Genomic DNA, 72,089 nt, shown 5'->3' with positions numbered 1-72,089 from the left:
AGAAACAATGTCACTGGGCAATCCGTGGACCCTGAAAACCTCCCTAACCAGGATCTCGGATGTCTCTGTGGCAGATGGAAGCTTGGAGAGAGGAACAAAATGAGCAAACTTGCTGAATCTGTCCACAATGGTCAGAATGACCGTGTTCCCAACAGAAGGGGGCAATCCAGTGACAAAATCCAGGGCCAGATGCGACCAAGGTCTCCGAGGAATAGGTAGGGGGTGAAGAAGCCCAGAGCTGGGCCGATTGGTACTTTTGTTCTGAGCACAAACAGGACATGCGGCAACAAACCTCCGGGTATCTTCTCCCATGGCAGGCCACCAAAATCGTCTGCGCAGTAGCGCCATAGTCCGAGCAACGCCAGGGTGACAAGCTATCTTGCTGGCGTGGGACCACTGAAGAACAGCAGAACGGACCGACTCAGGCACGAACAACCGACCGGGTGGACCGTTACCGGGGCCGGGCTGCGTCCGAATGGCCGCCATCACATCCTCCTCAATCCTCCATGTAACGGCTCCCACGACAAGGTTCTGGGGAAGAATCGTCTCATTCTTGGCCCCACTCTCATCCGTCTTGGAGAACATCCGGGACAAGGCGTCCGCTTTGCCGTTCTTCGACCCAGGTCGGAACGTCAGGGAAAAATTGAAGCGTCCAAAAAACAAAGCCCACCTGGCCTGACGGGAGTTGAGACGTTTAGCCGATTGCACGTAAGCCAGATTCTTGTGGTCAGTCCAGACCACAAACGGTTGCTCCTCTCCCTCCAACCAGTGACGCCACTCCTCCAAGGCAAGCTTCACAGCGAGAAGCTCCCGGTTACCCACATCGTAGTTTCTCTCAGCTGGTGAAAGACGACAAGAGTAGAAGGCGCAGGGATGGAGTTTACCGTCAGTGGAGCTACGCTGGGACAGGATGGCGCCCACCCCCACATCAGACGCGTCCACCTCAACAACAAACTGACGGGAAGTGTCAGGTTGAGAGAGAATTGGGGCGTTGGTGAATCGGCTCTTCAAGTTCAGAAATGCTCGGTCTGCCTCAGGAGTCCAACAGAAAACTCTGGTGCAAGACGTCAGAGCAGTTAAAGGAGCGGCCACCCGGCTGTAATCACGGATAAACCTCCGATAGAAGTTCGCAAATCCCAGGAATCTCTGGAGCTGCAATCTCGTACCGGGCTGGGCCCAATCCCGAACCGCCCGAACCTTCTCTTGGTCCATCTTGATCTCACCCCTGGAGATGATGTACCCGAGGAAGGATGTAGTGTGGGCGTGAAAATCACACTTCTCTGCCTTCACAAACAGACGGTTCTCCAATAACCGCTGCAGGACCTGCTTAACATGCTGGATGTGGCTGGAAAGCTCCTTGGAGAAAATCAGGATGTCATCCAGGTAAACGAACACAAACAGACCGATCATATCCCTCAGCACGTCATTCACCAAACCTTGGAACACTGCTGGAGCGTTGGAAAGTCCAAACGGCATCACCTGGTACTCGAAATGTCCCATAGGTGTATTGAATCCAGTCAACCACTCGACCCCCTCTTTGATCCGAACCAGATGATACGCATTGCGTAGATCAAGCTTCGTAAACACAGTAGCACCCTGTAAAGAATCGAAAGCGGAGCTCATCAAGGGCAAGGGGTACTTGTTCTTGACCGTAATATCATTCAACCCCCGATAATCAATACACGGTCGAAGAGAGCCATCCTTCTTACTCACAAAAAAAAATCCAGCTCCCAGGGGTGATGACGAGGGACGAATGAGACCTGCAGCAAGAGACTCCTTTATGTAGGTCTCCAGGGCTTCCCGCTCAGGTCGAGAAATACTGTATAACCGTCCCTTGGGAAAGGCAGCTCCAGGGAACAGCTTAATCGTACAATCATAAGGTCGGTGGGGAGGAAGTGACTGAGCTTTCTGCTTACTGAACACCTCACCCAACTCGTGATATGTTTCAGGAACCAGGGACAAATCAGGAGGAGCAGACTCACTGACCCGACTGAGGACAGCATGAGAACAGGCAGTCCTGAGGCAGTTAGCATGGCACTCAATGCTCCAACTAGTTACCTTACCAGTCACCCAATCGAACAAAGGATTGTGTTCTCTTAGCCAGGGGTATCCAAGAACCAGAGGTACATGGGGGGAAGGCAAAATGAAAAAAGAAATAACCTCTGAATGATTCCCCGACAACAACATCTTAACCGGTTCAGTCCTCATAGTGATCCGTGCCAGAACACTGCCGTTCAGAGTGGTTGCTTCAATGGCTTCCGGTAATTGCTCCTTGGAAAGCCCCAGCTGTTCCACTAAGTCGGCATCAATGAAGCTGTCATCGGCACCTGAATCGATGAAAGCGTTAATCGCTAAACTCTGATCCTTATTTATGAGGGTAGCAGGAAAACGAGGTCTGACAGGGCTCTTGAGAGGTTGAAACTGGCTTGCTAACAAACCTCCCAAACTTAACGAGCAGTTTAACGGGCGCTGAGGACAAACGGAGATGTAATGTCCCGAACTACCACAGTAGAGGCAGCTGTTGGTCTCACGTCTACGTTGGCGCTCGTCCTTAGTTAACCCGTGCCGCCCCACTTGCATAGGTTCAGGATCTGGCGGCAGAACTCCTCCACTTATCCCGTGTGAAGGAAAATGATCAACCCGTTCTGGTCCATTTCCTGACCCGAATGGTAACCGAGTCTCAGATTGATTAGATGGACCCCACTTCTTCTCCCTCCTTCTCTCTCGGACTCTATTATCTACCCGAATAGCTAAGGTGACCAAACTATCTAGGTCACTAGGCTCTGGATAGGAGATCAGCTCGTCCTTGAGTTGCTCCGACAACCCCTGGTAAAAAACCGCTTGTAGTGATTCCTCATTCCAACCACTCTCCACAGCCAATGTCCTGAATTCTATCACAAAGTCTGCCACACTGAGAGCTCCTTGGCGAAGAGAGAACAAACGTTTAGCTGCGTCCTTACCTCAGACTGGATGGTCAAAAAGCTTTCTCATCTCTGCCGTGAAACCCTGGTATGACGTCATGCAGGTGTCCCGTCGTTCCCAAACAGCTGAAGCCCATTCCAGAGCTCTACCACGCAGCAGCTGAATAACAAAAGCTATCCTAGCCTTATCTGTGGCGTAAGAGTAGGGCTGCAGATCAAAAACTAACCCACACTGCAAAAGAAATGAACGGCATCCTCCCAGATCTCCCTCGTACTTATCCGGTGTCGGAACCTTGGGCTCACGGAAGGAACCCGCTGCCGAATTGGCAGGTGATATGGGTGAAACAGGTGGTGGATGATCCGCCGGCAACCTGAGCTGATCCTGGATACTCGTTAATCTATCCGATAAGTTCCGGATTGAACCCGCTATCTCTTGTAGCGCCGTGTTGTGTTGTCCCAACATCTTCTCCTGCTGGGTAATTGCATGGCAAACGGAGTCCAGGTCCGCTGGGTTCATCACTGGCCGGATCGTTCTGTCAGGGTTTACCAGAATTGGACCCAGAAGCAGACCAGGACAAGGTGAGTAAAAAGATGGTGAGTATTTATTCATCAATGAGAACGTGGAGGTAGATAGTTCCGGGTGGAGGAGCGGACAGCGGAGGTGGGTTGATGGGAGTGGATAGGCAGATCCAATGGATAACAACACACTGGCGACGAGCAGACAGGGATGGGGTATGGGTTCCGGGTGAATGGCTGTAAACAAAACAAACGGCGGTAAGTTAAAGTCAAGCAAGACGTACAAAACAATAAAACAAAACAAAACAAACTCTATAAACTGGAGGCTGGTTCGTGGGCACAACATACTGTTCTTGGCTAACGATCCGGCAGGGAATGGATGTCAGGTCAGAGCCTTTGAAGGGGAGAGGTGATGATCAGGACAGGTGTGCAGATTACTGATGGGATACAGGTGCGGGTGAACATCGATCTCCCAACAAGCTAATTCGCCCGGCAACCAGACAGGGTGCGTTCCAGGACACCGGAAACACACTCCAGGACAGAAACACAGGCAAACACAGACTCAGGAAGCGGGATTCGTGACAGTATATCTATGTGTCTATATATCTATATTTTATATTTAGCAACAGAATATAAAAAATACCTTTGTCTTTTAAAACTCGTTTCAGGCACCTCCGGCTTCCGACACGACGCACAAGATGTGAGCTCTCTCCAGGTCTCCAGGCACAATACTGATCCCAGTAGCTCCTTACATCTTGAAATACTGAATGTATTTCCCAATATACATAATAATGAAGTGGTAAAGAAAAAATCTCCCTTCCCCCCTTTACTCCACTTCTCCCCCTTTACTCCACTTCTCCCCCTTTACTCTACTTCTCCCCCTTTACTCCACTTCTCCCCCTTTACTCTACTTCTCCCACTTTACTCCACTTCTCCCCCTTTACTCTACTTCTCCCCCTTTACTCCACTTCTCCCCCTTTACTCCACTTCTCCCCCTTTACTCCACTTCTCCCACTTTACTCTACTTCTCCCCCTTTACTCCACTTCTCCCCCTTTACGCTACTTCTCCCCCTTTACTCCACTTCTCCCCCTTTACTCCACTTCTCCCCCTTTACTCCACTTCTCCCCCTTTACTCTACTTCTCCCCCTTTACTCCACTTCTCCCCCTTTACTCCACTTCTCCCCCTGTACTCCACTTCTCCCCCTTTACTCCACTTCTCCCCCTTTCTTTTAAGTCCTATAAACTCCATGCTCTCTTTATCTGTCGTTCTCAGCCTTCATGTTTGCTGATACTGTAGCATTCACACATCTCACCATTTGTTGCTGTAATCCAACATGCCATAGAAGTCACATGCAATAAGGGATCTTGTGAAGTCTTCTTCACACCCCAAGTTGAGCTGAAATGATTTCCTAGCTCAGGGTTGCTTTGGGCTGAAATGATTTCTTAGCTCAGGGTTGCTTTGGGCTGAAATGATTTCCTAGCCCAGGGTTGCTTTATGGGCTGAAATGATTTCCTAGCTCAGGGTTGCTTTGGGCTGAAATGATTTCCTAGCTCAGGGTTGCTTTGGGCTGAAATGATTTCCTAGCTCAGGGTTGCTTTGGGCTGAAATGATTTCCAAGCTCAGGGTTGCTTTAGGCCAATGTTTTTGCTCAGTCTTTTTCTTTGTATCTGTCTTTGTTTAAGCACTTCAGAAGCCAGCATTACTACCCTTAATGCTTGTTTCAATTCATCTCCAAGAGACCAAAAAGTGGTTGATGTTTAACTATATAATAACCACCACAAAATGAAAACTTCAGCATAAATGTATAACTGTAACGTATACGCTGGGAGTCAGGAAGCAGGTGCAGAAGGTACGTTTTAATGACAGGAAAAGGCAAATAAACAAAACAAGAGAAGCATACTGAAGCTGAACAAAACCAATACTGCCTGATGAATTAGGCTACTGAGGGTTAAATAAAGGGAGAGTAATCAAGGTGATGAGGTCCAGGTGTGTGTAACAATGGGGAGTAGGTGTGCCTAATGATGGTTGCCCGGACTGGTGGTTAGTAGACCAGCAACTTCAAGCGCCGGAGTGGGGGAGTGGGAGTAGACATGACAATAACCCAACAAAATGGCCAAATGAAGTACTAAATAAGATGTACTCATCATCCATGACCAGTAGTATCATCCATATCAACATGTGACAGATCCATGACCAGTAGTCTCATCCATATCAACATGTGACAGATCCATGACCCGTAGTCTCATCCATATCAACATGTGATAGATCCATGACCAGTAGTCTCATCCATATCAACATGTGATAGATCCATGACCAGTAGTCTCATCCATATCAACATGTGATAGATCCATGACCAGTAGTCTCATCCATATCAATGTGACAGATGCTTTCAGGTGGGACAGGGAGGGGTTTGCGTCCATATGGGCCCTGGTCAAAAGTAGTGCACTAAACAGGGTGTTATTTGGGACGCAGCCAGGGTACGGTCCAGTGAGCTGTGAGGGCCAGCCTCTTCCCTCCTCTCCTGTCCCAGGGTAACGTGGGTAATCGCTGACTCAGACTGTGTCCTCATCTGTCTCACTCTTCTTCCCTGTGTGAAGGAAGCCCTGCCACGGACGAGGAGTTCAGCTAAGCAGCACATTTTGATGCACATTGATCAGCCATTTTGTGCTGAACAAGGCCGAATACTAATAGTTTCCGCGAGGATTAACCAAGTTGATGACCTCTCTTCTTCCTCTTTTGGAAGACACGCGTATGCACACACTCATGCACACACACGCACGCACGCACGCAGACACTCACACACACACACACAAACACACACACACACACACACACACACACACACACACACACAAACACACATACACACACACACACACAAAGGAAAAAGGAGACAGCTTGTAAGTGTTTGCAGATATTCATCATCAATATGGCATCACACCAGGGGGGTGTTGATGATTTCCTTATCTTCCATTGTTAGACATCAGCAGAAAGGAATGACACATGGTTTTACTGTAAGGGGGCTTTTTGCCCTGGAAGAATCATTATAGGTTCAAAGATATTCTGCAACTCTTGGTAGGGACAGTGGACGTTTGTTTCAACAAATCTATATTTTATTGCTGAATATCTTTTCATCTTCAGTGTGCTCCTCTGTTCAATCACCTTGGTTTGAAAGCATGGTAGCGACAGCAATTCTTTTTCAGAAAACGTACACTGTAAAAAAAAAAACTCTTTGTTACTGTTGGGGAAGCTACTCCACCAATGACTTCACACTGGAAGAAGTGAAGCTACACTAAAGCTACCTTAAGAAAAATATAGTTTACTACACTAAAGTTACTTTAAAAAAGAGTTCACTACATCCAAACTCCTTTGTGAAAATGATCATATGTAAATCTGAAATGTCATAGACGACAAACTGAAAGAACTGATCACGTTGGGGTCATACAGTGCCTTCAGACAGTATTCGTATCTCTTGACCTATTGCACATTTTGTTGTGTTACAGCCTGAGTTTCAAATCGATTAAATATTTTTTTCTCTTACCCATCTACACACAATAACCAATACTGACAAAGTGAAAATATGTTTTTCGACATTTTTGCACATTTAATGAAAATTAAATAAATAGATATCTCATTTACATAAGTATTTACACCCCTGAGTCAATACATCATCTTTGGCAGTGATTACAGCTGTGAGTCTTTCTGGGTAAGTCTCTGAGAGCTTTGCACACCTGGATCGTACAACATTTGCACATTATAATTTTTTTAATTCTTCAAGCTCTGTCAACTAGGCCACTCAGGAACATTCAATGTCGTCTTGGTAAGCAACTCCAGTGTATATTTGACCTTGTGTTTTAGATTATTATCCTGCTGAAAGGTGAATTTGTCTCCCAGTGTCTGTTGGAAAGCAGACTTAACCAGATTTTCCTCTAGGATTTTGCCTGTGCTTAGCTCTATTCCATTTATTTGTATCCTAAGAAACTCCCTAGTCCTTGCTGATGACAAGCATACCCATAACATGATGCAGCCACCACCATGCTTTAAAATATGAAGAGTGGTACTCAGTGATGTGTTGTGTTGGATGTTCCCCAAACATAACGCTTTGTATTCAGGACATAAAGTTCATTTCTTTGACAATGTATTGCAGTTTTACCTCTTATTGCAAACAGGATTTTTACATGTTTTATTGTTATTTTTGTTCTGTACAGGATTCCTTCTTTTTACGCTGTCATGTAGGTTAGTATTGTGGAGTCCCTACAATGTTGATCCATCCTCCACTTTATCCTATCACTGCCATTAAACTCTGTAACTCTTTTAAAGTCACCACTGGCCTCATCGTGAAATCCCTGAGCGGTTTCCTTCCTTTTCAGCAACTGAGTTAGGAAGGACGCCTGTATCGTTGTATTCACTGGGTGTATTAATACACCATCCAAAGTGTAATTAAAAACTTCACCATGCTCAAACGGATATTCAGTGTCAGATTTTTTTATTTTTATGCCCTTCTTTGCAAGGCACTGGAAAACCTCACTGTTTTTTTTGGTTGAATCTGTGTATGAAATTCACTGCTCGACTGAGGGACCTTACAGACAATAGAATGTGTGGGGTACAGAGATGAGGTAGTTATTCAAAAATCATGTTTAAGTCCATGTAACTTATGTGACTTGTTGAGTACATTTTTACTCCTGAACTTATTTAGCCTTGCCATAATAAATGGGTTGAATAATTATTGACGCAAGACATTTCAGCTTTTCATTTTTTATTAATTTGTTTAAAAAATCCTAAAACATAATTCCACTTTGACATTATGGGGTTTTGTGTCTAGACCAGTGACACAACATCTCAATTTAATAAATGTTTAATTCAGGCTGTAACACAACAAAATGTTGAAAAAGTCAAGGAGTGTGAATACTTTCTGAAGGCACTGTATGCAATAGTCATTACAGATGCTGACAGTGTACACGTTTAAGTTTGACTATAAAATACAATAGACCACATTAAAGGGATTTTCCATTATTCCTGTATACTTTTCAGCCAGTAGTTCTGAAAATCCATATTGAGATTGATGTGTGTTTTAGAGTGGTACATGTGTGGTTGAAGTGTGTGTGTGTGTGTGTGTGTGTGTGTGTGTGTGTGTGTGTGTGTGTGTGTGTGTGTGTGTGTGTGTGTGTGTGTGTGTGTGTGCCTGCCTGCCAGCACGTATTCAATAAGTAGGCGTGTGTGTGTCTGTGTGTTAATGCGCATGTTTGCTCGTGCGTGTGTGTGCGTGCCAAGATTACCTCTCCTAATGAGCAAAAGGAGCATAACAGCCCAAAAACCCCATACCTCTTCCCGTGTGACTTCCTCCCCAGCTCTTTGTGAACACACACACACAGACACACAATACAACACACAGAAAGTGCACCCTCTCCATAGCAACTGCTGTGGCAGCACCAAGTTACTCACAGCATCTTTGAAAAAAGGGAGTCTTACTTTCAGTCACGATCCTCTGAAACAATGGGCTGTTCGGTGTTGTGTTTCATAACTTAGATTAAATAATTCACATGATTATGTGAGACTGAGCCACCCACATCTCTGAGAGCCTGTGAGAAGAGCATTGTGTTCATTAGGCACCAAATGGAAGAAAACGGACTGAAACAGGTTGGCCATCAACCTAAGGGCCAATCATGGCACGCAATAGGAACGTCCCCCGGCTTAAACAACTAGGAATGAATTGCCTCCATAACAGTAAACCAAACAGGGGCATTTGAGCATAGCAAAGACCCTCAGACTGTTGGGGCTTCATGTTGTTAGCCTGGCTAAACCAGACTTAACGCTGTGGAAAATTATACTCTGATGACAGGACGTCCTGTTGAGACTGACACAAGTCCTGCTGACACGGAGAATGTCCTAAACAGACACCGAGTCTGCAACACTTCAAAACTCTGTACCACATGGGAGACACATAGAACACAGAGGCAGAGGGCCTTCGGCCTATCCTCAGGTACTACTGTGAGTCAGAAGCTTAAACAGTGTTTTTGATGAGCTCTTCAAAGAATGGATGAAATTCAGACCTGGCCTCTCTCTCGCTGCAGTAGACTTTACACAGAATAAGTGCATGACTCGTTCAGCTAGTTACTTTTCCTACTAACTGCCTTTGTAGACGCTCTCCCTAGACTTACTGTAGAAGGTTCTCTAATGGAAGTTCGATCAACAGGTTCTGTTCTGTCTTTGTAGACGCTCTCCCTAGACTTACTGGAGAAGGTTCTCTAATGGAAGTTCGATCAACAGGTTCTGTTCTGTCTTTGTAGACGCTCTCCCTAGACTTACTGGAGAAGGTTCTCTAATGGAAGTTCGATCAACAGGTTCTGTTCTGTCTTTGTAGACGCTCTCCCTAGACTTACTGGAGAAGGTTCTCTAATGGAAGTTCGATGAACAGGTTCTGTTCTGTCTTTGTAGACGCTCTCCCTAGACTTACTGGAGAAGGTTCTATAATGGAAGTTCGATGAACAGGTTCTGTTCTGTCTTTGTAGACGCTCTCCCTAGACTTACTGGAGAAGGTTCTCTAATGGAAGTTCGATCAACAGGTTCTGTTGCTTTCTCTCCTTCTTTTTGTGTAGATTTGCTCCTATAGTGGGAGTGTCTATCTCACACACACACACACACACACACACACACACACACACACACACACACACACACACACACACACACACACACACACACACACACACACACACACACACACACACACACACACACACACACACACACCTTACCCTTTTAGCTTTGAAGTTAAACAGAACTAAATCACGAGAGCTGACATTAAGGTCGCATGTATAGTATAGTAGTTTGAAGCCACATTCAGCACGTGTATACTGTAGACGGACACCTTTATGTTTCCGCTGTTTTGAAAAAGTGAATTTGGGTAAAAGTGGAGCATTTTTCAAGCTGTACTTGATAGGCGTGCACATTCCTTAAGTACTATGCATAACAATTCAATATCTGCTTTTACATAGCCACAAACTGACTAGCAATGACCCACTTATCCCAAATAGCTAGGAACATTTTATGGCTAGGGACATTTTATCTAAGTAGATTGCATCTCTACCCTGCATACAATGCACAGCAGCCATAGAGTTCATGTTCCTACAAATCCCACGCTTTGTAAAAAAAATGAAACATACATTGTCTTAACTGCCTTCCAGCTCTGTGAACCAGTGTCATATTTCTTGCTGTTTTTAAATACAAGATTATTCATTTATCATGGTTGATGATAACAACTGAATCTCTCTGCAGTCTATTCTTAGTTTGCTACTACCCCTGTATGTGTGGATGCTGCAGCTGATAGTCTGATCAGGGGGGCTGATAACTCCTCTCTCCGTCTCTCGTTGAGACTCACTGGAGGAACTAATGCTCAATCTTCTCCGGGAGGATGAAACAGGGCCTACTTGTCTCCAGCCTCACCTCGTTCCCCGTCTCTATCCTAGCTATCTCCCTATCTGAAATCACTGTGCTTATATCACCGTAATCGCCACAATGGCGAGGCCATCCGATCCACCAGCGAGATTATACTCCTTAAAAAAAAATCTAACTCTTTGAACAAATGAAATGAACAAGCGTTTATCAGCTCCATCGAAAGTGCTTAATGAAACGTGATATAGGATAATATAGGATCATTTACAATGAATTTGTAACCGTGACAGATTATACTGATGGGCTACCAGTGCTTTCCACAAGGCTACATGTACAGCTTTATCTGTACATCAATTGTTCCACCTGTCCCAAATCCCAAAAACCTTTCAACCATCCGCATCAAATGACTACAGTCCAGTCACACTTACCTCTCTCTTGATTACATCTCTTGAAAAGATCATCAAAGCATACATCATCAATACCAACAAACACCTCCTTGACCCCCACAATTTGCATACCGGTCGGAGAGAGGAACAGATGATACCATCCTCTCGCTCTGAAATCTGGTGTACAGGACATGCAGGACTGCAAAACCCATGTGCGCATCATGTTCGTTGATTTCTCCTCAACATTTAACACAATCAATGTGTTTGTCCTCGCAGACAGACTGAGAAGAGACTTCCGACCTGATGCTTATCACATGGATCACCAACTTCCTAACTGATAGGTCTCAGCAGGTAACACGCTCTCGGCGGTGCGCTCTACTTCAGTTGGAACCCCACAGGGCAGTGCTCTTTCACCGGTACTATACAGGCAGCTGCCGAAGCCAGTTCCCAGGGTGCCACCTGATCAAATATGCTGACGACACTTTGGTCAGTCACCTCGAAGGGGATGAGACCAATCACGGACCGTCTCTGAATGATTTTACTGTGTGGTGTGAGTCGTCCCATCTAAAAGTAAACACTTCTAAAATAAAGGATATGGTGACAGACATCTGAAGGAACACTACCTTGCAGCCACCATCACCGGTAAAAGGTGAGTCCATCAAATAGTGTAGGAGTACAAATACCTTGGGCTAGTCATTGACAACAAGATGTCATGGAATCAATGTACTGACGCTATTTCTAAGAAAGGCCAACAAGGCCTGTATTTCCTTCGGGAGATGCACTTTTTTCATGTTGACCTAACCATCATTGTTCTCCTACTGCCTGACCTGCTGGTTTGGGAATATTTAAGGTTGCACAGAAAAATAGGTTGGGCAAGATATTCAGGACTTGCGGAAGAATCATTGGGCAGCAACAACAAGAACTGTCATCTCCCTACCTGGTCAGAGCCCTCCAAAAGGTGAATAAAATAGTGGTTGACCCTTCCCACCCAGTCCACCTCGAATTCCAGCTCATCCCCTCTGGTTGCAGGTACAGACTATCTAAGGGAAATTCAGAATGCAATTCTGCAACTTAACTAAATGTTGGACTAATTGAAATTGAGCACTTTCACTTTATCATGTAGCCCACTTTGACATTTTATTATAAAAGTGCACTTAACCAGCCTACTTACACAGCCTACTTAACCAGCCTACTTACACAGCCTACTTACACAGCCTACTTACACAGTCTACTTACACAGCCTACTTAACACAGCCTACTTAACACAGCCTACTTAACACAGCCTACTTAACACAGCCTACTTAACACAGCCTACTTAACACAGCCTACTTAACACAGCCTTCTTAACACAGCCTTCTTACACAGCCGACTTACCCCAACGACTTGCTTGTAAACATCTTTTGCTATTTGCTATTTGCTTTTTATTTTTTATATTTTTTATATGTAATTTTGTTAGTATGTTTTATGACTGCTGCTAAATGAACTGCCTCTCTGAGGACATCAACGTTTTCTGAATCTGAAACGTTATGTTTTCAAGTCATTAGACAGCAAAGTGATTTATCTGAAACCATGTGTTAACCACATCTAACCTTCATTTAGTCCCCAACTGCAGGTCGGATACTGTAGCTGGCTGCTCAGTGTGCCGGCCAGAGATGAAAGACATGCTGGGAGGCAGCAGTGCATTGTGGGGCACAGGTTAATGCCAGTTTGTCCTTCCCTTCAGCAGTTGAATTTCTAAAAAATGAACCTCATCATTTTATGTCCCAGATGCAAAGAGACAAGGCTGGATGACCCTGTCAATTTAGCTGGAAGCAGAAAGGCTGTTCCTGATGTTTTCCCTTTACTGCTTAACATTTTGAAATGTGGTTCTGGGCCAGACGCTGAATGTTGACATTTTGGGCACCATTTCAGCTTTTCATTGAAGAATTTTAGATTGGCTTTATTCTGTTTTGAGTAAATCTCTTATGTTGCCTGTATTGGTTAATGGTTATCAGGGTTGTCTTCCGTTATACAGTTAGAATCTGAAACTACCGAACAGTGATATCCATTTACTTCAGACAATATCTATGGTGAGGTAAATTATTAGTTCTACTAGCCGCCGGACCTCTGTTCAAAGTTAAGAAAGAGAACATTGCCAAACAGGAAATAAATCAATCCAGATTCACCTTGAATTAGACTCAGTGTGCTTGACTCACAGCCCAATACAGTGTTCATAACATCCACCAAATAATTCTATCAGTGGGATGAACTCTATGACTAATCTTTGCTTTGAGAGTTGAAGGTGATGATACAAACTTCTGCAGGGTGATGAATCTCCTTCGTGTGTGATCATTTAATTAGTGTCTTTCTCACTGTATGTAGGCAGCCTCTAAATAACGCTGTGATGCGGAGGGAGAACGGATCAAAGGATGTGACTCATGATGAGGGTGAGTCAGGAAGGAGAGATAGCATTGTGGCAGATTTCCTGGACATATATTGCGAATAATGATCTCTGGAACCGATTTCAAGGGAAGGGGGTGAAAAGCAAGCCTCGACATTGAAACGCAGTCAGCGAAGTAAACTGAATTGAAACGTAGCATGATTCAGTTTGGCTTTCGAGGCTAGTGAACAACATGAATGTTATGATAATCATGATGATGATTATTTTTTGCTGTATTGGTCACATTCAATGTATATACACTGAATCTTACCAATAAGTGGGGTCCTTTGTTCCACTAGGAGCTAAAAGGAATAAGACAATACCGGTAAGTCAGTAACCCTAACTGGCTTATCATTTCAACATTATCAGTCTATAACCCATCTTTTCTGATTCGAATTACAATGCCTGTGAGAGGGTTTGTATGTAAACCAAAAAGTTTCTTCTTGTAATATTATGCTAATGTTTGCAGAGGCAGGTCGTTGCCATGGAGTCTTGTTACTGTAGGACAGAAGATGCTCTGAAGGTCTCCTGTAATATATATTTTTTTAATCTCTTAATTCTCATAAACATGCTAGAGTTTTGAGTTTATTCTGTCAATTTTTAAGTAAATGCCACTTCTGTATCAGTCTTGTAGATCAGAGATGTGAAGGTTGTCCTCTAAATCTCCTGAAAGTTGATGTTAGGTAGTTGAGAAATACGGGGAAGCAGCTCTCTGTGTGTCTCTCAGGGATTAGTGATGTGATGCTGGGGTTGGAGGACATGTGATTTTCCCACTGTGTGTGTGTGTGTGTGTGTGTGTATATGTGTGTGTGTGTGTGTGTGTGTGTGTGTGTGTGTGTGTGTGTGTGTGTGTGTGTGTGTGTGTGTGTGTGTGTGTGTGTGTGTGTGTGTGTGTGTGTGTGTGTGTGTGTGTGTGTGTGTGTGTGTGGCCAGATGTTGGTCAAATCTCTTATTAACACTAACGTAATAAAACATGTCAACATTGAAAGTATTCAATAAAATGCAGGTACAGTATGTATATTTTTGATGACATGATTGAAACGTTATGAAACGTGATGAATTTGGCCGCGTTTCAAATTGTTTTCACCTGTTCAAACAGAGTGTGTGGGTGATGTATAATGCTCACAGTACTTACTGAGGATTTTAATGTAGGAGCTCAATCTCTTAAAATAGGTTGCAATTTCTCTTGCAGTAGGCCTAACCTCAGAGACTTAACACTGAGCCATAAGGGGTTAACACTGAGCCATGATAGGTTAACACTGAGCTATGATGGGTTAACACTGAGCCACGACGGGTTAACACTGAGCTATGATGGGTTAACACTGAGCTATGAGGCCAATCTGGGTTATTGCCAGATAAAGCTCTCTCATTTCTTATTTCCCTCTTCACTGGTGATGAAATGAATGTCCTTTGATGTGAACTAATTGGCACTCTGCCTGCTGGTTGAGTTATAGAGCTCGGCTATAGATGGGCATCATCATTTTAGGATAGAGCTTTAGAGAATGTGAAATATCCCTGCACAAACGCCCATCAGGCACTCTCACATACACATACTATATACAGTATATATATTTTTTTTTTTACCTTCCTCTTTAAATTGTTCAAAGGATAAATTGCATGTCTGTAGAAAGGTCTAGAGATATCCTTGAAGACCACAGAAACAAATCCTGATTTCCAATGGAAAAATCAATGAGCTTCTCTCAATTCAAGCTACACAACTCTAATCTGCTTTCTGTGCTGGTATAAAATACTTCTTTAGGTAATATACTGTAGATTCAATTAAAACAAAATATTAGAACAAAAACTGAAATGCTGAAAAAAGTTCATTACAACAACTGAACTTCTTTCAATAACGTTTATTTAAATGTTTTACCTGCAAGAGATACAGACACTTAAGGTGCATATATGTATATAGAGTACTTCAGTATATTCTGGGGTGATATTGAGATGCTATAAGATCAGCAAGCTAAAAACTGTCTGAAAGTAGTTTAGGTTTCTATATTGTGCATAAAACATGGCACCCTATTCCCTACATAGTGCAGTACTTTTGACCAGGGCACATTTGGGATGCAGACATGCCTCTCCAATTCCCCCACAGTGAGCTGGCAGGGTCAGCTGTGAGGGCACGGCCTCTCTGATTCGCTTAACCTGTCCCTGAGTGCCCTTCTGAGGAACCAGCCTATCAAAGCCCTGAGTTCACAGTGATATGCACCAGGAAGAGAACAATGTCAACATCAAACTCCTCCGCTAACTCAGAATCGCTGACTGCTAGATTCGAGGCCGGGTCGAGGGAAAAAGGACAGCGCACACTCAGTCTCCGTCGATAGGCCTTCCTGTCTCTGTCAGAAGCTGGGGTTGAAGACAAAGCAACTACAAGCTTACTAACTCCACTAAATCCCATCATGACAGCCTTCTGATGTTCCCTTTTATCCAACCTTGGACCTACACTTCCTTCTGCTTCTCCTATCTTCTCCCCTCCCTCACTCGTCTCCCTCTTTCCTGTTGCTCGTCTTCCTTTAGCCTTCTCCCCTGTCACTCCACTATCCTCTCTACTTTCTTCTCACCAAGCTACTCTCTGCCCTATCACTTTTCTGAGCATCTGTCTTGACTGCTCTCTTAATTCTTCCTCCCCCTTTCACCCCCCCCTCCTCTCTCCCTCACCATCTCCCTTCCCTCTCTTCTACTCTCTCCCATAGCTCTTCCTCACAATCTTTCCTCTTTCCCTCACCATCTCCCCTCTCTCTCTTCATCTCCCTGTCCCCCTTCTCCACCGTTCCCTCCTCTCGCCCTCATTTCCCCTCCCTCTCTCCTCGGCCTGTATGTATGTGGCTCTCCTTCATTTTCTCCTCCATCTCCTTCTCCACCTCTCCTCCCTCTCCCTCTCCCTCTCCCTCTCCCTCTCCCTCTGCCTCTGCCTGCGCCTCTGCCTCTCCGCCTCTGCCTCTCCGCCTCTGCCTCTCCGCCTCTGCCTCTCCGCCTCTGCCTCTCCGCCTCTGCCTCTCCGCCTCCGCCTCCGCCTCTGCCTCTCCGCCTCTGCCTCTGCCTCTGCCTCTCCGCCTCTGCCTCTGCCTCTGCCTCTGCCTCTCCGCCTCTGCCTCTCCGCCTCTGCATCTCCGCTTCTCCCTCTCCCTCTCCCTCTCCCTCTCCCTCTCCCTCCCCCTCCCCGAGCATAGCTCTCCCTACTCCATTGCCCTTTATGCCCTGTAATCCGTGCTTATTAAACAAGGTGCCTGTGCTATAAAGACTGGGAAATGAGTCCTTATGGTGGCGCCGCCGGCAGAGCCCAGCCCACTGTCCTCAATGCAATCTCCCATTTATGGGCAACGCTACATTAGCGCCCTAATTCCAGCTGCCGCACTTCACCAGCTCCCAAAATATTTGTATAATTGTTTTTTCTTGCTCTCCATTGTCTCTCTCGCGCTCTTTCCGGTAGCCTGGTTAAACCAGACTGAATGCTGTTCTCACTAGTGAGCGCAACGTTGAGTCTGGTTTAACCAGGTTATCTCTCCGATACTGCAGCCATAGTCATAGTATAGGGACAAGGCATATGGTTCTGCTGGGCAAATTAGTTTTCAGTACAAGGACACTTTATATGGCAGGTCCACCTAGGCTACGGTATAGTACCTCCATCAGTTGTCACCTTAAATGTCTCTAGAGAGAGAGGAGTGTCATTTCCAGGGTGTGGAGATGATGTGTGATGGTGTTATGGTGCTCATGATTCATCCGCTCCTTTCAGCCTGAGGTGGCACACGTAGGAAGGTGTGTAGAGTTGAAGGTCCACCATTCTGATTTATGTCTTAGTCACACATGACAGGGGGACAGCCAGGGAGGGGGAGGGAGGGAGAGATGGGGGGGTGGGAGGCAGGCAGGGAGGACCTGGACTGGACTGGACCTGGACATCTAGTTGACCGCGACAATAACGCAACCCTTTACCTTTCCAGATAAGCACTGCTCTGTCACAATGTGAAAAGGAAACCCAGTCTTTTTTTTTTACACTAGAGAAAAAGGGTCCAAAAGGGTTTTTCGGCTGTTCCCATAGGAGAACCATTTTTGGTTACAGGTATAACTGTTTTTGGTTCTCTGTGGAAAGGGTTCCACGCTGAACCCAAAAGGGTTCTTCAAAGGGTTCTACGTGGACAGCCGAAGAACCGTTTAAGGTTCTAGATACGTAGCACCTTTTTTTCTTAGAGTGTACAGTTTGTGATACAGTTCTTGAGTTTGATTAATAGTTTGATATATCTGAGCGTGCCTTGCCTCGGGCACACACAGTATCTCGACACACTAATTAAAATGAATAAACAGCTATGGGAGATCGAAGTAAAAGCTCATAATAATGGCCGGAACGCCGCGAATGGAATGGCATTAAATACATGGAAACCATGTGTTTGATTTATTTGATACCATTCCACTCATTCCTCTCCGGCCCTTACCACGAGCCCGTCCTCCCCAATTGAAGTGCCACCAAGCTCCTGTGGTGTGTGTGTGACGGTCAGAGGGTTGTGTCACAAAGAGGGCGTGACTTTCTCACATTCTCTCCAGCATTTTCCTCTCCACAAACAGCAGTAGAACTCACCTCATCTGCTTTCTCACATTCTCTCCACCATCCTCCTCTCCACAAACAGCAGTAGAACTCACCTCATCTGCTTTCTCACATTCTCTCCACCATCCTCCTCTCCACAAACAGCAGTAGAACTCACCTCATCTGCTTTCTCACATTCTCTCCACCATCCTCCTCTCCACAAACAGCAGTAGAACTCACCTCATCTGCAGCCTTTTCTCCTTCCATTAAATATTCATTATATTCATGTCCATGTTAATGCAGGGCATAAAGTACAGTAAGGCTGATAATTACACCAAAGGAAAATGCCTGGCCTGTCATCTCCCGGTGTGCTGACACAAACAAAGCCATTACAGTCAGGGCAAGGCAGTAGCAGCCCCTGTCCTATTGATTATCAAACTGTATGTAGCCAGTGGTTTCGGTCAACTGTGTAGTAGGGTGGCTTAGATTAAAAATCTGACACAATTGTGTTTCTAATCGTGCATATTTTGGTCAGTTTCCCGGACACAGATTAGGCCTAGTCCTGTACTAAAGAGCAAGATCAGATAATCTCTTGGATGAGTCTTAATCTGTGTCCAGGAAACTGCAAAGTGTCTCTTGTGTTGTATATTTGTAAAGTGATCAGCCTTTACCTTGATATCCTATGAATCCTCCTATCCTACATTTAAGCAATAAGTCAGGGCCAATATATGGCCAATATACCACGGTAAAGGGCTGTTCTTAAGCACCACGCAACGCAGAGTGCCTGGATACAGCAGTTAGCCATGGTATATTGGCCATATACCACAACCCTGAGGTGCTTTATTGCTATTATAAACTGGTTACTAACGTAATTAGAGCAGTAAAATACATGTTTTGTCATTCCCGTGGTATACGGTGTCACGCCCTGACCATAGAGAGCTTTTTATTCTCTATGTTGGTTAGGTCGGGGTGTGACTAGGGTGGGTCATCTAGGAAATTATATTTCTATGTTGGCCTGGTATGGTTCCCAATCAGAGGCAGCTGTTTATCGTTGTCTCTGATTGGGGATCATATTTAGGCAGCCATATCCCCTTTGTGCTTTGTGGGATCTTGTTTTTGTGTTGTGCCTGTTAGCACTGCATTTTCTTCACGTTTCGTTTGTTCGTTTATTGTTTTGTTTTGCTTTGAGTTTCACATAGTAATAAAAGATGTGGAACCCAGATCACGCTGCGCTTTGGTCCAGTTATTATGACGATCGTGACATACGGTCTGATATACCACGGTTGTCAGCCAATCAGCATTCAGGGCTCGAACAACCCAGTTTATAATGTAACATACATATACTGTATAATAACATACTGTACTTCAGGAGAAATGGAACATGAGCCATCTTAATTTCCTTACATGATAAAATTGTCTTCAAGATAAGTTTCCCTCTGAACCTTGAGAAACAATACAGGATTCAGGGCAGCTTGAGTGACTAACTAACACAAGTCAGCAGTACCATTTCATTTCATTTTTAATAAACATTTATTTAGCTAGGCAAGTCATTTAAGAACAAATTACTATTTAATATGACAGCCTACCCCGGCCAAACCCTAACCCGGACGACGCTGGGCCAATTGTGCGCCGTCCTATGGGACTCCCAATCACGGCCGGTTGTGATACAGCCTGGAACCAAACCAGGGTCTGTAGTGACACCTCTAGCACTGAGATGCAGTGCCATAGACCGCTGCACCACTCGGGAGCCCCATTTCAATTCAATACCACACAATACTATACAATACCACGCAATACAATGCAATACTACACAACACCACACAATACTACACAATGTAATTCTACCTTTATTAGGCCAATTGCATTATTATTACTGTTGTTATTATAATATTTTTTAGCTGTTGGAACAATCAGGGCTAAAGTGCCTTGCTCAAGAGCACACCGGCAGTAGGTAGCCTTCATCTGGTATGTTTACCTCTTTCCCAGTGGCTTGTTACTGGTATGGTAACATGTCATGCAGAAGAACTTTCTACAGTACATTCATCTCTCCTGATTTCATACAGCACGCAACTGAAGTGGAGGTAACTCAACTTGTCTCCTCACTATCACTCCCACACAAATCCAGATAATTTAACCTTTGTGTTTTTAGTCAGACTTAAAGTGACCTTCTTTGTTATATAACAATCCCAAATACATCCTCTAAAGTCAAAGTCAGTAGTCATGTAACGGTCATCGTTGCATGAAGAAGTGGACCAAAGTGCAGCGTAGTAAGTGTTCATGATTTAATCTCAAAAAACACTTGAACAAAATAACAAAGAGCAAAACGACAACGAACAGTTCTGTCAGGTGCAGAAACACAAAACAGAAAATAACTACCCACAAAACACAGGTGGGAAAATGCTACCTAAGTATGGTTCCCAATCAAAGACAACGATAGACAGCTGTCCCTGATTGAGAACCACACCCGGCCAAAACAAAGAAATACAAAACATAGAAAAATGAACATAGAATGCCCACCCAAATCACACCCTGACCAAACCAAAATAGAGACATAAAAAGCTCTAAGGTCAGTGCGTGACAAGTCATGTGTTGAGCTGGTACAGATTGATTGCTGAACCTCTAGATAAAAATCACTGAAGTTGGAGACTTACATCAGCCTCACTAACTTTAAGCATCAGCTGTCAGAGCAGCTTACCGATCGCTGCAGCTGTACACAGCACATCTGTAAATAGCCCATCCAACCAACGACCTACCTCATCCCCATATTTGTTTTTGTTTTTCTGCTCTTTTGCACACCAGTATCTCTACTTGCACATCCTCATCTGCACATCTATCACTCCAGTGTTAATTTGCTAAATTGTAATTACTTCGCCACTATGGCCTATTTATTGCCTTGCCTCCTTACTTCATTTGCACACACTGTATACAGATTTTCTATTGTGTTATTGACTGTACGTTTGTTGATTCCATGTGTAACTCTGTGTTGTTGTTTGTGTTGCACTGCTTTGCTTTATCTTGGCCAGGTCGCAGTTGTAAATGATAAATTGTTCTCAACTGGCCTACCTGGTTAAATAAAGGTGAAATAAAATAAATAAATAAAATAAGGGCACAGTCTTTGGGTTATTGCAAGGACAGTCGGTCTACTTCTTTTTTGCCACATTAGTTTCTCCCTGCCTCCTGTGAATTGATGTTTTGAGGAATGAGCACTGTCAACACTGTCAACTGACAAAACAACCAAAACACACACAACATAAACAATCTAACTGAATCATTTCTATGAATTAAACATCAGAAAGAGACGAGGGTGTGTGTGTTCCTCTTCTCCCAGAGAAAGACGCCATTAACCGTGTCTAAAAAGCAGCCCGCTCTCCCTGGAGAAAAACGTCAAATATTGTTTAACAGGAAGAAAAGTGCACTAGGTTGACATATTGTGAGTTTCTGCTTCATAGTGAAGTGTCTGTTTACTTTCTCCCTCATGAAGGTTCTTTGTGAATCACAGACTATGTATGTATCCACACATGGGAGAAATTATGCTGCAGCGGAAAGCATTGTCCACCACTGAGTGGGTAGTGTTTGTGTGTGCGTGTGTGTGTGTGTGTGCGTGTGTGTGTCGGTGTGTGTGTGTCGGTGTGTCCGTGTGTGTCCGTGTGTTGTTGAGTAGGTGGACAAAGCCTGCAGCTCAATAACACCTGTTTGGCCTCTTGATATTCTTGCTACACTAGGACAGCACAAGACAGTTCTGTCTAGAACTCCTCCAATCAGGACAGTTTGCGTCATGATCGGCTACAGTATGGCTACTCATCTCTGTCAACGGTCATGCTCAGCTGATTATATTACTATTATCCACTCTCAATAAGGGATAATTCACCCATGTAACAAACTTTCTCCCCCAAAAATATTAATTGGGAGGGTCCTAAAGTTGAGCTGTGTCCATGTCCCACTGCATTCAATCCATATGTCCATAAACAAAATGCTGGAGTCTTGATTCCCAGAAGGAATGGATATAATACACACCAGTTAAGACTAACACAAACTACTTCAAATTTGCAAGGTGAACTCCTAAGCCAGCTATACATCTCTTGTTCTCTATCCTTGAATTCATAACCATTTTGTTTCATCTATATAGCATTGGTCATTTGTTAAGACCTGGCCATATTCCTGTGAGATCGAGCCTGCGGGAGTACGCTGGAATACGTAGGAACATCTCAAAACATCAAGCACAATTGAATCTGTAACCTGACAAATGGAGTATTGTTTATTCATACAATGTAATGTATTCTAAGTGAATTTGGTGATGTTTTTTTCTCCTGTTCAGAGAAATTAGCCAATGAAGTCACTTGAATTTTACCCCATTAATTAGTGTGAAATGACCAGGTTTTTCTCACTAGATGCCCCTGTTTTCGCTATTGTCACTCCCTTTTATCCATTTAGCTGGTCTCATGTGTATTAAATGGAAGAAAGCAAATAGCTTTTGCTCATGTTAAATTGTGTGTGGGGGAATAAAATACTATAAACAATAAACAATACACAATATGTCACAGCTTGAAACCCAGCTAATACTTGTCAAACATAGAGAACTGATACTGTGTACTAGCCATTAGGGTGGGCTCGGTGTGGGGTTTGGCGGGTCTGTGGGTGGCTTTTACATTTCATTCCTCACGTCTTAATCATTGGTAAGAAGAGTTTTCATCCAAATTGGATGCTGGGTACTATATTTATTGAATATTATATGAATCCTATACATTTAAATGACCAATTTGGGTGAAATCAATTAGCTTAATATCTCAGGGTTCAAATTGTCTTTCAACAAAATAATGTTGCAGGATTGTTTATTTGATCTGTTTCTAACTACAGAACAATCTGAGGCGGTTGGTGTCAAACGCAGATGATCAGACACCATGAATACATATCACCACTTTCCCTTTCTTCCTTCCTTCATTCCCTCCATTCTTCCACCGTTTGAACTGTCTTAAAGTAAAGTGTGAGTTACTTCTTCTCTCCTCACTGTTCTTCTGTACTTCGCCATGTCTTTGATTCTTCCATAGTTCTCTCTTCTTCTCTTCTCCTCGCTTCAGGACGTCTTCAAACCTCTTTCATGTGATGCCTCCTCGCCGGGATAAATACTTGACAGGTGTTTATTTTCTCCAAGGTAAGGATAGACAAAGTTTTGTCATTAGTTTAATAAGGAATCAGATGTAAAAATATTGTGTAGCCTAAACTAGAGCGCCAGGGCCAACTGCTGACAAAGGCATCGTTTGCTGGCGGTTCTACATGGGGTCTTTTTGATAATTGCCTCTATCTGCTTCAATGCTGACTTTCTGCTTTGAAAGAACATTTTGCCCTTGACTTTTACTAGTGGAGGACTACCTGCGTTGCAGGATACACGTGTGCTCCATATGTAGCCCTGTTCCTGGAAAAGATAAGAGGGAACGTTAAGGAGAAATAGTGTGTTTACTTACTGTGAAAATAATGGCTTGTGTGCTAGTAATGACCTAATACTGAATATCATTTGAGTTGTATGATTATCAATGGGAATGTAATAATCAGACTCAAATCATCCATACAAAATGTAAAACAATTTTGAGAACATTTTATTCTACTTAAATGGAATTTGTCCCACGAGAATAGGAGAAGCACATTGTCAAATCCATCTGAGAGTTTCAGGTGCTACTGACAAAAGTTCAGGTTCAATCTAACATGTCCACGGTGGAACTACTATGCAACAAATTGTTTTGTTTCCCTAGACGCAGTGCCGGGGATGATGTACTGGTAAATTGCCCCGCCAACATCATTCTCAGATTTCAGTCACAAAAACCGCTCTGGGTTTGACTCCTCACATCAAGCAGACGAAAAGGAATTGATCCTTTGCCTGACTCTAGGGAATTAGGCAATGTTGTTGCCAGGGCCGATGACTCACTTCTTTCTAGATCTGTAGCTTAGCAACAGCTCAATACCTGAACACACCTGTGGAGCGTATCAATGCATGCTGGCCGGGTCTTTGTTGTGGGGTATAAGTGAGATAGAAACTTTGAAATGAAGTTTGATGAAAGAACAATAATTGTTAGCCTAACTACAGGTGTAGGGTCCTAATTTGTAACCAGGTTGCAACAGAAGAAAAATAATCCTGCAGGAACAAGACATTTGAATTATTATGTGGATTCTAATTAATGGATGTCACGTGTGCTCCCTCTCCGGCCTCTAGGTCACCAGACTGCTTGTTATGGCGCACGCCTGTCACCATCATTATGCGCAACTGCGCGTCATCAGACTCACCTGGAATCCATACTTCCTTGATTACCTTCCCTATATATGTCACTCCCTTTGGTTCCTTCCCCAGGCGTTATTGTTTCTGTTCCTGTGTCATGTCTGTGCATTGTTCGTGTTTCTTGTTTTGTATTATGTTGTGTTTATTTATTAAAACACTCACTCCCTGAACTTGCTTCCCGACTCTCAGCGCACTCGTAAGGGAAAATCAACTCTAAAACTTGTAAGTTGAAATTACAAACTTTAAAAGCCTTTTTAAACCTAAAATACACAACAATTTTTACATTTACTGTATTGCATGAAAGTTCTTCTGCAACAGGGCAATCAAATGAAGATCCTACATCTGTAGTCAACATGATGCAAGACAAGTAGGAAACAACTGCAAGATGATTGACCTCTTTGTGTGCTTGGTGAAATCATTGCACTACAAAGATATGCCTTGGGGTTGTGTCAACAACATGTAGCCCCCAGCCTACTGTCTGAACTGCCCCTGTTTTGTGTCTATTGAGGCAGATGCAAATCCATTCCAACTGGGCACAGTGACCATGGCTGTTGCACATTCGTAAGGGCTTATATTTACTTATCGGTTAATAAATAACTACTTGTGATATCTGTTTAAATTACAGTGCTGCCAAATGTCCTGCTATTTACCCTTCAAAGTAGAAATGTTAAACGACCATTATATCAAACTTTTCAGCGAGAATTAGCACATATTGAAGATTAGCAGTTGATTTGTACCATGTAGAACATGAGATATCAGAGTCAAAATGGGAGCATGTGTCAGTTGAGACCGCAGCAGTGGGTTCAGACGTGGGACATGCACTCATTGCTCTCAGTCTGCTGTATAATTCCATCTTCTCTCCAACGTTTGCGGTTCCATTCTTCTTGGAGGAAGTGAGTCAATCGCGTGCCGTAGCCTGAATGCTAATTGCTAACGTTTCAAGTCAAATTTGAAAACGATCTTTTTCTCTTCCCCCAAAAACTCGACTTGATGAAAGTTTTGATTGACTCAAAGCACTGCTGAAGGGTAAAGAGTGGCCTTGCGCAAATACATCCAATACATTACAAAGGCCCATGCAAATTCCAAGGCCTGCTTCAGTCTCGCTACTGTACATCAGAGTCAAGTTCTCGGGGTGATTATTCTGCTTACCAAGTACACTAATGAGTTTTAAACCCTAGCTGTTAAATATCATACATTTCTAACATGGTGTGGATTCAGCCCAAAAGTAACATATTTGGAGCAGAATTCCAGGAGAGAAAGAGAGACTTACAAAGATTTTTGTCATTTGTATGAATTAGAATTGATCGTGCTTTGATTAAATACGTCATTTGAACTCCTACCCCAAAAGAAACAGACAGTTCATGGACAGATTTTCAGTTTCTATGCTTTCTTGAAGCCTCAGTGTATGCGTCGTTGGTTACCTCAATAAAAGCCTACTTTAATATACAGAATACATGTTCTGCTCTCTTCATGCGTGAAAGGATGTCATAACAGGGAACCGTCTTCTATCTCTTTCCTGGGGTTGTGTGCATGCTGTAGGTGCACTTTAGGACCCTGCTCCAGCTACTATCATAAAGCACTATAGACTAGTCTTTGTTGAAGGCTGAAGTGCTACAGAGTACCCAACAAATAACAAAATACAAGGGCGCCCTGACCTGCAATGCATCTGAGAAACCTTGCCTATGGGGGTTTCAAGTGACTGGAGGATTATATGGGCATCACATCACCAATTTGTAAATTCACCTAGGGCATATAGCTCTATCAAATATGGAAAGGACTATCAAATAGACTACAAGCTTTTTTCATTTAATACTTTTTTAACGTAATTTTTTTTATTTTAACTTTATTTAACTAGGCAAGTCAGTTAAGAACAAATTCTTATTTTCAATGACGGCCTAGGAACAGTGGGTTAACTGCCTGTTCAGGGACAGAACAACAGATTTGTACCTTGTCAGCTTGGGGATTTGAATATAATATATAGGAGTTGAGGGATGGGACATGCTTGAGACAGGCATTGAAATGGGGACAGGTTTGAAAGGGTCTTTCTATAGTGGAATGACTGGTTTCTCAATAGGTAATGTCCCAACTGGTTTCTCAATAGGTCATGTCCCAACTGGTTTCTCAATAACTAATATCCCAACTGGTTTCTCGATAGGTAATATCCCGACTGGTTTCTCAATAGGCAACGCCCCGACTGGTTTCTCAATAGGCAATGTCCCGACTGGTTTCTCTATAGGCAATGTCCCGACTGGTTTCTCAATAGGCAATGTCCCGACTAGTTCTCAATAGGCAATGTCCCGACTGGTTTCTCTATAGGCAATGTCCCGACTGGTTTCTCAATAGGCAATGTCCCGACTGGTTTCTCTATAGGCAATGTCCCGACTGGTTTCTCAATAGGCAATGTCCCGACTGGTTTCTCTATAGGTAATGTCCTGACTGGTTTCTCAATAGGCAATGTCCCGACTGGTTTCTCAATAGGCAATGTCCCGACTGGTTTCTCTATAGGTAATGTCCCGACTGGTTTCTCTATAGGTAATGTCCCAACTGGTTTCTCGATAGGTAATATCCCGACTGGTTTCTCAATAGGCAATGTCCCGACTGGTTTCTCTATAGGCAGTGTCCCGACTGGTTTCTCTATAGGCAATGTCCCGACTGGTTTCTCTATAGGCAATGTCCCGACTGGTTTCTCTATAGGCAATGTCCCGACTGGTTTCTCAATAGGCAATGTCCCGACTGGTTTCTCTATAGGTAATGTCCCGACTGGTTTCTCTATAGGCAATGTCCCGACTGGTTTCTCTATAGGCAATGTCCCGACTGGTTTCTCTATAGGCAATGCCCCAACTGGTTTCTCTATAGGTAATGTCCCGACTGGTTTCTCTATAGGTAATGTCCCAACTGGTTTCTCAGTAGGTAATATCCTGACTGGTTTCTCAATAGGTAATATCCTGACTGGTTTCTCAATAGGTAATATCCTGACTGGTTTCTCTATAGGTAATATCCTGACTGGTTTCTCAATAGGTAATATCCCGACTCGTTTCTCAATAGGTAATGTACCGACTGGTTTCTCAGTAAGCAATGTCCTGACTAGCTTCTCAATAGGAAATGTCTCAAAAGGTTTCTCAATAGGTAATGTCCCAACTACCTTCTCAATAGGCAATGTCCCAACTACCTACTCAATAGGCATAATCCCGACAAGTTTCTCAATAGGCAATATCCCGACTAGTTTCTCAATAGGGAATGTCCTGACTGGTTTCTCAATAGGTAATATCCCGACTAGTTTCTCAATAGGTAATTTCCTGACTTGTTTCTCAACGGGCAATGTCCTAACTGGTTTCCCAATAGGTAATATCCTGACTAGTTTCTCAATAGGTAATATCCCGACTAGTTTCTCAATAGGTAATATCCTGACTAGTTTCTCAATGGGCAGTGTCCTGACTGGTTTCTAAATAGGCAGTGTCCTGACTGGTTTCTCAATAGGTAATATCCCGACTAGTTTCTCAATAGGTAATATCCTGACTAGTTTCTCAATAGGTAATGTCCTGACTGGTTTCTCAATAGGTAATATCCTGACTAGTTTCTCAATAGGTAATATCCTGACTGGTTTCTCAATAGGTAATATCCCGACTAGTTTCCCAATAGGTAATATCCTGACTAGTTTCTCAATAGGTAATATCCCGACTAGTTTCTCAATAGGTAATATCCTGACTAGTTTCTCAATAGGTAATGTCCTGACTGGTTTCTCAATAGGTAATATCCTGACTAGTTTCTCAATAGGTAATATCCCGACTAGTTTCTCAATAGGTAATGTCCTGACTGGTTTCTCAATAGGTAATATCCTGACTAGTTTCTCAATAGGTAATATCCCGACTAGTTTCTCAATAGGTAATATCCTGACTAGTTTCTCAATGGGCAGTGTCCTGACTGGTTTCTCAATAGGCAGTGTCCTGACTGGTTTCTCAATAGGTAATATCCCGACTAGTTTCTCAATAGGTAATAACCTGACTAGTTTCTCAATAGGTAATGTCCTGACTGGTTTCTCAATAGGTAATATCCTGACTAGTTTCTCAATAGGTAATATCCTGACTAGTTTCTCAATAGGTAATATCCTGACTAGTTTCTCAATAGGTAATATCCTGACTAGTTTCTCAATAGGTAATGTCCTGACTAGTTTCTCAATAGGTAACGTCCTGACTGGTTTCTCAATAGGTAATATCCTGACTGGTTTCTCAATAGGTAATATCCCGACTAGTTTCTCAATAGGTAATATCCTGACTGGTTTCTCAATAGGTAATGTCCTGACTGGTTTCTCAATAGGTAATGTCCTGACTGGTTTCTCAATAGGTAATATCCTGACTGGTTTCTCAATAGGTAATGTCCTGACTGGTTTCTCAATAGGTAATATCCTGACTGGTTTCTCAATAGGTAATATCCTGACTAGTTTCTCAATAGGTAATATCCCGACTAGTTTCTCAATAGGTAATATCCTGACTAGTTTCTCAATGGGCAGTGTCCTGACTGGTTTCTCAATAGGCAGTGTCCTGACTGGTTTCTCAATAGGTAATATCCCGACTAGTTTCTCAATAGGTAATAACCTGACTAGTTTCTCAATAGGTAATGTCCTGACTAGTTTCTCAATAGGTAACGTCCTGACTGGTTTCTCAATAGGTAATATCCTGACTGGTTTCTCAATAGGTAATATCCCGACTAGTTTCTCAATAGGTAATATCCTGACTGGTTTCTCAATAGGTAATGTCCTGACTGGTTTCTCAATAGGTAATGTCCTGACTGGTTTCTCAATAGGTAATATCCTGACTGGTTTCTCAATAGGTAATGTCCTGACTGGTTTCTCAATAGGTAATATCCTGACTGGTTTCTCAATAGGTAATATCCCGACTAGTTTCTCAATAGGTAATGTCCTGACTGGTTTCTCAATAGGTAATGTCCCAACTGGTTTCTCAATAGGTAATATCCTGACTGGTTTCTCAATAGGTAATATCCTGACTGGTTTCTCAATAGGTAATATCCCGACTAGTTTCTCAATAGGTAATGTCCTGACTGGTTTCTCAATAGGTAATGTCCCAACTGGTTTCTCAATAGGTAATATCCTGACTGGTTTCTCAATAGGTAATATCCCGACTAGTTTCTCAATAGGTAATATCCTGACTGGTTTCTCAATAGGTAATGTCCCAACTGGTTTCTCAATAGGTAATGTCCCAACTGGTTTCTCATGGGTGAGTACACCAGTGGGGGTGCATTCAACACTCTGCAACTCTGTTAAATGCCACCACAGTTAAACATCCCGAAATGTCCTGATATTGGAATGTCCTCAATGTCTCCTTATACTCCACTACCACTTCCTGTACAGGGTAGGCAGCTATCCTATTAAATTTACACATTCTATCGGAGGATACAGTGAAGTTTCTGGAACATTCAGATAAGGATTCTAATTTTGCGAGCCAGTGCACTTTGTGTCGACCACTAATGGCTAATGGAGTAAATAATTATAAAGCTACCCTGCAATAAATCTGATTACTTTTTTTTCTCCTCTCTGCGCTAAGGGGAGGGTATGGGAGCTTCAGTCTGTTTTTATTATAATTATATAGACTCTGGCTTAATGTTAATCAATAGACTATTTTAGAAAATGATGCAGTTCTGATGCCGTGACGCCATCACTGGGAGGGAGAAAAATAATACTCTCACCTCAGTTTCATATCTGTCATGTGGTCATGTGGTCATGTGGTCTGGATTTCACTGTGTACACGACCTTGAAACACGGCCATGTGTTGCCAACGTTAAGAGTTGGATTTACTGACTGTGGGTTATTTGCCAAATGGAGATTAAAAAAGTGACTGATAGTTGTATATTTACTCATTATCTTGAAAGGAAAACAATACTGGAGTGATTTCAGCTGAGCTACAACAAAATCTTCAAGACATATACAACATATTTCTGTAAAATACAAGAGTTAGATGTAGTTGAATTCAATATCATCCATTTCTGAATGTGTCTTAAGGGCTTTCAAAGATACTGACATGAAGAGCAGTGAGACTACACAACACACAGAGTAGGCTACGTCACAACAACATTACTAATAATACACCTCAGTTGTCAAAGTCAGCTCAGTAAAATCACTGGGGAAGCCAAGCCCCCTCCCCCAAAAAAAGAGCCATATCACAACCTATATGTTGTGATAATTGTGTTGTTTGCTCTATAACATGTTAGTTCATATGCCTTGCGACCGTGATATATAGGCCTAAAGGCAGAGACTATAAGAAGACACAGTGGCAGAATAAATTCAACCAAACCTTTCTTTTATCACAAAACCGGATAACATCCTCTGTCCAGTGAAGTCCACAAAGCATATTGCATGTACAGTAACGGACAGTTACATGACCTACAGCATAGTCAAGAAAGTTAATGTTTATGATATTTTCAGACCACTAAACAACTATTGATTTAGAACCACAGAGAGTTACAGCAAGTCACAATTGAAAACAGGAGCTCCACTATTCCAGCACCATTTCAACTTCATCAAATCACCTCTGTTTCACTGGGGACATGCCACCCCCCAACATTGTGAACTTGCATTTTTGTCCCACCCTGTTGTATCATTGGAATGTGATACAAAACGAGGCAACGGTGTGCTTTAGGAACATTCAGACGCCTCCGAGCGGTCGGGGAGGCTGCCCCCCCCCCCCACTTCTTAAACCAAAGGTGCGCCCCTGAGTCTAATACAGTGACAACTAAAAGATACCCAAAACAATTTAGTACAATCAACATCAGCTTAAAATGATGTGCCTGTCCATGGTTCTGATTTCTGTGTGTGTGTGTGTGTGTGTGTGCGTTTGTGTTCGTGCAAGTCGAAGAACATGTTGACTCACTTTAGTTGTATAGAAAATGCCAATCCCATCTTCCTCTCTTTCATGACGACAAAACGGTCTATCACTCTGTCATACAGTACACACTATTATTTTTTCTTGTCCTAGGCTACCTGGATAAAATGCTTGCTCACTAGACTAACTTCCATTCATGGGCAACGTTAGCTAGTTAACATTATCCTTCTACATCTAGCTACATGTTCAACTTCCATCCTCTCAGGCCAGGGGCACAACAATGTATGAATTAATGGTAGGATCAGAATCGCCTTTATAATCATTGGCCAGTACGGAGAATTAAGTAAAACCACATGTCCAAATCCCTTTCTCCATCCATTGTTCATTTAGGAAAGGGACAATTTTAGCTAGCTGGCTAGCTACCGGAGGACAACAACACAACAAGATGCAATCATTTACGTTTTTCTGTCGATTACCTATGTTCTCAATGGGATTTAATAGGAGTGACGCCAAATCATTCTATCAACAAACAGAGAGAAAGATTCTTAAGGAGATACTCTTACCATCAACAGAAAGAGGGAGAGTCATTCCGTTGACAGAAAGAAAGAGGGAGAGGGAGAGAGAAAGAGACTGAGCGAGATAGAGAGAAAGAGATGCATTTCATCGACATAGAGAGAGAGACAAAGAGAAAGGCATTTCAATGACATTATATATATATATGGCAGAGAGGCAGAGAGACACAGAGAATTCTTTGAGCTGCTAGCTGGTTTTCTGAGTGTATGAGAGTGGAAGATCGAACGAGATGGAGAGAGAGAGATGGAGAAAGAGAGAGAAGGGCAGAAAGAGAGGATGGAAGAGAGACTGTATATATATATATATAGAGAGAGAGAGAGAGAGGCATTTCATCGACTATATATAGAGAGAGAGAAAGATAAGCATTTCATCGAGAGAGAGAGAGAGAGAGAGAGAGAGAGAGAGAGAGAGAGAGAGAGAGAGAGAGAGAGAGAGAGAGAGAGAGAGAGAGAGAGAGAGAGAGACAGAGAGACAGAGAGCTCCAGGGACCCTGGTGGCTCTGTGACCTTTCTGTTCCAGTGTGGAGGAAAATTGTGGAGGATGCCTAGGGAGTTGTAGAGAGCATGTAGCCACCCTCACACCATCAGCAGCCTTGTCTCTCTCTGCCTCTGACGCCATGTTGTTTTGTTTAGGGGCACTTCAGGTTGAGAGGAGTGGAAGATACAATTTGGAGGCAGAGAGACACAGAGAATTCTTTGAGCTGCTAGCTGGTTTTCTGAGTGTATGAGAGTGGAAGATAGAGAGAGAGATGGAGAAAGAGAGAGAAGGGCAGAAAGAGAGGATGGAAGAGAGACTGTGAGAGGAAACAGGGTGGGAGAAAGAGAGGAGACTAACAGAATATATATGAAAGAGAGAAACATAGAACCAGAGGAGCAGAGAAAGGGGGGGGGGGTACTTTTGCCCATGGCCCATAAGGGTCTATATATGGAAAAAACACAATATGTAGGGAATTGGGTGCCATTTGGGACGAACCCACTAAGTGTTTTCTCCTTTCCCATGAGAAATTACAGGCACCAGAATACACACAAACACATTCTGTTATTTCATACAAGCAACATGTCCTCTTTGAATCCACATAAATTGGCCTGTATTCTTATGTTAGAATGGGTTCTACATTTAATGTAAAAGGTTCTTCTCTCTCCCTCCGGTCTGCCCATTTCATCTCAACAACCTTCAATTGCAGAAGCAGATAGGAGAGCTCCCATTTTCCTTTCATCCTGTTGCTTGTATGGGCTCACCTGAATCAAGATATCACAGTACATTTCAACCCAGATGCTTTTTAGAAACACGCTGTGAGGCTGAACCTCCGTCAAACACGTTAGATGGAATGAGAGGAGAGGGGGGAGAGGAAAGGGAGTGAAAGGAGAGAGTAAGCAGGTGAAAGGAAAGGGAGAGGAGAGAAGAGAGTCGAAGCGAGGGAGAGGAGAGAGAGGAGAGGGCAACCAAAATGAAAGAGGGAGCAGAAGGAGGGCCTGTATATGTTTTGGTTGCCAGAGGGCCTGGGAGGATCGATCCTGTCCTCGGACCTTCCTGGAGGGACAGGAGAGAAGGGCAAGCTGGATCTCCCACGACCACAGAGACTACTACAGTACACTACAGTACAACAGTCATAAGATTCTGTGTCCCAAATGGCACCCTACTCCCTTTTTAGTGCACTACTTTTGACCAGGTCCCTATAAGTTATATGGTGCCATTTGGGACACAGACAGAGAAGACACAGAGCCTAGATAAAGCTGTCACCATCTCTCCATCTCCCCAGCCCACAGCACCGTCAAGTATATAGTGCCTGCATGGCGCCCCGATTGCGGTTAATGCTGGCGTAGTACAATCCTCTGCAACTTTTGAACCATGTTACAGATGGAATCTTTGCATTCTTTGCAGTCAATATCATCCTACTTAGTATTACTTATCATACTTCCTAAGGGTAATGTGAGTTTGCTCTCTTGTTCAAACATTTTCACCGGGTGTAAATACATTCAACTATTTTGATTGCTCCTTTACTTGTTTATCAAAGATAACAATTTGAATGCTTTTTAATGAACAACTTATGATCATAGCACATTTTAAGCATATTACAGACATATAGCATTGGAATATGCTCTATACCCAAATGGATGATTAATGCATGAATTAATTAATTCACAGTATATTCATTCATATTCATGAACAATTACTGAATGTAAAGGGACAGTTGATCCTGCTCAGCTCACCAATTCTTCCCTGCCAAAAGATAGGCAACCTAGTGATGAGTGGTGCAGAACCAGAGGTCTAGCAGTAAGCCAACCTAGTGATGAGTGGTGCAGATTCAGTGGTCTAGCAGTAAGCCAACCTAGTGATGAGTGGTGCAGAGCCAGTGGTCTAGCAGTAAGCCAACCTAGTGATGAGTGGTGCAGATTTAGTGGTCTAGCAGTAAGCCAACCTAGTGATGAGTGATGCAGAGTCAGTGGTCTAGCAGTAAACCAACCTAGTGATGACTGGTGCAGAGCCAGTGGTCTAGCAGTAAGCCAACCTAGTGATGAGTGGTGCAGATTTAGTGGTCTAGGAGTAAGCCAGCCTAGTGATGAGTGGTACAGAGCCAGTGGTCTAGGAGTAAGCCAACCTAGTGATGAGTGGTGCAGAGTCAGTGGTCTAGGAGTAAGCCAGCCCAGTGATGAGTGGTGCAGAGTCAGTGGTCTAGCAGTAAGCCAACCTAGTGATGAGTGGTGCAGAGCCAGTGGTCTAGCAGTAAGCCAACCTAGTGATGAGTGGTGCAGAGTCAGTGGTCTAGGAGTAAGCCAACCTAGTCATGAGTGGTACAGAGTCAGTGGTCTAGGAGTAAGCCAACCTAGTGATGAGTGGTGCAGAGCTAGTAGTCTAGGAGTAACGCTCCTGGCGCTAGACACATACTCCTCTCCCCACCGGAGACTGGGGCTCAATCCCTTTGTACTTTTTTGCCATCTCCCCCTCTGGGATTTAATTACTTTCTAAACTAAGCCCAAAAACTTCAGAACCCACCTCTATATTGAGACTCATGGTCCATACATCCTGTATTCCCATATTTCCTTCCAGTATTCTCTAGCCTAGGCTCAAGCTGTTCCATTCTGTCACTACAGTGCCTCAGACGCTTTCCACACAGACCCTGTGCCCGAGCTGGATGGACAGCATGCTATTTTGGGTAAATGTTTGAGTGACTGTTGGTGTCGTCGTGGCGATACACCGTGAATAATTCATATTTACCTATTGTGTGTTCTGACGGGCAATTTTCTTCTATCTTCTTTTATAATTCTTTCATTCAGTCCTCAATCCTGTCCTTGATTCTCTGACCACACCTGACTCTGAAAGCTCTTCGCTGTTAGTGGAATTCGAAAGGCCCACAATGATGTGGTTCCCGAGCACCACTTTGCATTTGGAGCATGAAGGAGGTAGAGAGAGCGGCATCAGACGAAGCGTACGACAATTACCTCTTGAGTTGATGTCAGTTATTGAATTGCTTAAAAAGCACACAATTCACACATGCACATTCGGTGCTCACACGCCATCACACAAGCAGGCCATCATCATTTGCCAATTAAATCCTAGGAGCCCAAGGTTAGACGATAACTGGATGAGTCCTAAATGGCACCCTATTGCCTTTGTAGTGCATCACCTTTCTGACCCTTAGGGGTCTATTTAAAAAACCACACACAATATGTAGGGAATAGGGTGCCATTTGAGACGGACCCACTAACGGTTTTCTCCTTTCACATGAGAAATTACAGGCACCAGAATACACACAAACACATTCTGTTATTTCATACAAGCAACGTGTCATCTTTGAATCCACATAAATTGGCCTGTATTCTTATGTTAGAATAGGTTCTACATTTAATGTAAAAGGATCTTCTCTCTCCCTCTGGTCTGCCCATTTCATCTCGACAACCTTCAATTGCAGAAGCAGATAGGAGAGCTCCCATTTTCCTTTCATCCTGTTGCTTGTATGAGCTCACCTGAATCAAGATATCACAGTACATTTCAACCCAGATGCTTTTTAGAAACACGCTGTGAGGCTGAACCTCCGTCAAACACGTTAGATGGAATGAGAGGAGAGGGGGGAGAGGAAAGGGAGTGAAAGGAGAGAGTAAGCAGGTGAAAGGAAAGGGAGAGGAGAGAAAAGAGTCGAAGCGAGGGAGAGGAGAGAGAGGAGAGGGCAACCAAAATGAAAGAGGGAGCAGAAGGAGAGGGAAGAGAGATGGAGCTACAGAGAAGAAAGGGTAGCAGATGTGAAAAAGGGTTATGTGGACCTCAACACCTTGATCCACAGGGGAGCGTAAACACTCCAGCTAAATGAAGCGCCAGTCTGAATCCCAAATGGCGCCATATCCTCTATTTGGTGCACTACTTTCTCCAGGGCCAATAGGGCATACATGGAGATTAGGGAGCCATTTAGGACATGTCCAGACCTCTCTATCCCTCTGTCCCCTCAGCAATCAGGAAGAGTTCCTCAATCATGGCACTGGATGTGCTACTTCACTAACACACACACACACACCACACAAACCACACACCACACACACACACACACACACACACACACACACACACACACACACACACACACACACACACACACACACACACACACACACACACACACACACACACACACACACACACACACACACACACACACACACACCAGGCAAACCACACACCACACACATACACACACCGGACAAACCACACACCACACACACACAAACACACACAAACACACACCGGACAAACCACATCCAGTACTCAACAGGAGTACTCATTCCGCCCACTTTCTGAAAGTCTTCTATTGTGCTGTTACCTGGTATAACCTCTAAAGCACTCTGCCAAAGAGTCTCAAACCTCTCTGTTCCCTATATAGTGCACTACTTCACCAGGCCCCATAGGTCTCTGGTCAAAAGCAGTGAAATATGTAGGAAATAGGGTGACTCTCTGACTCAATATAGAGTGTCTAACCTCTCTGACTCAATATAGAGTGTCTAACCTCTCTGACTCAATATAGAGTATCTAACCTCTCTGACTCAATATAGAGTGTCTAACCTCTCTGACTCAATATAGAGTGTCTAACCTCTCTGACTCAATATAGAGTGTCTAACCTCTCTGACTCAATATAGAGTATCTAACCTCTCTGACTCAATATAGAGTATCTAACCTCTCTGACTCAATATAGAGTACCTAACCTCTCTGACCCAATATAGAGTATCTAACCTCTCTGACTCAATATAGAGTATCTAACCTCTCTGACTCAATATAGAGTATCTAACCTCTCTGACTCAATATAGAGAATCTAACCTCTCTGACTCAATATAGAGTGTTCTAACCTATCTGACTCAATATAGAGTGTCTAACCTCTCTGACTCAATATAGAGTGTCTAACCTATCTGACTCAATATAGAGTGTCTAACCTCTCTGATTAAATATAGTGTCTAACCTATCTGACTCAATATAGAGTGTTCTAACCTATCTGACTCAGTATAAAGTGTCTAACCGCTCTGACTCAATATAGAGTGTCTAACCTCTCTGACTCAATATAGAGTGTTCTAACCTATCTGACTCAATATAGAATGTCTAACCTCTCTGACTCAATATAGGGTGTCTAACCTCTCTGACTCAAAATATAGTGTCTAACCTCTCTGACTCAATATAGAGTGTCTAACCTCTCTGACTCAATATAGAGTGTCTAATCTCTCTGACTCAATATAGAGTGTCGAATCTCTCTGACTCAATATAGAGTGTTGAACCTCTCTGACTCAATATAGAGTGTCGAACCTCTCTGACTCAATATAGAGTGTTGAACCTCTCTGACTCAATATAGAGTGTCTAACCTCTCTGACTCAATATAGAGTGTCTAACCTCTCTGACTCAATACAGAGTGTCTCACCTCACTGACTCAATGTAGTGTTCTAAACTCTCTTACTCAGTATAAAGTGTCTAACCTCTCTGACTCAATATAGACTGTCTAACCTCTCTGACTCAATATAGAGTGTTCTAACCTATCTGACTCAATATAGAGTGTCTAACCTCTCTGACTCAATATAGAGTGTTCTAACCTATCTGGCTCAATATAGAGTGTCTAACCTCTCTGACTCAATATAGGGTGTCTAACCTCTCTGACTCAAAATAGAGTTTCTAACCTATCTGACTCAATATAGAGTGGTCTAACCTCTCTGACTCAATATAGACTGTCTAACCTATCTGACTCAGTATAAAGTGTCTAACCTCTCTGACTCAATATAGACTGTCTAACCTATCTGACTCAATCTAGAGTGTCTAACCTCTCTGACTCAATATAGAGTGGTCTAACCTATCTGACTCAATATAGAGTGTCTAACTTATCTGACTCAATATAGAGTGTCTAACCTCTCTGACTCAATATAGAGTGCTCTAACTTATCTGACTCAATATAGCGTGCTCTAACTTATCTGACTCAATATAGAGTGTCTAACCTCTCTGACTCAATATAGAGTGCTCTAACCTATCTGACTCAATATAGAGTGGTCTAACCTATCTGACTCAATATAGAGTGTTGAGGATAGGGGGTGCTGTTTTCACTTTTGGGGAAAATCGTTCCCAATTTAAATGGCCTCGTACTCAATTCTTGCTCGTACAATATGCATATTATTATTACTATTGGATAGAAAACACTCTCTAGTTTCTAAAACCGTTTGAATTTTGTCTGTGGGTCAAACACAACTCATTTGGCAGCACACTTTGTGACCAGGAAGTGGAACGTCTGAAATCGATGCTGTTTTCAAGTGGCTGCCTATAAATGGGCATGATACGTATGACTATACGTGTACGTCATACACCTTCCCCTGGATGTCAAGAGGAAGTGAGAGGAAAAAGGAGTTGATTATCTCTGTCTGACGTTGAATGAGCCCTCTTGGAACAACGTGTCCCCCATTTTCTGTTTTCTGCAAGGCGCGTGGGGGGACCTGTTATTGCCTACTGGAAACCTGTCGTTATGGGCGAATATGAGCTCCGGCTTTGATTTTATTTGATACATGTTACAATATCATCCTAAAGTATGTTTTTTCAATATAGTTTCATTAGATTATTGAACTTTATTCGGGACGTTCGGCGTGTTACGTTGTTTGACTTTGTTGACGTTGGAGAGGTTAGCGCTGCATGGCCAGTGTGCTTGCTAATTCAAGAGGGAAAGAGGACGTTCTGAATCCAAAACAACGACGGTTCTGGACAAAGGACCCCTTATACAACATTCTGATAGAAGATCAGCAAAAGTAGGAACCATTTTGTGATGCTATTTCATATATCTGTCGAACTGTGTACTAGTAGTTTTGCGCTCAGGTTTTGGTTATTCCCTTACCATAACTAAGTCTTATGTCTTAATGAAGATATTTTTAGAATTCTAACACTGCGATTGCATTAAGAACTAATGGATCTATCGTTTTCTATACAACATGTATTTTTTTGTAATGTTTATGAATAGCTATTTGGTCAGAATAGGTGAGAGTCTAATAGAAATATCCGCACATTCTGGGAAAAAGATGCTACGTTAGCACGTTATGCTACGTTATGCTACGTTGTATAACCACGGATTTCAGCTCTAAATATGCACATTTTCGAACAAAACATAAGTGTATGTATAACCTGATGTTATAGGACTGTCATCTGAGGAAGGTTTATGAAGGTTAGTGAAATTTAATATATTTTGCTGGTTTATTCGCTAACGCTAACGTGCCTATTGCTATCGCTAACGTGCCTTGATGAATGAATGCGGTAGTGTGGTAGGCTATTGTAGTAAGCTAATATAATGCTATATTGTGTTTTCGCTGTAAAACACTTAAAAAATCGGAAATATTGGCTGTATTCACAAGATCTTTGTCTTTCATTTGCTATACACCATGTATTTTTCAGAAAAGTTTTATGATGAATATTTCGGTATGTCACGTTGGTGTCTGTAATTATTCTGGCTGCTTTCGGTGCAATTTCTGATTGTAGCCGCAATGTAAACTATGATTTATACCTGAAATATGCACATTTTTCGAACAAAACATAGATTTATTGTATAACATGTTATAAGACTGTCATCTGATTAAGTTGTTTCTTGGTTTCTTTGGTTTGTTCTAGGTTAGTTTGGTTGATTTTGTGCATGCTACCTGTGCTGTGAAAAATGTCTGTGCTTTTTTTCTATTTGTTGGTGAGCTAACATAAATATATATTGTGTTTTCCCTGTAAAACATTTAAAAAATCGGACATGTTGGCTGGATTCACAAGATGTGTGTCTTTTATTTGCTGTATTGGACTTGTTAATGTGTGAAAGTTAAATATTTCCCAAAAATATTTTTTGAATTTCGCGCTCTGGCTTTTCAGTGGAATGTGGGAGGAGTTCCGCTAGCGGAACGCCGGGGCTAGACAGGCTAACCTCTCTGACTCAATTTAGAGTCCGTGTTGGCGCTTGGGTTGTGCCGTGGCAGAGATCTTTGTGGGCTATACTCGGCCTTGTCTCAGGATGGTAGGTTGGTGGTTGAAGATATCCCTCTAGTGGTGTGGGGGCTGTGCTTTGGCAAAGTGGGTGGGGTTATATCCTGCCTGTTTGGTCCTGTCCGGGGGTATCGTTGGATGGGGCTACAGTGTCTCCCGACCCCTCCTGTCTCAGCCTCCAGTACTTGTGCTGCAGTAGTTTATGTATTGGGGGGCTAGGGTCAGTCTTTTATATCTGGAGTATTTCTCCTGTCTTATCTGGTGTCCTGTGTGAATTTAAGTATGCTTTCTCTAACCCTCTCTCTCTCTCTTTCTCTCTTTCTTTCTTTCTTTCTTTCTTTCTTTCTTTCTTTCTTTCTTTCTTTCTTTCTTTCTTTCTTTCTCTCTCTCTCTCTCGGAGGACCTGAGCCCTAGGACCATGCCTCAGGACTACCTGGCCTGATGATTACTTGCTGTCCCCAGTCCACATGACCGTGCTGCTGCTCAAGTTTCAACTGTTCTGCCTGCGGCTATGGAACCCTGACCTGTTCACCGGACGTGCTACCTGTCCCAGACATGCTGTTTTCAACTCTCTAGAGACAGCAGGAGCTGTAGAGATACTCTGAATGATCGGCTATGAAAACTGCCATTTATTCCTGAGGTGCTGACCTGTTGCACCCTCGACAACCACTGAGATTACTATTATTTGACCCTGCTGGTCATCTATGAACATTTGAACATCTTGGCTATGTTATGTTAAAATCTCCACCCAGCACAGCCGAGAAGAGGACTGGCCACCCCTCATAGCCTGGTTCCTCTCTAGGTTTCTTCCTAGGTTCTGGCCTTTCTAGGGAGTTTTCCTATCCACTGTGCTTCTACACCTGCATTGCTTGCTGTTTGGGGTTTTAGACTGGGTTTCTGTACAGCACTTTGAGATATCAGCTGATGTAAAAAGGGGTTTATAAATCAAATTTGATTGATTGATTAGAGTGTCTAACCTCTCTGACTCCATATAGAGTGTCAACCTCTCTGACTTGTCCCTCCTCCTCTCAGGAAGTTGCTGTGGTGAGGTATCTTGGGCAGCGGGTCACTTCCTAACCCCTTGGGAACAGATGACATTCCGTCCAGAACCTGTTCCACTTCCTGATTATCATTACAGAGGCTCTCCAAACTCGTACCCCATAGTGCGCATTGTATCAAAATGTGTTGCAACGGAAAAGTAAAATGTGCTTTTTATTGGACAAGCTCAGGTAGTCCATTCATGTCAGTGCATTTTCTTCTGTTTTGTGGTTGTAGTGACTATGACTCAGATTCAAAGGGCAGTGCCTTGGAATGTATTTATATAGGACCTTGTGACACTTCCTTGGCATGCATAGCTATGTCACTGCAACAGGTGGATAGTAGAGCTCATGGTTTGACAGTCTCTGTTAGGTCTGTTTGGGGTCCTTCTCTTGCAAACATCTGCTCTAGATTGCTCCACTGATTCACACAGCCAATGTCAGTCACATAATGGTCAACAGGGGAGCTGGTAATTATCTGCATTATTTGTATTGATTTGATGAGGATCAATAATTCCACAGCAACACATATCCGAGACGTGAGCATTTATGCAATCGCTTTTGAGTGACATGGAACACGTGTGGAACTCTCAGACACATAGCCTGACCACAGGTGCAAAAACTCAAAGCGGATTTGTGAAAGTTGAGGACCATTTGGCTTCAGCTTTAACTTCAGTTGATAGTTCAAATCCCTTGTCGACATCTTTATGTTTTTCTTCCAATTTAGTCATTTGTCTGAGAAGACGAGTGAATAAAATGTTATTTTAATGCCAGATGGAAACCGGCAGGGAAATATCTTTGAACGGTCGCTGCGTCGTCCACCCGCCATGGCTTTTTCTTTCTTCTCCATTATACGGTTTTGTTGGGTACTTTAAAACTCTTTAGATATGCTGCCTGCCTTCTGCACCATGTTGTTCCTCTCAGGGGTCCCCCTTTCATTCTAAATACATTCATTCTCGCTCCTGTATACCTTCAAAGGCATCTCCCCACCTCCCTCTCATCCCATCATCCCCCTGATTCCATCTTAATAGATTTCTGTGGAGATTTGTATTATTTAGAAAAAACAATGAAGTACAACCTTAAAAAAAAGAGACTATAATTGAGTTGCCAGCAAGCTTGCTCCCACTCCACCCCACGTCTCACTCCAAAACACAACAAATATTTATGCTAATATCGCTAGCCCCCAGAGACTTTCTCATCTGAGTCAATTATCCGGAGATTGCGTCATTTTCTCTCACACTCAGGTGCACATAGTTCCTCTAGCACCCTGCTCCATCTGTTTGGCCACTTGCCCGGTTTCACTATACACCAAAATAGGGAACACTTGTTGTCACCATACTGTGTACACATTCTATTTTATTAAGTTTACAGAGGCACTGTTGTGGTGACAAAGGGAGACTATCAAATAAGAGTAATACGTGGAATAATGAGGCTTTGGGATATGGTTTTAGAGTTTGGATAGGGGTTGGCTTTGGGACATAGTTATGTTTTTATTTATTTAACCTTTATTTAACTAGGCAAGTCAGTTAAGATCAAATTCTTATTTACCAAAAAGGGCAAGAAGGTAGAGACAACAATACATCATGCAAAGCAGCCACAACTGTCAGTAAGAGTGTCCATTATTGAGTCTTTGAATGAAGAGATAAAACTGTCCAGTTTGAGTGTTTGTTGCAGCTCGTTCCAGTCGCTAGCTGCAGAGAACTGAAAAGACGAGTTACAGAGTTTGGATAGCGGTTGGCTTTGAGATATAGTTACAGAGTTTGGATAGGGGTTGGCTTTGAGATATAGTTATAGTTTGGATAGGGGTTGGCTTTGAGATATAATTATAGTTTGGATAGGGGTTGGCTTTGAGATATAGTTACATAGTTTGGATAGGGGTTGGCTTTGAGATATAGTTATAGTTTGAATAGGGGTTGGCTTTGAGATATAGTTACAGAGTTTGGATAGGGGTTGGCTTTGAGATATAATTATAGTTTGGATAGGGGTTGGCTATGAGATATAGTTATAGTTTGGATAGGGGTTGGCTATGAGATATAGTTATTGTTTGAATAGGGGTTGGCTATGAGATATACAGTTGAAGTCGGAAGTTTTACATACACCTTAGCCAAATACATTTAAACTCAGTTTTTTGCAATTCCTGACATTTAATCCTAGTAGAAATTCCCTGTTTTAGGTCAGTTAGGATCACCACTTCATTTAAAAAATGTGAAATGTCAGAATAATTGTAGAGAGAATGATTTCTTTCAGCTTTTATTTCTTTCATCACATTCCCAGTGTGTCAGAAGTTTACATACACTCAATTAGTATGTGGTAGCATTGCCTTTAAATTGTTTAAAACTTCTTAGGGATAGCCCCCTTTTTTCAATTTTCTCCTAAATGACATACCCAAATCTACCTGCCTGTAGCTCAGGCTCCAAAGCAAAGATATGCATTTTCTTGCTACCACTTGAAAGGAAACACTTTGAAGTTTGTGGAAATGTGAATTGAATGTAGGAGAATATAACACAATGGATCTGGTAGAAGAAAATACAAAGAAAAAAACCAACAATTTTTTTTTCTACCACCAGTGTTTGGCTATGGGATATAGTTAGAGTTCGGATAGGGGATGGCATTGAGATATAGGAATAGTTCGGATAGGGGTTGGCTATGGGATATAGTTATAGTTCAGATAGGGGATGGCATTGAGATATAGTTATAGTTTGGATAGGGATTGGCTATGGGATATAGTTAGAGTTTGGATAGGGGATGGCATTGGGATATGGGTATAGTTCGGATAGGGGTTGGCTATGGGATATAATTAGAGTTTGGATAGGGGATGGCATTGAGATATAGGTATAGCTCGGATAGGGGTTGGCTATGGGATATAGTTATAGTTCAGATAGGGGTTGGTTATGGGACATAGTTATAGTTCAGATAGGGGTTGGTAATGGGATATAGTTATAGTTCAGATAGGGGTTGAATATGAGATATAGGTATAGTTCAGATAAGGGTTGGCTATGAGATATAGTTATAGTTCAGATAGGGGTTGGCTATGGGATATAGTTATAGTTCAGATAGGGGTTGGCTATGGGATATAGTTATAGTTCAGATAAGGGTTGGTTATGAGATATAGTTATAGTTCAGGTAGGGGTTGGTTATGGGATATAGTTATAGTTCGGATAGGGGTTGGCTTTGGGATATAGTTATAGTTCGGATAGGGGTTGGCTTTGGGATATAGTTATGGTTTGGACAGGGGTTGGCTTTGAGATATAGGTATAGTTCGGATAGGGGTTGGCTTTGGGATATAGTTATAGTTTGGATAGGGGTTGGCTTTGAGATATAGTTATAGTCTGGATAGGGGTTGGCTTTGAGATATAGTTATGGTTTGGATAGGGGTTGGCTTTGAGATATAGTTATAGTTTGGATATGGGTTGGCTTTGGGATACAGTTATAGTTCGGAAAGGGGTTGGCTATGGGATATAGTTACAGAGTGTGGATCGTGGTTGGCTATGGGATATAGTTGTAGTTCGGATAGGGGTTGGCTATGGGATACAGTTATAGTTCAGATAGGGGTTGACTATTAGATATAGTTATAGTTCAGATAGGGGTTGGCAATGGGATATAGTTATAGTTCAGATAAGGGTTGGCTATGAGATATAGTTATAGTTTGGATAGGGGTTGACGTTGGGATATAGTTATAGTTTGGATAGGGGTTGGCTATGAGATATAGTTTTAGTTCAGATAAGGGTTGGCTAGTAGATATAGTTATAGTTTGGATCGGGGTTGGCTTTAGGATATAGTTATAGTTCGGATAGGGATTGGCTTTGGGTTATAGTTCGGATAGGGGTCGGCTATGGGATATAGTTAGAGTTCGGATAGAGGTTGGCTTTGACATATAGTTATAGTTCGGATTGGGGTTGGCTTTGGGATATTGTCATAGTTTGGACAGATAGTGGTTAAATAAGGCACGGGTTAGTGTTTGGTTTTAGATAGTCAGTGGTTTGTTTCGGGGTTGGATAAGGCAGGGACTAGTTTTAGAGTTTGGATATGAGGGTCAGATAAGACACGGGGTTGGCAATAATGCTGAGATAAGGGTTTGGGTAGGTGCTGGATAGATGTTGTAAAGCTATTTGATAGGTGTTAGATATAATGCTGGGAGGGACTAGGGTTTGGGTAAGCTTTGGATAGACGTAGTAAAGCTATTGGATGGGTGTTAGATATAAGGCTGGGAGGGACTAGGGTTTGGGTAAGCGTTGGATAGACGTAGTAAAGCTATTGGATGGGTGTTAGATATAATGCTGGGAGGGACTAGGGTTTGGGTAAGCGTTGGATAGACGTAGTAAAGCTATTGGATGGGTGTTAGATATAATGCTGGGAGGGACTAGGGTTTGGGTAGGTGCTGGATAGACGTAGTAAAGCTATTGGATGGGTGTTAGATATAATGCTGGGAGGGACTAGGGTTTGGGTAGGTGCTGGATAGACGTAGTAAAGCTATTGGATGGGTGTTAGATATAATGCTGGGAGGGACTAGGGTTTGGGTAGGTGCTGGATAGACGTAGTAAAGCTATTGGATGGGTGTTAGATATAATGCTGGGAGGGACTAGGGTTTGGGTAGGTGCTGGATAGACGTAGTAAAGCTATTGGATGGGTGTTAGATATAATGCTGGGAGGGACTAGGGTTTGGGTAGGTGTTGGATAGACGTAGTACAGCTATTGGATGGGTGTTAGATATAAGGCTGGGAGGGACTAGGGTTTGGGTAGGTGTTGGATAGACGTAGTAAAGCTATTGGATGGGTGTTAGATATAAGGCTGGGAGGGACTAGGGTTTGGGTAAGTGTTGGATAGACGTAGTAAAGCTATTGGATGGGTGTTAGATATAAGGCTGGGAGGGACTAGGGTTTGGGTAGGTGTTGGATATAAAATGTTGTATAATAAGACTGGCTGTGCTGTGATACTAAACTCTTTGCTGCGGCTGTGTTTCCATTGTTTCTGTTAGTCCCTACAGCCAAGTAATGATGTTTCCAGGTGCTCCAGTTGTATACCTAAAACCCAGCTGTGAAACACGATGGAGGTTTGGATGGATCATGATGATTTATTGCTGTGAGAAACAGACCAGGATTTAAATACTATTTGAAATCATTTCAAACACTGTATCTGTGCTTGATTGAGCTTTCCTGGCTTAATGAGCCAATTGAATATTCCCAAAACTATTATATTAGTTGAATATCCAATGACAGATAGTGACCTCAACATTCCAGGTTAATTCTCCTCATTTCAACTAGTTGAAAATATTTCCTGGGCGGCCACTCCAACATCATATTCACCTCCACGAATGAGGATAAACCACTTAACACCACTTAACACCACTGCCATAGCTTCATTTCACACAATACATTCTGAACAATTGCTCAATCCCCTACTTGTTCGTACCTGACTGCCTGTAAAAACTGTTTAGGACCCGAGAGGAAAAACACATCACAATACATGGGAAAGAAGCCAGTAGCAGGAACAACACACATCACAATACATGGTGAGGAAGCCAGCAGCAGGAACAACACACATCACAATACATGAGAAAGAAGCCAGCAGCAGGAACAACACACATCACAATACATGGTGAGGAAGCCAGCAGCAGGAACAACACACATCACAATACATGGTGAGGAAGCCAGCAGCAGGAACAGCACACATCACAATACATGGTGAGGAAGCCAGTAGCAGGAACAACACACATCACAATACATGGTGAAGAAGCCAGCAGCAGGAACAACACACATCACAATACATGGTGAGGATGCCAGCAGCAGGAACAACACACATCACAATACTTGGTGAGGATGCCAGCAGCAATAACAACACATATCACATTACATGAGAAAGTTGCCAGCAGCAGGAACAACACACATCACAATACATGGTGAAGAAGCCAGCAGCAGGAGCAACACACATCACAATACATGAGAAAGAAGCCAGTAGCAGGAACAACACACATCACAATACATGGTGAGGAAGCCAGCAGCAGGAACAACACACATCACAATACATGAGAAAGAAGCCAGTAGCAGGAACAACACACATCACAATACATGGTGAGGAAGCCAGTAGCAGGAACAACACACATCACAATACTTGGTGAGGATGCCAGCAGCAATAACAACACATATCACATTACATGAGAAAGTTGCCAGCAGCAGGAACAACACATATCACATTACATGAGAAAGAAGCCAGCAGCAGGAACAACACACATCACAATACATGGTGAGGAAGCCAGCAGCAGGAACAACACACATCACAATACATGGTGAAGAAGCCAGCAGCAGGAGCAACACACATCACAATACATGAGAAAGAAGCCAGTAGCAGGAACAACACACATCACAATACATGAGAAAGAAGCCAGTAGCAGGAACAACACACATCACAATACATGGGAAAGAAGCCAGTAGCAGGAACAACACACATCACAATACATGGGAAAGAAGCCAGCAGCAGGAACAACACACATCACAATACATGGTGAGGAAGCCAGTAGCAGGAACAACACACATCACAATACATGGTGAGGAAGCCAGCAGCAGGAACAACACACATCACAATACATGGTGAGGAAGCCAGTAGCAGGAACAACACACATCACAATACATGGGAAAGAAGCCAGTAGCAGGAACAACACACATCACAATACTTGAGAAAGAAGCCAGCAGCAGGAACAACACACATCACATTACATGAGAAAGAAGCCAGCAGCAGGAACAACACACATCACAATACATGGGAAAGAAGCTAAGGGCAGGAATACATGGTAATGAGCACTCAGTTTAAAGCACTTCTGTGATGGACCAGAGGTAGAGACGCAGTGGCAGCATCCCAAATGCCACTCTATTCCCTAGATAGTGCATTACTTTTTGACCAGGGCCCATAGGGAATATCAAGCATATTTCAAGGGCAGCTTTTTTCTATCTTCGTAACATAAAAATAATCTGAAATGATTTGTCCAAAAATTATGCAGAAAAGCTAGATTAGACTACTGCAATGCTGTACTCTTCAGCTACCTGGATAAATCACTTGAAACATTTCAGTTAGTGCTAAATACGGCTGCTAGAATCTTGACTTGAACCCAAATTTGAGGATTGAGTGTAGTCCAGCCCAGGGGTGCAAAGATGAACGCCAAGGCACTGGAGTGACGAACCACCCATGCTGTCTCTGCCTGGCCAGCTCCCCTCTCTCCACTGGGATTCTCTGCATCTGACACTAATACGGGGGCTCAGTCACTGGCTTACTAGTGCTCTTCCATGCTGTCCATAGGAAGGGTGCGTCACTTTTTTTGCTTTTTTTGCTATACTCGACTTGAGTGGGTTGAGTCACGGGCCCACCCCCCGTCTCAGTCTCCAGTATCTATGCAGCAATAGTCTATGTGGCGTAGGGCTACGGTCAGTCTGTCCTGTCTGGTGAAATTCTCTGGTGTCCTGTGTGAATTTAAGAATACTCCCCCTAATTCTCCTGTCTCTCTCTGTCTCTCTCTGTCTCTCTCTCTCTCTCTCTCTCTCGACCTGAGCTCTCTCTCTCTCTCTCTCTCTCTCTCTCTCTCTCTCTCTCTCTCTCTCTCTCTCTCTCTCTCTCTCTCTCTCTCGACCTGAGCTCCCGACCATGCCTCAGGACTACCTGGCCTGATGACTTCTGTCCCCAGTCCACCTGGTCGTGCTGCTGATCAAGTGTCTGCTGTTTTGCCTGTGGCTATGGAATCCTGACCTGTTCAACGGACGTGCTATCTTGTCTCTGCGCTGCTGTATTCGACCCTCTCTCTCTACCGCACCTGCTATCTCGACCTCTGAATACTCGGCTATGACAACTGACAAAAGACAACTGACATTTACTCCTAAGGTGCTGACCTGTTGCACCCTCTACAACCACTGTGATTATTATTTGACCCTGCTGCTATGAACTTTTAAACAATCTTGAACAACGATCTGGCCTTAATGACCATGTACTCTTCTAATCTCCACCTGGAGATTGGACTGGCCACCCCTCAGAGCCTGGTTTCTCTCTAGGTTTCTTCCTAGTTTCCAGCCTTTCTAGGGAGATTTTCCTAGCCACCGTGCTTCTACATCTGCGTTGCTTGCTGTTTGGGGTTTTAGGCTGGGTTTCTGTACAGCACTTTGTGACATCTACTGATGTAAAAAGGGCTGTATTAATACATATTTCATTTGGAATAGGGTGTAGTGCCTGTCACATGGCGTTTATAGTGTGTAGATAGGTGCTCCCCTCCTCCATCTTCATCCCTCCATCCCTCTTTGTGCCTGCCTTCATAAACTCAATCTCCCCTGTTTTCTCCAACAGCGGTGGGGCAGCGCGGGGCAAGTGGTTCATTCTTTAACATCAAGCCTGACACCAAGACGGCTGGGCTGGAAATACTCAATTGTCTGCCTTGTTTGTCTGGTTAAAGCGTGGCATTTACATGAGCAGAAAATAAATATATTTTTGGATTCCAAATGGCACCCTCTTCCCTACACAGTGCACTACTTTTGCCTAGAGCCCTGTGGGACTATTTAGGGAATAGGGTTCAATTTGGGATGGATCCTAAACGTTCTGTATAAATCTCAGTCAATATTAATAAATCCCACACACTTGGAAGGGCAGATGGAGGGGCAACATAAACACGGTGCTTGTCTGAATGCCAATGATTAGCAGAGGTACACGACTCAATAACACTGCATGTACAGAGGATATAATCATGTAGAATGGAGACGTTCTGAGTTGAACACCCATGTTGTTGAACATTAGGACTATAGTATCCAGGCACAGGATTAGGGTGCTAATATTTAAAAAAACTAGGTATATGGATAAAGTAAACTGCAACTTCTAAAAACACCCAGCTGTAAAATGCAGCTGAATATTGAGCTATGGGAGATAGACTATTTGTATTTATTAGGGATCCTAAGGCTGCGGCTACTCTTCCTGGGGTCCTTAAGGCTCTTACATCACACATAAAACTAAATGTATTTGTATTTATTAGGGATCCCAAGGCAGCAGCTACTCTTCCTGGGGTTACACATCAATGCACTTACATCACACATAAAACTAAAGATAAAGTAGTACATCATATAACATTATTACACCACTATATATCTACAATACAACATGTATAACAGCACCATACAACAACATTACAATGTACGTGTGTGTAGAGTGTGTGTGCTAGCGTGTGTGTTCGCGATACAATGATGCAAGGCAGATGCATTGTGCTCAGACAGTGAATCAAAAAAGGACACAACCGAAGAGACATTTTCAAGCTCTGAGTGGTCATCGTTTGACCAAATCCCACAACCTTCAAGGACCTCCAGGTCGTACAGCAGCAGTACAGCACCTACAGACCCAGAGAGTGCACAGTGGATATACTGTAGATGGTGAAGTACGTATTGTAAACTGATGAGGTTAATCAGACAAGACCACAGGTCACATCATCACTGGCTTCACAGTTTAAGACGACAAATGATCCCTTTTGGGAGAAGTTACAAGTACAACCTGCTAAAACACTGGTCAAATATAAGTAGAAGTTACAACTTATATGTCAGCTTTGGTGACATAACTACAATGGTTAAATATAAAGGTAAAACAACGTTGTAATGTTGTTGTGCTAGCGCCTTTCACCATTATACTAGAATAGAGATCTCCAACCTGACTATAGAGATGAGTTAGGGAATGGCTGATTGGTTGGAAGGCAGATAGATAGATCATTCCCACAGAGTGTGCTGCTCTCACCCTCGGGTACAGGCCTAATGAAATTGTTACGTGTGTGTGTGTGTGCGCGCGTGCGCGTGTGTTGCTGTTGTCTATCGGGAGGCTGTGAGTTCTCATTAGGTTTATTGTTAGGCAGGAAGTGGTGGCTAGATGAAATATTCAACAGTTCCACTATGTAATCGTGAATAGATTCTACCACGGTGTCTCAACTTTATTTGAGTGTGTTTGGTTTCGGAATAAGAATTCAAAAAAGACTCAGAGACAGATTTATCAGCTTAGCATCTGCACTGCTGGAACATTTGGACCTGTGTGTTTTGGGGAAGGAGATAAAACATAAAAGATTAAACAAATACATCTGAAAGAAGGAAGAAGTGCGCTCATACACTCAGGAAGATAACTTTGCAAAGGTGCAATCACAGGTTCACAGATGCAAATGTGTACGGTGTCAAAATTAGTACAGCCTCAATCTCAGCAGTCTAGTCTCCATACCAGTGCACTCCAACCCTGTTCAAACCCTGTTCCTGTAGGTTTTAACTCCAAACCTGTTCCTGGAGAGCCACCCTCCTTTAGGTTTTAACTCCAACCCTGTTCCTGGAGAGCCACCCTCCTTTAGGTTTTAACTCCAACCCTGTTCCTGGAGAGCTACCCTCTTGTAGGTTTTAACTCCAACCCTGTTCCTGGAGAGCCACCCTCCTGTAGGTTTTTACTCCAACCCTGATCCTGGAGAGCTACCCTCCTGTAGGTTTTTACTCCAACCCTGTTCCTGGAGAGCTACCCTCTTGTAGGTTTTAACTCCAACCCTGTTCCTGGAGAGCTACCCTCCTGTAGGTTTTTACTCCAACCCTGTTCCTGGTGAGCTACCCTCCTGTAGGTTTTTACTCCAACACTGTTCCTGGTTGAGCTACCCTCCTGTAGGTTTTTACTCCAACCCTGTTCCTGGAGAGCTACCCTCCTTTAGGTTTTAACTCCAACCCTGTTCCTGGAGAGCTACCCTCCTTTAGGTTTTTACTCCAACCCTGTTCCTGGAGAGCTACCCTCTTGTAGGTTTTAACTCCAACCCTGTTCCTGGAGAGCTACCCTCCTGTAGGTTTTAACTCCAATCCTGTTCCTGGAGAGCCACCCTCCTGTAGGTTTTAACTCCAACCCTGTTCCTGGTGAGCTACCCTCCTGTAGGTTTTAACTCCAACCCTGTTCCTGGTGAGCTACCCTCCTGTAGGTTTTTACTCCAACCCTGTTCCTGGAGAGCTACCCTCCTGTAGGTTTTTACTCCAACCCTGTTCCTGTTGAGCTACCCTCCTGTAGGTTTTTACTCCAACCCTGTTCCTGGAGAGCTACCCTCCTTTAGGTTTTAACTCCAACCCTGTTCCTGTTGAGCTACCCTCCTGTAGGTTTTTACTCCAACCCTGTTCCTGGAGAGCTACCCTCTTGTAGGTTTTAACTCCAACCCTGTTCCTGGAGAGCTACCCTCTTGTAGGTTTTAACTCCAACCCTGTTCCTGGAGAGCTACCCTCCTGTAGGTTTTAACTCCAACCCTGTTCCTGGAGAGCCACCCTCCTGTAGGTTTTTACTCCAACCCTGATCCTGGAGAGCTACCCTCCTGTAGGTTTTTACTCCAACCCTGATCCTGGAGAGCTACCCTCCTGTAGGTTTTTACTCCAACCCTGTTCCTGTTGAGCTACCCTCCTGTAGGTTTTTACTCCAACCCTGTTCCTGGAGAGCTACCCTCCTTTAGGTTTTTACTCCAACCCTGTTCCTGGAGAGCTACCCTCTTGTAGGTTTTAACTCCAACCCTGTTCCTGGAGAGCTACCCTCCTGTAGGTTTTAACTCCAATCCTGTTCCTGGAGAGCCACCCTCCTGTAGGTTTTAACTCCAACCCTGTTCCTGGTGAGCTACCCTCCTGTAGGTTTTAACTCCAACCCTGTTCCTGGTGAGCTACCCTCCTGTAGGTTTTTACTCCAACCCTGTTCCTGGAGAGCTACCCTCCTGTAGGTTTTTACTCCAACCCTGTTCCTGTTGAGCTACCCTCCTTTAGGTTTTAACTCCAACCCTGTTCCTGTTGAGCTACCCTCCTGTAGGTTTTTACTCGAACCCTGTTCCTGGAGAGCTACCCTCTTGTAGGTTTTAACTCCAACCCTGTTCCTGGAGAGCTACCCTCTTGTAGGTTTTAACTCCAACCCTGTTCCTGGAGAGCTACCTTCCTGTAGGTTTTAACTCCAACCCTGTTCCTGGAGAGCCACCCTCCTGTAGGTTTTTACTCCAACCCTGATCCTGGAGAGCTACCCTCCTGTAGGTTTTTACTCCAACCCTGATCCTGGAGAGCTACCCTCCTGTAGGTTTTTACTCCAACCCTGTTCCTGGTGAGCTACCCTCCTGTAGGTTTTTACTCCAACACTGTTCCTGGAGAGCTACCTTCTGTAGGTTTTAACTCCAACCCTGTTCCTGGAGAGCTACCCTCCTGTAGGTTTTTACTCCAACCCCGGTTGGCTGCTCTAGTCTGATTGATGAGACCTACTGGTGGTCTAGAGTGTAGAGGAAGTCTCTGCTCTTCTGTCTGCCCCATAATCACTGTAGAGCACTTCATTGTAATGTGTTCCTATGCCATGTGAAGTGTAATGATGACAGGGGGGAAAAACGAAGTGACAGCCTCAAAGAATGAAATATTTTTTTTTCCAAATAGACTTCATGAAGTGACAAAGACATCAAATGAACAGCTTATAATGTAATACAGTATGAAATCAACTGAACCCCAGCACGAAGAGGAAAATTGGAAAGATATAACCAATATGCCCCGAATCTGAAACGGCTTGTATGCCCCGAATCTAAAAAGATAACTATATTACATTCTTAGGAATGATACTGTATGAATGGGGCAATGCAAGAGGTGCGGGTGATTGCAAAAATCCATCCAAATTATATTTCTTAGATTTGAATTCCAAAGGACTCTCTATGCGAGGAGAATAGCCTAGTGTTGGCTTATAACAATCAATGTTTTATTATTGGTAGCTTTGTACTCATGCTGAATAGACATGATCCTTTCACATGGTAGGCATTGCTGCAGAGCAGGGAGAAATAGTCACCCTCTCAGTATTCAGCCTTTTGTAGATGTATTCAATTCCAAATCAGTCTTTCCATTCATCATTTCTTTAATAATGAAAACACTCTCATTTACAAAATGGCTACTGGTTATGTATCAGGAAAATAAAAAGGGAAATGCATGTAAATTGAGTCCTACAGAGTTCATATCAAAATAGACTATTGTCTTTTCATATCACATTTCTCAAGGGTTCTCTTATTGTGGCCTGTAGTCTCCATTTGCAATGTATCAGTTCATTCCTATTCAAAACCAGTTTATTTACCTTTACTTTTACATTGAAACAGAGGTCTAACCAGGATCATGCACACAAGAACATATAATAACTACAGTGTTGAACCATGTAAGCTGGACACCAACATTTGCTAACTAACTTTTTAATGAGGTGTTTGGGTTCTGCTTGGAGAATAATTGGCGCAGACACACAGCAGCTCAGATATGTTTGACATACGAGACCAATAAAAAGAGACAAACAGCAAAACTCCGTTCAAACAGATATACATTTGATCTGTCCCAAGAGCAGCACACTTCGTCCCTATGTGGAATGGAAAAGGCAGTACTATACGCTTGGAAAGTGGAGACGTCACAAACATTAAAAAAGTCCAAATTCCAGGAGACGTCCCATTTGCTAGCAAAGAGTGGTGAGGTAGTAATTCACTGTAAACACAGTGCTGTGTATTTGCCCGTTTTTGATTTTCTATATTTGTGCATATTTTTGATACTGAATGTTATCAGATCTTCAACCAAAACCTAATATTAGATAAAGGGAACCAAAGTTTACAAATAACACAAAAAAAGTATAGTTATTTTATTTATTTAACGAACAAAGTTATGCAACACCCAATGCCCCTGTGTGAAAAGGTAATTGCCCCTTACACTCAATAACTGGTTGTGCCACCTTTAGCTGCAATGACTCCAACCAAATGCTTCCTGTAGTTGATCAGTCTCTCACATCACTGTTGTCACAGTCGTCGTAATGAGGAGACCAAGGCGCAGCGTAGTAAGCGTACATACTTATTTAATCAAAGAAAGAATACTGAGCAAACTATACAAAACAACAAAACGAACCGTGAAGCAAATATGAGTAGTGCAGAAACAGGCAACTAAACATAGAATAAGAACCCACAAACTACCCAAGGAATATGGCTACCTAAATATGGTCCCCAATCAGAGACAACGATAAACTGTGGCCTCTGATTGAGAACCAATCTAGGCAACCATAGACATATAAACACCTAGACTTACTAAAACCCCTAGACAATACAAAAACTAAACAAACCACCCTCGTCACACCCTGACCTAAACAAAATAATAAAGAAAACAAAGATAACTAAGGTCAGGGCGTGACACCTGTGTTGAAATTTTGGCCCACTTTTGCATGCAGAACTGTTTTAACTCAGCGACTCGACTTTGACTAGGCCATTCCAGAACTTAAAATGTGTTGCTTTTAAACATTTTCATGTAGACTTTAACCATTTTCAAGTAACCATTTGGGACCCATGTCTTCCAAAAAGTTATACTTTTGACTCATATGTCCATAGAACATTCTTCCAAAAGTCTGGATGATCATCCAGATGCTTCCAGGTGCTTTTTGACAAACTTGACTAAACCTTTTAGATGATATGGGTCCCATTATGTCTGGCGAAAACCACTGCATTCCACAGTTAGAACCTCATACCAACGGTTGAACATGGTGCTGGTAGTGTGATGGTTTTGGGGATGCTTTGCTGCCTCGCACCACAGTTAGACAAGGTGCTTAGCTAGCTAGCTACAGTTGTGCTCACACTACTGCTAGCTACCGAGGTCCTGCCAAAAATGACGAGGTGTCTCCAGTTCTGTATGGCTCACCCTGTAAAACAACACATTGCACTGCACTTATCCGTGTCACGTTCCTGACCTGTTTTCTGTTAGTTTTTGTATGTGTTAGTTGGTCAGGACGTGAGTTTGGGTGGGCAGTCTATGTTTTGTGTTTCTATGTTGGTTTAATGGGTACCTGATATGGTTCTCAATTAGAGGCAGGTGGTTTTCATCTCCTCTGATTGAGAACCATATTAAGGTAGGTGGTGTCACATTGTTTGTTTGTGGGTGGTTGTCTCCTGTGTCAGTGTCTGTGTATGTTACGCCACACGGGACTGTTACGGTTTGTTTGTTCGTTCGTTCGGTTTATGTAGTCTGTTCCTGTTTCATGCGTTCTTCGTGTCATGTACGTTCTTATGTTCAGGTGCGTCTACGTCGTTTGTTGTTTTGTAGTTTGTTTAAGTGTTTTCGTGTTTTTTCGTCTTTACTTTAATAAATCATGTCATATCACGACGCTGCATTTTGGTTCAATCCCTGCTCCTCCTCTTCGGATGAAGAGGAAGAGGAATACCGTTACAGAACCACCCACCAAATCAGAACCAAGCAGCGTATGTTCGAGCAGTGGAATACACAGGACTACTGGACTTGGGAGGACGAGCTGGATGGAAAAGGACCTTGGGCTCAACCAGGAGAATATCGCCGCCCCAAAGCTGAGCTGGAGGCAGCGAAAGCAGAGAGGCGGCGATATGAGGAGGCAGCAAGGAAGCAAGGCTGGAAGCCGGAGAATCAAGCCCAAAACCGCAGATATGAAGGTACGCGGCTAGCAAGGAAGCCCGAGAAGAAATCCCAAAAATGTCTTGGGGGAGGCTAAGAGGTAGTGGGCCAAGGGCAGGTAGGAGACCTGCGCCCACTTCCCAGGCTAACCGTGGAGAGCGGGAGTACGGGCAGACACTGTGTTACGCAGTAGAGCGCAAGGTGTCTCCTGTACGTGTTCATAGCCCGGTGCGGGTTATTCCACCTCCCCGCACTGGTAGGGCTAGATTGGGCATTGAGCCAGGTGTCATGAAGCCGGCTCAACGCGTCTGGTCTCCAGTGCGTCTCCTCGGGCCGGCATACATGGCACCAGCCTTACGCATGGTGTCCCCGGTTCGCCTACATAGCCCGGTGCGGGTTATTCCACCTCCCCGCACTGGTCGGGTGACGGGGAGCATTCAGCCAGGTAAGGTTGGGCAGGCTCAATGCTCAAGGGAGCCAGTACGCCTGCACGGTCCGGTATTTCCGGCGCCACCTTCCCGCCCCAGCCCAGTACCACCAGTGCCTACACCACGCACCAGGCTTCCAGTGCGTTTCCAGAGCCCTGTTCCTCCTCCACGCACTCTCCCTATGGTGCGTGTCTCCAGCTCAGTGCCTCCAGTTCCGACACCACGCACTAAGCCTCCTGTGCGTCTCCGGAGCCCTGTACGCACTGTTCCTTCTCCCCGTACTCGTCCTGATGTGCGTGCCCTCAGCCCGGTGCCACCAGTGCCGGTACCACGCACCAGGCCTATAGTGCGCTTCGAGAGGTCAGTGTGCCCTGTCCCTGCTCCCCGCACTAGCCTTGAAGTGCGTGTCTCCAGTCCGGTGCCTCCAGTTCCGGCACCACGCACCAGGCCTACAGTGCGCCTCAGTCGGCTAGAGTCTGTAGTCTGCCCAATGCCGTCTGAGCCATCCGTCTCTCCAGCGCCATCTGAGCCATCCGTCTCCCCAGCGCCATCTGAGCCATCCATCTCCCCAGCGCCATCTGAGCCATCCGTCTCCCCAGCGCCATCTGAGCCATCCGTCTCCCCAGCGCCGTCTGAGCCATCCGTCTGCCCAGTGCCGTCTGAGCCATCCGTCTGTCCCGAGCCATTAGAGCCGCCCGTCTGTCCCGAGCCGTCAGAGCCGTTCGTCAGTCAGGAGCCGCTAGAGCCATTCGTCAGTCAGGATCTGCCAGAGCCGCCAACCAGACAGGATCTGCCAGAGCCGCCAACCAGACAGGATCTGCCAGAGCCGCCAACCAGACAGGATCTGCCAGAGCCGCCAACCAGACAGGATCTGCCAGAGCCGCCAACCAGACAGGATCTGCCAGAGCCGCCAACCAGACAGGATCTGCCAGAGCCGCCAGTGAGCCAGGATCTGCCAGAGCCGTCAGCGAGCCATGAGCAGCCAGAGCCGTCAGCGAGCCATGAGCAGCCAGAGCCGTCAGCGAGCCATGAGCAGCCAGAGCCGTCAGCGAGCCAGGATCTGCCAGAGCCGTCAGCGAGCCATGAGCAGCCAGAGCCGTCAGCGAGCCATGAGCAGCCAGAGCCGTCAGCGAGCCATGAGCAGCCAGAGCCGTCAGCGAGCCAGGATCTGCCAGAGCCGTCAGCGAGCCATGAGCAGCCAGAGCCGTCAGCGAGCCATGAGCAGCCAGAGCCGTCAGCGAGCCATGAGCGTCTAGAGCCGTCAGCCAGCCATGAGCGTCCAGAGCCGTCAGCCAGCCATGAGCGTCCAGAGCCGTCAGCCAGCCATGAGCGTCCAGAGCCGTCAGCCAGCCATGAGCGTCCAGAGCCGTCAGCCAGCCATGAGCGTCCAGAGCCATCAGCCAGCCATGAGCTGCCCCTTAGCTTAGAGCTGCCATTTATCCAGAACTGCCCCTCAGTCCAGAGCTGTCTCTCTGTCTGGAGCTGCCCTTCAGTCCGGAGTTGCCCCTCTATCCTGAGCTACCTCTCTATCCTGAGCTACCTCTCTGTCCTGAGCTACCTTGTCCCGGAGCTGTCCTTTATCTTGGTGTTGCCCCTTAAATTAGGTGGGTGGAGTAAGAGGGTGGTCATTCTGAGGGGGAGACGTAAGCTGGGATTGACTATGGTGGGGTGGGGACCTCGCCCAGAGCCTGAGCCACCACCGTGGTTAGATGCCCACCCAGACCCTCCCCTAGACTTTGTGCTGGTGCGCCCGGAGTTCGCACCTTGAGGGGGGGGTTATGTCACGTTCCTGACCTGTTTTCTGTTCGTTTTTGTATGTGTTAGTTGGTCAGGACGTGAGTTTGGGTGGGCAGTCTATGTTTTGTGTTTCTATGTTGGTTTAATGGGTACCTGATATGGTTCTCAATTAGAGGCAGGTGGTTTTCATCTCCTCTGATTGAGAATCATATTAAGGTAGGTGGTGTCACATTGTTTGTTTGTGGGTGGTTGTCTCCTGTGTCAGTGTCTGTGTATGTTACGCCACACGGGACTGTTACGGTTTGTTTGTTCGTTCGTTCGGTTTCTGTAGTCTGTTCCTGTTTCATGCGTTCTTCGTGTCATGTAAGTTCTTATGTTCAGGTGCGTCTACGTCGTTTGTTGTTTTGTAGTTTGTTTAAGTGTTTTCGTGTTTTTTCGTCTTTACTTTAATAAATCATGTCATATCACGACGCTGCATTTTGGTTCAATCCCTGCTCCTCCTCTTCGGATGAAGAGGAAGAGGAATACCGTTACAATCCGTGGTATGTGACAATATATATCTATTTATTATTATTAAAATAAAATTTTGCTGATTGTGACAATAATTCACTGTCCATGAGTATAGCATAAAGAGCCAATCTGGAGTTCAAACAATAACAAAGGGGCCACCCCGCCACTTGTTTTGGTAAACACCTGAGGAATGGAGCTTGAGAAATATAACCACTCTCACAAAGTGATGGATGCAAGGACTGACCATCCATGACATCAAAATTATAGTTTTAACCATATTTTGACATTATACAGTGTTTGTTTATATTTACCTTTTTAAAAAACATTATAGTAAAACAAGCTTATATTTTGGGTTCTGATGGGGTACGTCAGTTGAACTAAGCTCATGAAGCATTTATAAGTTATATTCTTCAAGAATCAATGGCTATTATATGATTAATTTAACAGTCCAATAATGGATGTAGCAACTCTGGATTGGCCCTTTAACTACGGTATAATACTCAAAAGGTTGTTCTTCCACCCCACTTCAGCCAGTTCCTCATTGAGTGAGGGCAGGCCCTGTCAGACGTCAGCTCTCAATTCACTACTCACACATCAAGTGCTCTGACCCAGCTAAATCTACGGCCAGACTGCTAAATTGTCTGTCCCGAACAATTCCAGGCAATTAAAAACTGGCCCCGGGGCAGTTCATGATTGACATGATTTCCGCTGCATTTATTAGCACTCTATTGGTCCCTCGTTCAGCCAATAAGCTCAGTCCTATCGTACATCCTCTATTGCACATCCTCGATCGCACATTCTCTATCGTCTCTCTCTCTCTCTCTCTCTCTCTCGCTCTCATTCCAGAGGTTCTTTGGTGAGGAATTAGGTGTTGTGCTCTGTTTGATGATCATGTCCCAGTCATGTCTGATTCATCAGATTCCCTATCATACAGTGTAGCGCTGCAGTGCATGGCCCTTCAATGCTATGAGGTCACAATGATAAGATTCTAAAGGAAAATATAAAAAAAGAGGAAGTATTCAGTAAAAAAAACCTAGGGGAGAGTTGAAGACAGAGTCTAAACCAGCACAAAATATGACAAATAATTTGTTTGTTTCAAAATGTGTCCCACAAACCCCATTATTAACTATTCATTTTCATATTTCTCCACAGCGCAAACAAACAAGTGGGTATTTTGTACGCTGCTCAAGCAACACAGAGGAGAGTCGCATTGAAAACACAGCCGGCTAAAACAATGAAAACTAACAGTAGATTGTCCACAAAGCAGAGAATCAGCTTCCCCAAAGCATGAATAATTTAGTGTGATTGCAACAATTCAAATCTTGAGGCTGTCTGAGTAGTGTAGTCGCAAGACTTTTCCCCCAACTTGGATGGAATTTGCAAACTCAAACATTGGAGTTAGGCTTAAATAGCTAGTTGGGTGCACCTAAAAAATATATATATATTTGTACTTTTACCCCTTTTTCTCCCCAATTTCATGATATCCAATTGGTAGTTACAGTCTTGTCCCATCGCTGCAACTCCCGTACGGACTCGGGAAAGGCGAAGGTCGAGAGCCATGCATCCTCCAAAACACCACCCTGCCAAGTCGCATTGCTTCTTGACACACTGCCCGCTTAACCCGGAAGCCAGCCTCACCAATGTGTAGGAGGTACAACTGGCGACCGTGTCAGCGTGCATGCACCCGGCCCGCCATAGGAGTCGCTAGAGCGCAATAGAACAAGGACATCCCGGCAGGCCTCCCCTAACCTGGACGATGCTGGGCCAATTGTGCAACCCTTCATCGAACCCGTATCTGTAATGACGCATCAAGCACTGCAGTGCCTTAGACCGCTGTGCCACTCGGGAGGCAGTTGTGTGCACTTTTAATGCTATGCCGAAAGTGATTGACGCTTAACACAAGGTTGCCCAGGTAACATATCGATGGCTTGAAAGCCAAGGCTATATCAGGTCTTGTAGAATATGACAGCGGACCAGAATACAACGGCAAATGGTAGGTTATTTCTACGCTTTAAGTACTTTTAGAGGTGAGTTGATTGGCCGGAAACATACCCATTCTGACGGGTTCCTGAAATGGCAGCACTCAGAAGTCAGGGAACGAACGAACTAAGTAAAAACATATTCTCTCCCCCTCCCTCTCTCTCACTCTTCCTCTCCCTTCTCATTCTCTCTCTCACTTACTTATTCACTCACTCCCTCTCTTACTCTCTTGTTTTCTTACTCACTCGTACTCCCTCTCTCTCTCTCCTTCTCTCTCTTGTTTTCTTACTCACTCATACTCCCTCTCTCTTCTTCTCTCTCTTGGATTCTCCGGGTTTTTTTACTCTGAAATGTGCTTTTTCCTCCCAGGTCTTAAATGTGGCTAAAGCTCTTAGAAATGTGGTTTATGTTACCTAAGAAAGAGCACATTACCACAACGACATCACATTACAGTGGAGCAGGTACAGGCATTGAAGGAGAAAGGCTGGTGAATAGTTTTCCTCTCTTTCTCCCTCTCCATCTACACTGAACAAAAATATAAACGCAACATGCAACAATTTCAAAGACTTTACTGAGTTACAGTTCAATTTAAATTAATTCATTAGGCCCTAAACTATGTATTTCACATAACTGGAAATACAAATATGCATCTATTAGTTACAGATATCTTAAAAAATAAAGGTGGATCAGAAAACCAGTCAGTATCTGGTGTGACCACCATTTGCCTCATCCAGCGCGACACATCTCCTTAGCATAGAGTTGATCAGGCTGTTGATTGTAGCTTGTGAAATATTGTCCCACTTCTTTTCAATGGCTGTGCGAAGTTGCTGAATATTGGTGGGAACTGGAACACGCTGTCGTACATGTTGATCCAGAGCATCCCAAACATGCATCGCAAACATACTCAATGCCTGCCCATATCATAACCCCACCGCCACCATGGGGCACTCTGTTAACAACGTTGACATCAGCACACCACTCGCTCATACAAGCTGTCTACCATCTGCCCGGTACAGTTGAAACCGGGATTCATCTGTGAAGAGCACACTTTTCCAGCATGCCAGTAGCCATCGAAGGTGAGTATTTGCCCACTGAAGTCAGTTACTATGCCGAACAGTAGTCAGGTCAAGACCCTGGTGAGGAAGATGAGCACGTAGATGAGCTTCACTGAGACGGTTTCTGACAGTTTGTGCAGAAATTCTTTGGATGTGCAAACCCACAGTTTCATCAGCTGTACGGGTGGCTGGTCTCAGACGATCATGCAGGTGAAGAAGCCGGATGTGGATGTCCTTGGCTGGCGTGGTTACACGTGCTCTGCGGTCGTGAAGCCGTTTGGACGTACTGCCAAATTTTCTAAAATGACATTGGAGCCGGCTTATGGTAGAGAAATTAACATTTGATTATCTGGCAACAGCTCTGGTGGAAATTCCTGCAGTCAGCATGTCAATTGTACTCTCCCTAAAAACTTGAGACATCTGTGGCATTGTGTTGTTAGACAAAACTGCACATTTTAGAGCTGCCTTTTATTGTCCCTAGCACAAGGTGCACCTGTGTAATGATCATGCTGTTTAATCAGCTGCTTGATATGCCACACCTGTCAGGTGGATGGATTATGTTGGCAAAGGAGACATGCTCACTAATAGGGATATAAAAAAATGTGAACACAAAATTTGAGTGAAATATGCTTTTTGTGTGTATTGAACATTTCTGGGATCTTTTATTTCATCTCTTGAAACATGGGACCAACACTTTACATGTTGCACTTTACATGTTAAATTTTTGTTCAGTGTATTTATCTTACTCTCTTTCGATCTGTCTCCATTTCTCCCTTTATCTCTCCCTCTCCATTTATCTCAATTAAATGACATTCAATTTAAGGGATTAAATATATGTTAACATTGCCAAAGAAAGTGAAGTACATAATAAACAAGTACATAATAAACAAAAGTGAAATTAAAAATACATATTTACAGTAAACATTACACTCACAGAAGTTCCAAAATAATAAAGACATTTCAAATGTCATATTACGTCTACATACAGTGTTGTAACAGTGTGCAAAAAGTTAAAGTCTCTCGTTCTACCACTTTGTGACAACTGCTAACGTGCCAACTGTAAAAAGTGCTTTATAAATACATTGTACCTCTCCCTCTCCATGTCTACCTCTTTCTACCCATTAAATGTACCTCTCTTTCTCGGCATCTCCATCTATCTCTTGTTCTCTCCCTCTCCATGTCTATCTCTTTCTACCCATTACATGTACCTCTCTTTCTCGGCATCTCCATCTATCTCTTGTTCTCTCCCTCTCCATGTCTATCTCTTTCTACCCATTACATGTACCTCTCTTTCTCGGCATCTCCATCTATCTCTTGTTCTCTCCCTCTCCATGTCTATCTCTTTCTACCCATTACATGTACCTCTCTTTCTCGGCATCTCCATCTATCTCTTGTTCTCTCCCTCTCCATGTCTATCTCTTTCTACCCATTACATGTACCTCTCTTTCTCGGCATCTCCATCTATCTCTTGTTCTCTCCCTCTCCATGTCTATCTCTTTCTACCCATTACATGTACCTCTCTTTCTCAGCATCTCCATCTATCTCTTGTTCTCTCCCTCTCCATGTCTATCCCTCTCTTTCTCTGTTCTCTGCTCTAGTAGTGATGATATAAGCCTTTGGGCCCATTAGAGACTGTGATGACCCTATAACAGGGCAAGTGACAGGGTAAGTTCTAGAGGGACACCTGACCTTGTCCAGGAAGGCCATCACCATTTCAGCCGTGAGTGACGTGTCCGTACCAATACCCCCCCCCCCCCTCCCCCCCTCCATTGACAGCAGATTACATTTTGAGTGACACCGCTCGCTCCCATAGTTCCCTTCATCAAGCAGCTCTCAAAGGTTGGTTTCGAAAAGTCACTGGCTTTGTTGGGGCTCAAGGGGCCTGGTCTTTTAGAACACAGGAATTCAAAGTGCTTGATCGTGATCGTAGTTGGCCTTCAACGTGATGAAGCTGTCTGTTGATTGTGTTGGATGAGCAGGCTGTCTGTTGATTGTGTTGGATGAGCAGGCTGTTTATTGATTGTGTTGGATGAGCAGGCTGTCTGTTGATTGTGTTGGATGAGCAGGCTGTCTGTTGATTGTGTTGGATGAGCAGACTGTCTGTTGATTGTGTTGGATGAGCAGACTGTCTGTTGATTGTGTTGGATGAGCAGGCTGTTTATTGATTGTGTTGGATGAGCAGACTGTCTGTTGATTGTGTTGGATGAGCAGACTGTCTGTTGATTGTGTTGGATGAGCAGGGTGTCTGTTGATTGTGTTGGATGAGCAGGCTGTTTATTGATTGTGTTGGATGAGCAGGCTGTCTGTTGATTGTGTTGGATGAGCAGACTGTCTGTTGATTGTGTTGGATGAGCAGACTGTTTATTGATTGTGTTGGATGAGCAGACTGTCTGTTGATTGTGTTGGATGAGCAGGCTGTCTGTTGATTGTGTTGGATGAGCAGACTGTTTATTGATTGTGTTGGATGAGCAGGGTGTCTGTTGATTGTGTTGGATGAGCAGGCTGTTTATTGATTGTGTTGGATGAGCAGGCTGTCTGTTGATTGTGTTGGATGAGCAGGCTGTCTGTTGATTGTGTTGGATGAGCAGACTGTCTGTTGATTGTGTTGGATGAGCAGACTGTTTATTGATTGTGTTGGATGAGCAGGCTGTCTGTTGATTGTGTTGGATGAGCAGACTGTTTATTGATTGTGTTGGATGAGCAGACTGTCTGTTGATTGTGTTGGATGAGCAGGCTGTCTGTTGATTGTGTTGGATGAGCAGGCTGTTTATTGATTGTGTTGGATGAGCAGACTGTCTGTTGATTGTGTTGGATGAGGAGGCTGTCTGTGTCACGCCCTGACCATAGTTTGCTTTGTATGTTTCTATGTTTTGTTTGGTCAGGGTGGGATCTGAGTGGGCATTCTATGTTGTATGTCCAGTTTGTCTATTTTTATGTGTTTGGCCTGATATGGTTCTCAATCAGAGGCAGGTGTTTGTCGTTGTCTCTGATTGGGAGCCATATTTAGGTAGCCTGTTTTGTCATAGTGGGTTGTGGGTGATTGTCTATGTGTAATGTTTTGTGTCAGCACTATTATTCGGTAGCTTCACGTTCGTTGTTTGTTATTTTTGTATAGTTCGTTCAGTGTTCTCTTTTCTAAATAAATTCAAGATGAACACTTACCATGCTGCATATTGGTCCTCCGATCCTTCCAACTACTCCTCCTCAGAAGAGGAGGAAGACGAACGTGACAGTCTGTTGATTGTGTTGGATGAGCAGGCTGTCTGTTGGTTTTCATGACCTTTTGGTGGACATGTACTGTAAATCTCCACTCCTCCAAAGCAGATGACTATTCCAACAAAGTTAATACACGTTGTATATCGTAAACAGCTACTTTACTATATTGTAAGCTACTTTACTCCATATGCGTCTTCCCTAATTTGTGAGTAGCTCACTGTGCCTCCGACACGCTTGTTCTTGTCAATCTTTATTTACTTGGATTAGTTTAAAAGTCAGGTTCTCTGGAAGAGCGTTGATATCTTGGGCCGTCTTGGAATCTCTCTCCCAGTATATGTGTGGTAGGCCATGCATGGACAGGCTCATCTCTTCAATCCCAGGAGCTTCTAGATGAACTGTCCTCTGCAATACTATCAGACTGGATGGCAAAATCAGTGGGAGCCGAGCACGATGCAAAAGCCCCTCAGAATTCGATTTCAAACTGCAGAAACCCCTCAGAATCTAAGACCAAATCTAAAGGTTGAATCTGGCTTTGAACAGAGCAGGGACACACGTACAAAAGACATGTCAGATGTCTATCCTCTTCTTTGTGTTGAAAAAGTGTGTTTTTCATATGAAAAAAAACATAGATTGTGTTTGTACGGAGCGTGACATTTAGAGTCGGTCAAAGTAGTCGACAACTGTATTCTCAATTAATTCAGTCAGATGTTGTTTTAATCATACCTTTAGGCTTTCTTGTTTTATGAAAATTGCGTCAGCCTGAATGTCATGCAATCAAATCATTTGTATCTATGTCAACAGTTCATACTGAAGTTTCCATATGCAGATCATATTGACATGCAGTTATGAATGTAATGAAACAATTTCTAGAATTGTATTTTTTTTTACCAATTCTGATGGACAATGTTTCCTGAATGGTAATCAATACATGGTAGATCAATGTTCTTCTCCTGCGATACATGGAATATGAAAACTGAGTGGCATCTGGTGTATTATGGAGGAGGAGGGAGACGGGGAGGAGGAAGAGGAGGAGGGAGTCTGCAGCGTTCTCCCCTGAAAGACATCACCATCAGACTGGAGGAAGAGGAGGAGGGAGTCTGCAGCGTTCTCCCCTGAAAGACATCGTCATCAGACTGGAGGAAGAGGAGGAGGGAGTCTGCAGCGTTCTCCCCTGAAAGACGTCACCATCAGACTGGAGGAAGAGGAGGAGGGAGTCTGCAGCGTTCTCCCCTGAAAGACATCGCCATCAGACTGGAGGAAGAGGAGGAGGGAGTCTGCAGCGTTCTCCCCTGAAAGACATCACCATCAGACTGGAGGAAGAGGAGGAGGGAGTCTGCAGCGTTCTCCCCTGAAAGACATCACCATCAGACTGGAGGAAGAGGAGGAGGGAGTCTGCAGCGTTCTCCCCTGAAAGACATCGTCATCAGACTGGAGGAAGAGGAGGAGGGAGTCTGCAGCGTTCTCCCCTGAAAGACATCGCCATCAGACTGGAGGAAGAGGAGGAGGGAGTTTGCAGCGTTCTCTCCTGAAAGACATCACCGTCAGACTGGAGGAAGAGGAGGAGGGGGTCTGCAGCGTTCTCCCCTGAAAGACATCACCATCAGACTGGAGGAAGAGGAGGAGGGAGTCTGCAGAGTTCTCCCCTGAAAGACATCACCATCAGACTGGAGGAAGAGGAGGAGGGAGTCTGCAGCGTTCTCCCCTGAAAGACATCGTCATCAGACTGGAGGAAGAGGAGGAGGGAGTCTGCAGCGTTCTCCCCTGAAAGACATCGTCATCAGACTGGAGGAAGAGGAGGAGGGAGTCTGCAGCGTTCTCCCCTGAAAGACATCGCCATCAGACTGGAGGAAGAGGAGGAGGGAGTCTGCAGCGTTCTCCCCTGAAAGACATCACCATCAGACTGGAGGAAGAGGAGGAGGGGGTCGGCAGCGTTCTCCCCTGAAAGACATCGCCATCAGACTGGAGGAAGAGGAGGAGGGAGTCTGCAGCGTTCTCCCCTGAAAGACATCGCCATCAGACTGGAGGAAGAGGAGGAGGGAGTCTGCAGCGTTCTCCCCTGAAAGACATCGTCATCAGACTGGAGGAAGAGGAGGAGGGAGTCTGCAGCGTTCTCCCCTGAAAGTCATCGCCATCAGACTGGAGGAAGAGGAGGAGGGAGTCTGCAGCGTTCTCCCCTGAAAGACATCGTCATCAGACTGGAGGAAGAGGAGGAGGGAGTCTGCAGCGTTCTCCCCTGAAAGACATCTCCATCAGACTGGAGGAAGAGGAGGAGGGAGTCTGCAGCGTTCTCCCCTGAAAGACATCACCATCAGACTGGAGGAAGAGGAGGAGGGAGTCTGCAGCGTTCTCCCCTGAAAGACATCGTCATCAGACTGGAGGAAGAGGAGGAGGGAGTCTGCAGCGTTCTCCCCTGAAAGTCATCGCCATCAGACTGGAGGAAGAGGAGGAGGGAGTCTGCAGCGTTCTCTCCTGAAAGACATCGCCATCAGACTGGAGGAAGAGGAGGAGGGGGTCTGCAGCGTTCTCCCCTGAAAGACATCACCATCAGACTGGAGGAAGAGGAGGAGGGAGTCTGCAGAGTTCTCCCCTGAAAGACATCACCATCAGACTGGAGGAAGAGGAGGAGGGAGTCTGCAGCGTTCTCCCCTGAAAGACATCGTCATCAGACTGGAGGAAGAGGAGGAGGGAGTCTGCAGCGTTCTCCCCTGAAAGACATCGCCATCAGACTGGAGGAAGAGGAGGAGGGAGTCTGCAGCGTTCTCCCCTGAAAGACATCGTCATCAGACTGGAGGAAGAGGAGGGAGTCTGCAGCGTTCTCCCCTGAAAGACATCGTCATCAGACTGGAGGAAGAGGAGGGGGAGTCTGCAGCGTTCTCCCCTGAAAGACATCACCATCAGACTGGAGGAAGAGGAGGAGGGAGTCTGCAGCGTTCTCCCCTGAAAGACATCGTCATCAGACTGGAGGAAGAGGAGGAGGGAGTCTGCAGCGTTCTCCCCTGAAAGACATCGCCATCAGACTGGAGGAAGAGGAGGAGGGAGTCTGCAGCGTTCTCCCCTGAAAGACATCGCCATCAGACTGGAGGAAGAGGAGGAGGGAGTCTGCAGCGTTCTCCCCTGAAAGACATCGCCATCAGACTGGAGGAAGAGGAGGAGGGAGTCTGCAGCGTTCTCCCCTGAAAGACATCACCATCAGACTGGAGGAAGAGGAGGAGGGAGTCTGCAGCGTTCTCCCCTGAAAGACATCGCCATCAGACTGGAGGAAGAGGAGGAGGGAGTCTGCAGCGTTCTCCCCTGAAAGACATCGTCATCAGACTGGAGGAAGCTCTTGACCTTTTTCTCTCTCCTCTTTTCTCTCTCCACTTCATCTCTTTCCTTCCATCTTAATCAGGAAAAATTCATGGAGATTTTGATGAGGGAGAATCGCAACCGGGGCTCGTTATGAGTGATTAATATTCCTCGTCAACACAAGGTCGTTCTCTGGCCTAATAAACAGCCTCCCAATTATACAGCTGGCGTTAATGTAATATAAGTCCTGCTGCTGTAGCGGCCTGGATCCTACTGTTTGATGCTCCTGTGGAGGCAATTCAGTCTGCAGGATGTTTTTGTACTGTATACTGTAGTAATAAAGACGGTAGTAATGCATTCCAAATGGCATCCTATTCACTATATAGTGCACTATATAGTGTGCTACCAGACATAGGTCACTGGTCAAAAGTAGCGCACTAAATAGAGAATAGGGCACCATGTGGGACAGAAACTAAGTGTAACCTAATCTTTTAATGATGCCTTTAAACTAACTTGTGTGAAAAGTTGTGTTAGTTTAAGTGACACAACTACAAAAGTTAATATTTTATGTCGTCCAGAGTAAAAGAAGTTGGTGTCAAAAGTGGGATTCGAACCACGCCTCAGTTTCTCCATGATCTGACCTTGAAATGCATTTTCCACAAGCCGCTGAGGCATATTAAAACAACAACCATTATTTAATACATGTCAAAGGTCACTACGTGTCTAGTTTACCTCTGGGATATATAGGGTCAAAGGTCATGTTTGTGTGCATTACATCAGTTATACTTACACTGGTGCTGCGTCCAGAGGCAGTCATCAGTAACCCATGAAATGAGATTTACCCATTCTAACTGGCTAATGAGCTAAGCTAATGGGCCATACCATGGTTTTAGGGTGATATGGGGGATTAATCAATTACCCCTATTCTTTGGCTATCATGTTTTTCAGTTGGTACAGACTCCACCACAGGACCAGGTTACCGTAGCCACAGCTATAGACCGTAAGTGTAACGGTTTTCCTCCTCCTCTTCATCCGAAGAGGAGGAGTAGTGATTGAACCAAGGCGCAGCGGGTTGTGATGACATATTTATTTAAGAACAGACGAAAACACGAACTTGACTATAAACTAACAAAACAACAAACGGAGTAGACAAACCTGGACATGCGAACTTACATAAAACGCAGAACTCACGAACAGGAAAATGACTACACAAAAGACCGAACTTACAAACAAACCGAACAGTCCCGTATGGTGCGACAAACACTGACACAGGAGACAACCACCCACAATGAACACTGTGAAACAACCTACCTAAATATGACTCTCAATTAGAGGAACGCCAAACACCTGCCTCTAATTGAGAGCCATACCAGGCAACCCTAAAACCAACATAGAAACAGACAACATAGAATGCCCACCCAAACTCACGTCCTGACCAACTAACACATACAACAAACTAACAGAAATAGGTCAGGAACGTGACAGTAAGCCTATAGTATTTCCACTATAACAAATACACATTTTAATATGAACAAAGTAATTACATATGTCCTGTGGTCAAATTCAATCCCAGGATGTTTGTTGGTACTAGCACCATTTGGTGGTAGATGGTTACAGTTTATCAGAAGATGTAGGTGGGTAGTTTGAGAAATAACACAATAAAAAAACAATACTAGTTCCTGCAGTCAAATGACCAAATCTCCCTCTAGTGGCCTCATGGGTGGAATGTTATTCATATTTTTCATCATTTCATAATCAATACACATTATGTTGTTTCTATGTTAAACGGTTTTGTTATAATTCAGTCTTCTGTGATGTATATAAAGTGTAATATTGGGATGCAAACTCAAAATGTATATCTGACATGGTACAGGTGTCTTCTTTTTTAAGGTCCATAACCGTGTGTATGAGGTGTATACTTTTGTTTAAGACTACCAAGAAACACTATGTGTGACCCTGATTTAGCCCACTGCAGTAAAAGACTTATGCACTTTTGATTGAATCCACTCTTAGTCACACAACTGACATCATGGGAAAATTCTAATGTCTGTGGTTGTCTTTATAATTTGAACACTAAGACTGAAATATTTTTGTTATTTTTATTTTTGTCATTGCTCTTACTCCAACCACAGTCTCTCACCCTGGTAACTAATGTACCACAATTAATATGGGTCAATTTACTTACTGCACTTAGTGTAAAGAAACCATTTCTCCACCGAATGCACACTGACACTTACCCTACTGTTACCTCTCTGTGTATATTTCTCAGCTCAAGGCTACTCGTCATTCTGCCCAACTCCATCTGGACTCACTGTACTCGTCAGCTATCACTTTAGGTTTCTCTTTATCTCTCTGGGTTTCTCTTTCTCTCTCTAGGTTTGTCTTTCTCTCTCTAGGTTTGTATTTCTCTCTCTAGGTTTGTATTTCTCTCTATAGGTGTCTCATTCTCTCTCTAGGTGTCTCTTTCTCTCTCTAGGTGTCTCTTTATCTCTCTGGGTGTCTCTTTCTCTCTCTAGGTTTCTCTTTATCTCTCTAGGTCTGTCTTTCTCTCTCTAGGTTTGTCTTTCTCTCTCTAGGTTTGTCTTTCTCTCTCTGGGTTTGTCTTTCTCTCTCTAGGTGTCTCTTTCTCTCTCTAGGTTTCTCTTTATCTCTCTGGGTTTGTCTTTCTCTCTCTAGGTGTCTCTTTCTCTCTCTAGGTTTCTCTTTATCTCTCTAGGTTTCTCTTTCTCTCTCTAGGTTTGTCTTTCTCTCTCTAGGTTTGTCTTTCTCTCTCTAGGTCTGTCTTTCTCTCTCTAGGTCTGTCTTTCTCTCTCTAGGTTTGTCTTTCTCTCTCTAGGTTTGTCTTTCTCTCTCTAGGTTTGTCTTTCTCTCTCTAGGTCTGTCTTTCTCTCTCTAGGTTTCTCTTTCTCTCTCTAGGTTTCTCTTTCTCTCTCTAGGTTTGTCTTTCTCTCTCTAGGTTTGTCTTTCTCTCTCTAGGTCTGTCTTTCTCTCTCTAGGTTTGTCTTTCTCTCTCTAGGTTTGTCTTTCTCTCTCTAGGTCTGTCTTTCTCTCTCTAGGTTTGTCTTTCTCTCTCTAGGTCTGTCTTTCTCTCTCTAGGTTTGTCTTTCTCTCTCTAGGTTTCTCTTTCTCTCTCTAGGTTTCTCTTTATCTCTCTAGGTTTCTCTTTCTCTCTCTAGGT

Source organism: Salvelinus alpinus, chromosome 1 (genome assembly GCF_045679555.1).
Source record: "Salvelinus alpinus chromosome 1, SLU_Salpinus.1, whole genome shotgun sequence".
Lineage (NCBI taxonomy): Eukaryota > Metazoa > Chordata > Actinopteri > Salmoniformes > Salmonidae > Salvelinus > Salvelinus alpinus.
Note: the sequence above shows the minus strand (reverse complement) of the source record.